Here is a 72,089-nt window from a genome sequence, read left to right as displayed (position 1 = left end):
ATTATGATACATAAATCTAAAATATATACCAATTATGATTAGATCATTAGAAAATCAAAAGAAAATATAAAATACCATAATATAATCATATAAAGTTACATTTTTAACCTTTAAAACAACATAAAAGAATTTAAAGAATTTTTATATGATATAACTTAGTAGAGTTTTTATATGAGAAATTAAGAAACAAAAAGATGAGATGACAGAAGAAAAAAAGTTGAAGAAATACCTTTGTTGTTCTTAGTCTTCACTCTTGACTCTTATGTTTTTAACAAAACTACCCTTAATTTCTTTCTTGTATAAGACTAGATAAAGAGATAAACAAGACAAAACATAAGTTTTTTTATATATAAAAAAACAGAAATCGAAGAGACGCCTCTTCAAACTAATCTTCAGTGTCAGTGTCAGTGTCAGATAATTTTCATCAAGCGACGCCTTTATCACCTGCCTCCCATGCACGGGCGCTTGCCTAGGCAATGCCTCTTCAAACTCCATCGCCTTAGGCTAAGAAAGGCATCTCGCCTCCAGCGCTTAAGTGAGCACCTGGGCGCCTTGTGACAACATTGTATGGGCCTTTCTAATGAGTTTCATAGCAGTACCAGAAAGGCATCATTTTGTTGGTAGTTGGCATAGGGCATGGGGTATATTTTCAGAAAGAGCCAAGTAACTTGGTCAAAAGGTTCACATTAAAGGCCTGTCAAAATGGAGAGCAAGCTGCTCACACGCAAAGATCAATTTATAGGTCCCTATCTAATCCAACCAAAGATTACTAGACACTTGTGCGAATGGAAAACGTATGTTTAGTCGACAAATAAATAGAACATCAACAATAAAACTCAAGAGAGGACGTTACAGATATTACAACAATGATGAAAAAAAAATTAAAACTAAAGTCAAAATATCCAAAGTTGAGTTCTCATCATGTTACAGCCTTCAATAAATAAGGGAAGAAAATAACCAATGAGTTTCTCATCACAGGTTTTGGTCCAAGTGCAGTAATGTAAGTTGAAGAACTATTAGATCAACTCCTGTATTCATCTAAAAGATATTCTCACACTGGAGCTTGATACTAGAATTTAAGTTTGCTTTATTTATATTATTTAACTATTTATCTAAAAACTACCCATACATGTACTCCAAGAATGATCTTAGCGTAAATCATCTATGCAATAAATCTCTTAATAAAGAACTCATTAAATAACAAAACAAAAAATGGTCTAACAGATCAGCTTAAAAACGTGCAACTGCAAATTATGCAAGTGTATATGTTGGCATGCCATATCAAATAAGTAATCTATTGATAAAGTAGCGTAAACTATAAATCGAAACGGATGTTGAGTAACCATTGATGCAAGGAAAGAAGATAAGCAGCTTAAGCACAACAAAAACAAGATTTTAATGAAACAATGATTTCAACTAGAAGAAGCAAAAGGCACAACAGGCAAGTTGAAAATGTACCGGAGTTGCAATCAAGAAGATCTTGAACAATTTCATCCATGAAAGCCAACATCAAATTCTTTAAAGCATTATTTTTCTCATCCAAGAGATGGATTTCATTTTCAAGAAACTCCTTTTCTGACAACAAATTCACCACTTCATTTTCACCTTTGTCGATGCCCCTTTGAAATTCTAGGCATTGCATGACAAACTGTTCTCTGTGCAGAATCAATTAACATTTAGTAATGTTAAATATTAAATGAGGATAAATAATAACTACCAAAAGAGGAGCAATCATATCTTGCAAAAGTAGGCAAAAGTAGGCAAAAGTCATGAGAAACTTTATTCCAAGTTATGATTCTACAAATTTGAAAAACAAAAAGTGGCAATGTATCCAAATAACCAAAACATGAATTTTTTCATACTAATATGGTAAATTCTTTTTGGAGAAAGTGAAAGCACTTCAAACAAGATATAAACTCCATGACTTAAAAATATAGGATAAAATAAATGCTGAACTACTGCAAGTGAATTGTTATGGCCTAGAGAAATTCAATCTTTCCAGAGTAATCATTCCATCCTATTCTGATCCAATCCTGCAATCAAGAGTTTTCTCAGGTGTTTTGGGTGGTATCAGATGGTGATGGGTCTTCAATGAAATTCTAGCTAGATAGCTAGTTAGATGATAAACCTTTGTGTTACTCATTCACATAATTTTTTAACAAATATGAGGATAGAAATGAAACTGTTTCAAACATGAGATATTGTTACGGAACAACTTGGCTCTGGAATATAAGATGGGGACAGTTTGTGCAAGGGATGTAGATCTTAGAAATCAGCTACTGTCCTCACTCTCTAATATTTCTTTATGTCCTCATGAACCTGACAGAATAATATAAAGATACACGATACATGGAGGATGCAAGGTGAACTCATGCTGCAGAATAACAAATGATGTTCTATTTTCTAAAAATGCTCCATCATTCACTAGTGTTCGGATGTCTATTGCCCCACCTAAATGGCTGGCATCTATAGAAAAGCTAAGCACCATAGAGCAGCTGTTTCGCAGGAGCATCATAAGGAACTGCTTTCCCCTCTTTGCAACAGCTTTGAAGAAACAACAGTACATCTTCTTTTACACGGCAGCAAAGTTTGGGAAATTTGGAGCCCCTAGCTCAATATTTACTCTATATGAACATTGGCCTTTAAAGGATAAATACAGCGAAAGGTTTTGTTTTCTGTGATGTTTTCGGATACTTCAGTCCATCTGGTCAGCAGAAAACAATCTATCTTCAATAACTCGGTTCTAGATTGGGATGATGTTTTTGGCTTGATTACACTGAGCACTTGGTTGTGATTCATTTGCAAGAAAGTTTAATCTATCAGGTTCTGTTGTCCATGCCTTGTTATTTTTTATATTTACTGCTACATTTTTATCACTCATTCGGTTCGATTTGGTTAAGACCATCCCCTTGATGTTGTTTCCGCTTAGCCACTGGTTAACAATAAACACTTTTCTCAATTCTCATTAAAAGAAAAACCTTAGTGGAACTACATCCGAAAATACGTAACTCCAAGTTCATGAAGAAGATAAAACAAATTACCATTTCATAAATTCTCAAATAAAACAACAACAATAAGGCATAATTAATTGATGTGTACATTGAAGACCTGATGGTCTACCAAAAAAAAATTAGATTGAATCCAAATATAATAAATAAATAAATAAAGATTTGAGTGAATACCGCTTGTCGTCCATGCTTTCAAGCATCTCCATCTTCTTTTTTCTTAGACCACAAATCTCCTCCTCTAAGAATTTAACAGACTTCTTCGACTCATCTGCGCAGTTTTTGAAAATCATAAAAAAAGATAAAATAAAATTGAAGCAAAACAAATGAAAAATAATAATAAAATGAATTACAGGCAACAGAAAGCAATCCATTGATTTCAAATTGCGAGAAATAAAGCGTCTTGGTGAAGTCCGATTCTCTGGCAGCCAAATCGGCCTCGAACTCAGTGCATTTGACGATCTCTGATTCGATCTCTCGAGTTATCTGAATGTTAGCTTCGATTTCCTCATTTACCTAAGCATTGAATTTTTTATTAAGAAAAAACACCAAATTCTTGTTGTAGTCATAAGAATTAAGAACCAGTCGGCCTAGCTAGGGTAATAAAACAATTGCGTCAAAGAGAAGAGAAGACAAATACTTGATCGAGCATGTCTTTTAGAGAAGAGATTTGACATAGAATCGCTCCTGAATCGTCCATTGCGTTTCGGTTGGGGGCTCAGGCTCTTGCTCTTCTAATTTCCCGCTTTTTCTACTGCATTGTTTTGTTTTGTGCTGTCGAGCCACTATTTGATTTTGTGTTTTAAAAATAATTTTAAAAAAATTTAATTTTATTTATTTATTTTAAATTAATATTTTTTTATGTTTTTAAATCATTTTAAAACGCTAATGTCAAAAATAATTTTTTAAAAATAAAAAAATATAAATAAAATAAATTTTTAAGTGAAAAACATTTTAAAAACAACCGCAACCACACTCCAAAACAGACTTTTAGTAACTGTCCGGGAATCAGGTGTCGTAATGTTGTGGAATGTGATTTTAATGTGTTTTTAATTTAAAAATATATTAAAATAATATTTTTTATTTTTTAAATTTATTTTTAATATTAATATATTATAACAATTTAAAAATATAAAAAATTAATTTATAATAAAAAAATCAAAATTTCATAAAAAATCAATACAATGGGAACCTCAAACAAACATTAAATAGAAAAAGATACTTTTAAACAATTTTTCTTTGGCACCTGAAAATATTGTTATAAAAGTAATTTGAAGCATTCTATAATTATTAGTTATTCACTAGGTTGCTTTTAAAAAAAGATAAATATAAATAAAAGAAAAAAAATATATAAATGTAGATATTTTTATTATTTTTAATAGATTATGAATTTTATTTTCTTTATTGTTTTTGTGGTGGTCTCTTTTCTTAAAGATGTACAACTAATAGAAAACAACTAGTTTTATTTTTAGTACTATAAAATTTTCCTGAAATTAGTAAATTTTTAGTGCATTTTACATTTTAAAAACAAATGAAAATAGTTATAATTTTGTTTTTTTTTTAATTTTTGGTTTGAAATCAAAAGATATCTAAAGTTAGTAAGTTTGTGCCTCAAAATAAAATAAATTTACCTCATTTTAAAGTCACACATTTTATATTGGTCATAATTTATTTCTTTACAACATGCCTGGAACTAAAACACATGTAAAATTCAATTCAATTCATAACTAAATTTGAATTTAATTGATAATCTATACAATTTTTATATTTAGAATAAAATATTAAACCACATAATTTAATTCAATTATATTGTTTAGAATGCTCATGGAAATTAATTCAACTGATAATTTTAATTATTTTATTTTTAATTCAAAAATCATTTTTTTTGTTACAATATTGCTTATATTTATTTGAAATGACATAAAACATAGACATCATAAAGAAGATATAAGTAGATTTATCTCTTATTAAGTTTTTATTAAATATTTATTGAAAGAAATTTAAAAAATATATATTTGATAAAAGAAATCGATAAAATTTAATATTTTCATTAGAATGTTGAGAGAAACAAATTCTAGAAACACTCCAATAAAAATTCTAACATTTTACTCAAATCAGACTTAACTAAAATAAATATCAAACCAACGCAAATAACATTATCAAATAGACAAGTCAATGACTAATATAATTTTAACAATGTTAATAATTCATAAAAATAAAACAATTCTTAATTTTAATAATTCAAAAGATATCATCATATAAATCATGCAATAAAAAATATCAACTACAAAATAATTTTTTTTTATAATTGCATAAATAAGTTTATGAGAATTACATAAATATTAGTTATAACTTTACTTCTGAATCTAGCTAGCCTTTCTCATGTCAGCTCGTAAAGCAAAGCTGAGTTTAACAATTCCATCTTCAATTCTTCAAACTACATTATGTAACAGCCACAAAATTCAATTGATTTCGATATAATATTTATTCGTAATAAGTAGAAAATAACAGTATTTGTTTTTATCACAATCCATCAGTACAATATCTAATGCAATAATTTTTAATTTTTGTTCTTCTTGAACTGTATATTTCATGATACCATTTATCATGTTGATATATATATTCATGTAGACTATATTCACATAAGATGCAATAATAGTATAGCAAAGAAAAGTACTTAAACACCATGTGCAAAATATAAAGTTCACCGAGACACCATAATTTACATATCTTAAATTTGAATATTGACATTATACAGTTTTACAAAATAGTTCTATTCGTATTATTACATAAATTATTATAAAATCATACGATTTCACAAGGTCTATTCTTATAACTTTCTATTGAGTCTCTCTTTAATATGTTATTTCACATCTTTATACAACAATATTTCACATTATTGTATTTAAGCTATATTCAATAAACAACTGATGACATATATTATAGTCTAAAAATTCTTATACATATAGAGTTCTTCAGTGCATAAATGATTCATCCCTAACTATTACCAATTTATATAGTTCCTTAAACATAATTTTTGATCGAAAATAACACATTATAATCTTTCCGTCATCATATCGATAAATGCTTTCAACCGAGGCTATTCGCAACACTCATTTTCGGCTGTCCAAGTATGGATCCTATTAGCCAGAGTTAATCACATCCTTTATTCCCGGCTATCCAACATGAACATCATTAAGCAGTTAATATTGTCATTTATTATCTGTTATCCAACACGGATACCATTAATCGAGACTAATCTTGAACATTTTTCCAGACCATCCGACATGGATGTCATTAGCCAAAGCTATTCTTTAACATGTATTCCTGACTATCCGACATGGATGTCATTAGTCAAAGCTAATATTATTTGTCCCCGACTATCTAACATGGATATCATAAGCCAAAGTTAATTCACTACAAGATTTAACAGTTTTACCGACAGAAATATTTCGTCGGTATATGATTAAGATTTCATCGGTAATTAATTTACCGACGTCATCACCAACGGAATACGACCGTTAGTTTTCCTTTCGTCGGTAAAACCATATTCCGTCGCTATATCGGTCGGAAAAATTAAAAAAAAATTTCCCGCTTGAAATATACCGATGGATTTTAGCCCGTCGGTGATAGTGTGACATACCGATGGTTTACAACCGTCGGTAAAATTATCGGTGAATGTTTGGAATATCGACCGAAGATCTCCGTCGGTAAATTCGTCGGTCGTTGTGGCATGCACTGTAAAATACCGATGGATTAAGTCCATCGGTAAAGTTGTCGGTGAGTCTCTAATGCCGACCGAATATATCCGTCTGTAAATTCATCGGTGACTGTGGCAACTACTGTCAAATGCCAACGGATATATTCTGTCGGTAAAACCCTCTGTGATTATTTTTAATATGTTTTTAAAAAATTATTTAGAATATATAATATAAAATTATATAAATTAATGGTAATAAAAAACCAATTATGCAAATAAATTTTTTATTAAACATCAAAAACAAAAGAAATAATATTAAATAATATTCATTACAAACTGAATGTGTTTTTAAAAAAAATGTTAAATTAACTATTAAAGTTAAATAATATTCATTACAAATTAACATAATGGTGGAGCTAGAGGAGGAGGAGGAGGCTGATTGTTATACGACTAAAAAGGAGTAGGCGCATATGTATCACCACTCTGTGATGCTATGTTCATGACAAATTCGCGAAGCTGGTCATGCTCCGCTTTTTGATGTGCATGCTCCGCTTTGAGTTGTGCATACCGTTGTGCATCCTCCACTTTTTGTTGTGCATGCTCCGCCTTGAGGTGGTCGTATTTTTTGGTGAGCTGAGTCGTGTGTTGCTGCAAGGCCACGAACTCCTTAGATTGGGTGCTCGATACTGATTGGGAGCTCCCAACGGTTGAAACACTACGGGCCGTCTGCAAGTTCTCGGCTGTAGTGTTGGAGAGCCCGTAAACCCGATTTTTATCAGGTCCACCAGACGATCCAACCTCCATCCACAAATCCGGATCGAATTTCGAAAGGGTCAAAGGATCGTCCCCATATCTCTCCCTCAACCGGCTATTATAGGTCTCCTGAAAATAAAAAAAGTAATCATCATATTCAATTCAATAAAAATAATAACTTACAAAATAAAATGGTTGAACAAACATACCACGAAGTGTTGAGCACGGTTGTCAACGAACTATTGCGCCCCCTTTTGGCGGTCTTGACTCCGCACGTGCGTCTCCACAAACAGCTCCATCGAGCTCGGCTCACGTCCAAGAGACGTAGCCTATAATGAAAAAAGATTAATTAACAAAAAATTAATCTAACGATATATTTCTTTTAAATTAATCTTACCATCCGTTTCGCATGTGTAGCAAACGAAATGGAGCCGCCGGTGTGTGTTGTCACCGAGCCATGAATTGGCTGATTCCGGTTGCCAGCACCGGACTGTGAGCATCGTGTGAACTGCTCATACGTCACGTGCTCAAGATAGTGCGGCCATATATCTTCCGGGATGTATATCGGTTTAAAACCCCTCCAAACCGCCATGTCGTTTCAGCCTTGGAGACCCCTATCTCTCGCGGTTTTTTTTATCTTCTTTTGTGATTCATACCAAAAATCATGCAACCTACTTCCATAGCGAGAAATTAGAAGTTGAAACATAATTTTTTTTCCTAAAAAAATCTTGTATTGTTTTCGATGTTACCTAATTGCCGCGTGATTTTCCCACACCCTCCTCACAACTTTGTCATGCGCCCTGTCCCAAGCGAATTTGTGCTGTGTATAAATAATTAGATAAATAAAAATAATAATTTAGTTACAATTATATTAATAAATTATTAGATATAAGCTGGAAATTAGAAATTAACACCAACCTCAAATCTGCTAAACCATGCATCGATTTGAGTTATTCATTCAAGATGTCTGGATAATTGACTCCATTGAAATAATAGAATCTCCATCGACGATTTAAACGTCGATGATATTACTCGGGCGGCCTCAATGTTTGTGAACCTGAAAATAAATTAAATTCATGAAATATTGATTAGTTGTTCATAAATTATTTTATAATTTAAAAGAAAAAACTAAAACCTTAACAAACTTACATTGAAAGGTCGTCCTTTCACTGTGCCTCGTACTTGCGGGTGAACTGATTCTGCTACGAAGGCACGCCACTTCTGCGCTGTGAACCTGCGCTGGAAGAGGCAGCATTGGTTGACGGTGCAGGTGGCGTAGGTGCCTCTTCTTGAGAGGCACCTAAGGATACGTCATCCTCGCTGCTAGAAGAACTAGCTGCGACCATACGTGAGCGACTAGCTCTGGTTTTCGTTCTACGCATCTACACAATTGTATACGAATAATTATATAATTAACTTCGAATGTTAAAAAAAAATTACAGCACCTCCCCTATACTGGATACTACCCAAATCCACAAACCTGCAAATATTGACAAAAGCCACAACCAATTGACTCCATCTATACTAATATTGTATATAACATAACATCTATACATATAACATTCATACTAATTACAAGGTAAATTCAACATTAACAACATATTCAATCATTATATAAATATAAACAATAAAAAATATTCAATAAATTCAACAAAAACTCTAGACTAACAATTAAAATTAATGCAAATAATTAAACACAAATCATGCAATAATGTAGTAAAATTACTAATTATTCCAACATATTCAATTACTTATTCTAAGGTAAATTCAACATTAACAATTACAATTCAACAAATTATTCAATCATTATATAAATACAAACAATAAAAAATATTCAATAAATTAAAAAAAAACTCTAGACTAACAATTAAAATTAATGCAAATAATTAAACACAAATCATGCAACAATATAGTAAAATTACTAATTATTCCAACATATTCAATTACTTATTCTAAGGTAAATTCAATATTAACAATTACAATTCAACAAATTATTCAATAATTATACCAATACAACAATAAAATATATTCAATAAATTCAAAAAAAAAAACTATAGAATTTAGGAATGAAACATGCATACCTTAATAATGTATTGATTTCAAGACTTTATCTACATTATAAAAACACACCAAAACAAAAAACATAAAAATAGCTAAAACAAAAAAAAAAAACCCTTAAAGTAAAATGAAATAGAAGAAACACATACGTTTTAATCTGATGAAGATTCACAAGAACACTTGCTAGAGATTGTAGGTGAAAGCCTTGGAGAAATGAGAGGAAAAAAATTGAAATTGAAGGTGAAGAACGGAAGAGATGAAAAAATAAACTGAAGGGGCAGACGCTGTGATTTATAGGGCAGTTTTACCGACGGATTCACCAACGGATATATAAAAAATATTATTTAATTTAGTCCGTCGGTGACGATTCAAAAATCCGTCTGTAATTTTTGAATTTCGCACCAATATTTTTAATTACCCTCCATATTTTTCGCTGTCCGTCAGGAATTCCGTCGGTAAACTCACGCGGTCAGAGATGCATTTAATGCACTGCCCTTTGGAATTCGCACAGTCCGTCGGTGATTTTGTCGGTAATATTATCTGTCGACAAAATACCGACAGTCTTTATTCTGTCGGTAAAGTCGTCGGTGATTATGACATTTCAAGTGATTATTTTCGAACTCTCTGTGAAATGACGACGAATATTATTTCGTCGGTATGGACATCGGTAATTGTGGCATTTCAAGTAATTATTTTCGAACTCTCTGTGAAATGCTGACGGACCTTTGTCCGTCGGTATTGACGTAGGTAAGTGTACAAGAAAAATTATATTTGTATTGGCTATGTACGTTCCTGCAAACACTTAATGATAAACTGTCCATCGCACAAAACAATAACAACAGTGCTTAAACAATACATATTTCGTGTTACAAAATATATCATCCATAATCTATATTACATGAAAAAAGGGTTTTACACAGGGCTTCATTCTGATAGTTAGTCAGAATTTTCTTCTTCTTCGTCATCAATTGAATAGTCATTACCTTCATCGCAATCTTCAATATGGTCATCATCTTCATCGACATTTGCTTGTCCGCTAGAGCTCAAAACAACATTCAACTCCTCTGCTTCAACATTAACAAGACTATCATCGAAAACATGAAAATTTGAATTTTCTTCCAAGTCAACCGAAGGAGCAACTTGATATGGTTCAACCAACTCACTAACTTGAAAGACTTCATCTCGCACAATTGTGTCTTCGTTCTCATCCTGAACAAGCTCGACACGACCCCTGGGTTTTGTTTTTAAAACGGAAACCCAATCCACTCTTGATTGATCCTTTCTAAAAGAAGGGGTGTATGTGTAATAAACTTGTTGACATTGCTTTGCGAAAACAAAGACATCGTTTACGTTATGGAGTTTAGCTTTTGAGTTGATTTCGACCTGACCATAGTGCAGATCAACTCTGATTCCTCTGTCAGTCGTGTCATACCAATAGCATTTGAATAAAAACACTATATTCTGCTCGCTATGATATTGCAGTTCGACGACCTCTTCTAATCTACCATAGTAGTCAACTTCTAACTCACTACTAGTCGATCCCTTAACACAAACACCGTTGTTGTATGTCTTTCTACCATGCCCGTATTCTTCAGTATGGAAAACATATCCATTGACAAAATACCCATTGTAGCACTTAACTTTTCTTTCAGGGCCCAGGCTTGGTGAAGACAATGACTTAGCAGCACCCTTCCCATTTGATAAACCTTGTATATAATGTACATCATTGAACAGTAAACGAGAATCACATAATGACATGCATACAATAATTTTGCAAATGAGAATGAGTTTGTGATAGTGCTTACATGTGTTCTGAAACATGTGGCAAATTGTTCATCTTGTAATTGAAAGATCTGGAATTCAGTCAGCTGTGAGTTATTAGACAGCAAATATTATCGATGTTCTCTGCAAGTGGTAATGAGTGTATTATATTACAATATCTAATTAACAGTATATTATTGACAAAGTTTAATTAGTATTACACATATATACACTTACTGAATAAAAGGTCTCAGCTCATCACAGTTAAATAGAACATAATTGTGTGCTTGTTTGAACTATATTTCTGACAAATATATTCCTCTTACATCATTTTTAGGTGTGGGTCGTCCAGGATTGAAGAATATTGACAAGTTCCCACTGGAAGACACTTCACCGCCATCATCATGCCATGGAACGCGATTGATTCTCGTTCTCAGATGAGGTTCGAAATAGTACGAGATAAATGTTGAGATCTCCTCAACAATATAGGCCTCACATATTGAAGCCTCAACATGCGTCTTGTTCTTAACCTTTTTCTTGAGATTGAACAAGTACCTGCATTGAATTAATCAAGTATTTTCAATGAAGAAAAACAAAGAAAATACTTTTATATATGAATTACATTGCAACTATAATATCTAACCGTTCGAATGGTTACATCCATCTATATTGGACCGGTCCTTCAACTTTTGCCTCGAACGGTAGATGTATGGGGAGATGCTCCATTTAGTCAAAAAATAATGGAGGGAATATCATCTCAAGTTTGCATAGTATCTCGATGATATTCGTTTCAAGCCTCTCAATGTGATCAACATTCAACTTGCTGGAGCATAAATCTCTAAAGAAATGACTGATCTCCATGAGTGCATCCCATATCCTCTTTGGCAACAAATCACGAAAAGCTAATGGGATGAGTGTTTGCATAAATGTGGCAGTCATGACTCTTTATTCCATACAATCTGCATTCCTCCATATTAACCAGCCTTGATATATTCGAGGCATGTCCATCCGAAAAACGTAGACTATTAAGCCATTTGTAGACTAGTAGTTGTGCGTTTTTCTCTAACACGAAGCTTGCTCTTGGTTTTGCGACCCGTGACCCATCACAAACCAACTCCATATTTTTACGGTTACAGAACAGCGCTACATCCAATTTAGCCTTGATGTTGTCCTTTGTCTTCCCCTTCACATCTATGACGGTGTTGAAAATGTTCTCAAACACGTTCTTTTCAATGTGCATGACGTCAAGGTTATGGCGGAGAAGATTGGTCTTCCAATAAGGAAGCTCCCAAAAGATACTTCGCTTCACCCAATTATAGGTCAAACCAAAACCAAGAAACTTCTGCTTACCTGATTGGAGACTAAACACAATGTCACCGTACAAGTTTACAACATCATGCAATTCTTCACCAGAAAGACGCGGGGGTGCAACATCCTTTTCAACTCTGCCAACAAAGAAATCTTTTCTGTTCTTTCTGTACTTGTGATTATGTGGCAAGAAACGACGGTGACAGTAAAAAGAAGAAGCTTTACCTCCGTTTCTTAGCGTGAATGCCTTGTTGTTTTCCATGTAGTATGGACATGCTAGTTTCCCATGCGTGCTCCAACCAGAAAGCATTCTATAAGCTGGAAAATCATTGATAGTCCACACCAAAGCCGCTCTCATAACAAAATTTTGTTTCCTCGAGATGTCATAAGTCAAAGCTCTAGAGGACCACAACTGCGTCAACTCATCAATCAATGGACGAAGACAAACATCTATATTCCGCCCCGGATTGCTCGGACCTGGTATGACCATAGATAAAAACATGAACACCGACCTCATACACATCCCCGGTGGCAAGTTATAAATCGCCAGTATGACCGGCCAACAAGAATAAGGAGCAACAAATGACCCGAATGGGTTGAATCCGTCTGTACATAACCCAAGATGCACGTTCCTTGATTCAGCTGAAAAGTGAGGATGCACACTATTAAAGTGTTTCCACGCTTCGCCGTCAGAAGGATGCACCATCACTCGATCAACCGCATCATGTGATTGGTGCCATGTCATGTGCTCAGCAGTCCTTGGTGACATGAATAACCTCTGCAGTCTAGATGTGATTGGAAAGTATCTAAGTTTTTTATATGCCACTAAAGTCTTTCCCCTACCAGTTCTGGGTTTGTAATGGGAATGCCTGCATGTCATGCACTCGGTCATCTCAGCATTTTCAAGGTAGTATAACATGCAGAAGTTAGGGCACATGTTAATTTTCTAGTATCCTAAACTGAGGGGTTTCATCATGGACTTCGCAGCATAGAAGTTCTCTTTCAGCCTATTCCCTTCAGGTAAAATGCTTCTCACCCATTCAATAATCTTGTCATACCCGGCCTCACTCAACCCGTGGTCTGACTTGATGGTGAACACCTGTGCTATGACCGATAATTTACCGTGGTTCGTGCAGCCATCCCATAATGGTTCGTTAGAATCTTTCAACAAATCAAAAAACCTAGTTGCATCTGCATTAAGTTCTTCTTCTGTAATTGGACATTGACTGACATTACCTTGATTCATTCTCATTGCATCCATAACCATATTCCTGTAAGGATTAGTGTTGTCATTTGCTACTTCATGCACGTTGCTAGCACTAGAAGTTGACCCAACCACCATTTCTTTCATTCTCCTCTTACTAACAAATACTTCTCCGTGTGCATACCAACACTGGTAATTCTCTATAAACCCTTTGTGTAGAAGATGCATCGTTACAACATCTGGATGCAGATACTTTTTATTTTGACACTTCTTGCATGGACACCTAATACCGCCTCCAGTAAAATTTCTAGGAATAGATATTGCGAAATTAATAAAACCCTGAACCCCGTTATAATAATCCATCCTCCGCAATTCTTGGGGTGAATCTCGATACATCCATAAACGATCATCCATGACTTCTATCGAATCTCTATAAAATTATGATGACAACATGTATTAATTAACTATGTTAGGTAAATAAATTTGCAAAAAAATTAGTTTACCTCGAGATTATCCAACAAACCAATTACAACTTCTCATAAATATTAAATATTCATTATCAATTATCATTAACGTCCATACAAATTAATACATATATATCAATTTACGAAAATTACAACTCCGCAATACCACTGATGATAAAAATTAAAACGGACCCATTAAACAAGCTATTAATTATTTCAAAACAACACATGTAATTCGGTAATTCAATAAAGTTTCAACAATTTACAAACAAATACAATCTTACAAAATCTAAAACAAACCATAACAAGTATAAAATTATACATTCATATACTAAAAGTTTGTTTGAGAAATAATAATAAAACATGTACATCTACTAACAAAATACTTATACTAAAAAAACAATAAAAACCATGATATTTAAATGTTAAAATTTAAAAAGATAGAATTACTTACAAAAACTGTTAAAAATCCGTAGGTAAATCAGAACACGGATACTGTGACAAGAAGACTTCAATATATATGACTTGTTGTGCTGAGAAGAGGGAGATTTATTTTTGGAGGGGGGCTGGATGTTTGCAGTTGGGGAGAGTTGAGATGAGGAAGAAGAAGGAGAAGAAGAAGGAGAAATAGGGGAGGATAGGGTCGAGGGGATATATTAACTTTTGCCAATGGATTCACCGACGACATATTCCGTCCGTGATTCCGTCGGCTATTCTGACGGTAAATAGGACACGTCACCGTATGGAGCTGTCGTTTTGAATCATACGGTGATTCCGTCGGCATTTTTCATCGGTGAACCGGTCTCGTCACCGTACAGAGCTGCCGTTTTGAATCCCTCGGTGATTCCGTCGGCATATTCATCGGTGAACCTGTCTCGTTGCCGTACGGAGTTGACTTTTTGAATCCCTCGGTGATTCCATCGGTAAAAAATACCCGCAATAACCTCCACGTCAGCAAACTACTCTTTTTTTTTTTAATTCTCAACATTCCGTTAGTAAGTCCGTCGGTATTTACCGACGGAAACAATCCGTCGGTATATGTCGATGACCGTACCGACGGATTAAATTATGTCGGTAATGGCGACCTCCAATTGCCGACGGAATTATTCCGTCGGAAATTTTGTTGGTATTAAGCGAATTTCTAGTAGTGATTATTAACATCTATTCTTAGCTATCCAATATGGATGTCATTAGCCTAAGCCAATCTTATCACTTATTCTCAACTATCCAACATAGATACTGTTAACCAAAGTTAATCTTAATATTCTTTATAATTCATGATTAATTAAAAAACAAAATTCGGATAACAATACTTTATAAAAGTACCTCAAGAATTTAACATAATTAGATGGAGGGAATTACCTACCTATTCCCCCTATAGTATGTCTTCGCCCAGTCAAAGATACGAATCATGTTGCACCTCCGAATATAGAGAGATCAGTATTCAATATATTTTATCTATAAGCATTGTCAAAGATTACTGTGTCATCAGGAAACCTTTTTTTTTTTTATCTCTTTTACACAGTGTTTCTAGAACTATTCTCTTCTGAGTACGCTTTCAAATCCTCACCTACTGGATAATACGTTTTCTAACCCTATCTTTTTCTTTCTAAGTGTGCTTTCTAGCCCTCGCCTACTAGATAGTGTGCTTTCTAGCCCTATCATTTTTCTTTCGAGTGTGATTTATAGCCCATCCATCAGATAATACTCTTTCAGACCCTATATTTTTCCTTTCGAGTGCGCTTTTAGGCCCTCATCCATCAGATAGTGCGCTTTCAAGTCCTATCTCTTTTCTTTTGAGTGAACTTTCTAGCCCTCATCCATCTGATAATGTTATTTCATGCCTTCTCTTTCATTTTGAGTGTGTTTTTAGCTCTTATATATTAGATAGTGCGCTTTTAGACCCCAACTCTTTCATTTTGAATGCGATTTCTAGCCCTCATCATTTAGATAATACGCTTTCAGGCCTTATATTTTTCCTTTTGAGTGCACTTTCGAGCCATCATCCATTAGATAATGCATTTTTAGACCCTATCTCTTTCCTTTTAAGTGTGTTTTTTAGCCCTTATCCATCAGATAGGGCTTTTTCATGCCATATTTCTTTCCTTCTAAGTGCGCTTTATATCCCTCATCATTCAGATCACGCGCTTTCATGCCCTATCTCTTTCCTTTTGAGTGTGCTTTCAAGCCCTCATCATTTAGATAGTGCGCTTTCATGCCTTATATTTTTTCTTTTGAGTGAGCTTTTAAGCCCTCATCCATCAGATAGTACGCTTTCAGACCCTATCTTTTTTCCTTTTGAGTTCACTTTCTAACCCTCATCCATCAGACAGTGTGCTTTGAGGCCTTATCTCTTTCCTTTTGAGTGTGCTTTCTAGCCTTCATCCATCAGATAGGGCCTAAAAGCACGATATTTGAATGATGAGGGCTAGAAAGGGCACTCGAAAGGAAAGAGATCTTTTTCCTTTTGAGTTTGCTTTCTAGCCTTCATCATTAAAATAATGTTTTTTCAGGTCCTATCCCTTTCCTTTCGAGTGCGCTTTCTAGCCCTCACATATCAAATAATGTGCTTTCTAGCCCTATTATTTTCCTTTTGAGTGCACTTTGTAGCTCTATCTATTTCCTTATGAGTGTATTTTCAGGCCCCCTATCCATCAGATAGTGTGCTTTAGAGGCATCTATTTTCTTCCTGAGTGCGCTTTCAAGCTATCAATTCTAACAATTTTGGAACGATCAACCATTTCTTGATCTAGTGAATCCACAATCTCTTATCTTTTCTACTTTACAAGCGTAATATTAAAGTCTCTAACAAGAATTTTTCTCGTAAGCATTGTAAATAGGGAGCAATTATCATAACTCAATTTTGAGTTTTCCCCTAAAATTACCATTTTCTTTTAAAATGAAAAGAAAAAAAATTAAAATAAACATAAAAGACTAGTAACATTGCAAGAGCAGACTGAGAATGGTTTCAAATGCATTCAGGAACCAAGCTGGAGTTCTGGAAAAAATTAGAATCTCAGTTGTATCCTATGATACCTAAAACTAAAGGACAACATAGATTAAAGGATAATATAGATTAAAGGTCAAATTAAATTATTATTACATGAATCTGCATAAAAATTAAGTATGAAGACTTAATTAGACCTTTAATAGGGCAATTTGATTTAATCATAGGCCTGGTTAAAGATTTGATTAAGTTCAAGAATTAAATTGGGTTAAATTAAACTATTTAATTAAGTACAAGGACTTAATTGGACTTTTAATAAGTCAGATTAATTTTATTAGGGACTTAATTGGTAAAAAATTAAGTTTGGAACCTTAATTTTGGCATAATTTAGATGACATAAATTTTAAAGAACCAGATTTAATTTTTCCAAACTTAATTAGGTGAAATCAGGGATAAAATTGTAAAAAATCAAAGTTTAGGGGTCAATTAATGACCAAATTAAAGAGATTCAAAATGAACGACCAACTTAGAAAACACACGAGGCAAGCTCTCTACCCACTCCCAGACACAACTATATTAACACACACACCATCACAACTTGAGAAAAGATACCAAGGAGGCAACATCTTTAGATAAGGTAAGCTTTCAACTTTGACCGGGGGGGTGTAACTTAATAAGCACACCCCCTCCCTTTTCATTTTGTTTTCAATGTTATCTTCTATATTGAGTGTCCATTATGCATTCTTTTAAAGCCTTTTGTTAGTTTAAATGCAATAGGTGTTTGCTTTTTATGTTTAACCATACCATGTTTTAATATACATATATGTGTTTAAATGTTGTTCAAGGTTTAGTTTGGATGTTTAATTTTGTTTCTGAGTTGATAAATGCTAGTTTAAGATATTTGTTAGCATGTTTCGATGTTCAAAATAGTCATTGGAGTCCTTATGGTAGTTTTTTTTTTTAAGCTTGGTTATTGTTTTGTTTCTGTTGTTCTTAGACTGTTGTTAGTGTTTTGATGGGCTTGTCTAGGCCAAATACATGTTGTAAGAATGTGAAAAATAATCAATGTAAAGGAAGTAAGAAATAAGAAGGTTTCTTTAGTGAAAATATTATGTAGGAGTTCCTTACATGAAGAAGGAACTTAAGAAAGAGAGTCTGAAATAAGTTACAAGTATCTAGAATTATTTTCACAAATAGGTATGAATGTAAATTTCAAGGATGAAATTTTTATAAGGAGGGTATAATGCATACTTCTGGATAGAAAATACATATATGACAAGAAACCTAATATGTTAAATGAATAAAAGAAAATTTATTGTGTGAGGAATATGATATCTTTAGGAAACTATAATAAAGTTAAATGAATAGAAGAAAATTTATTATATGGGGAAGATGATATCTTTAGGAAACTGGAATAAAATGTTTTTATGAGAAAAAGATATTGGAATATATTCAATCGCAATAGCTCAGCTTAAATTGAGAATAAATCAATGGTAGATCTGGAGATAATTTAACATGGAAATAAATGATTAAATCCAAAGAAGACTTTAATTAAAAGAAAAGGATAAAAGAGAATGAGGAAAGAGATGATGTAGCATTAAATTACTAGAAAGGAAGAGTTAATGGGCCAACATAAAAATAAAGAAAATATTGGGGTCAATGTGAAAAAAGGGGAAAATTTAGGGCTAATGTGTAAATAACAAAAAGATATGGTGCTAATGTGCAAATAAATAAACTATGAAGGCCTAATATGCAAATAAAAAATTTATGGGGTATAAATAGGAGACTTGGCTTCCTTTGGAAGCCACATCCAGTTTACCATTGATGAGAGGAAGAGAGGAGGAATCCTTGAAAATTTCTTGATAAACATTAAGAGAAATATAGATTTAGGGGATTTGGGAGATCAAAAACACCGAACAAATTTAAGAGATTTGTCATAACTCAATTCTAGGTTATTCCCAAAAATTTATTTTTTTTCAAAATAAAAACAAAAAAAAGCAAAAAAAAAGCTAGCAAAGTGGAGAAAGCAGGCCGGGGAATATAGCTGCAATTTTAGAAGAAATTCAAGACCTAATTGTACCCCATTATGCCCAAAAATAAAGAAACAATACAAATTCAATGTCAGATTAAATGATTATTGGACGAATTTACATAAAAATTAAATCAAAGGATATAATTAAATTTTTAATAGGCTAATTTGATTTAATCATGGGTCAAATTGAATTTTAATGATATTTAAGAATTATTTTGGGTCCAATTGAAGGATTTAATTAAATGTAAAGACTTATACTTTAAATGGATTAAATTAATTTTATTAGGGGCTTAATTGGTAATAATTAAGTTTGAGATCCCAATTTGGACTTAATTAAGATGATTAAAATTTTAAGAGATCAATTTTAATTTTTCCTAAGTTAATTCATGGAAATCAAGGGTAAACTTACAAGAAAATTAAAGTTATTGAGTCAATTAAGGGTCAAATTGAATATTTTCGCAGCCAATGACCATTTTGTAAGAGATGTAAAACTATGGGGGTTCAATTGATTGAAACCGGGGATGAAATTGTAGAAATTAAAAGTTTGATGGTCAATTAAGGGCCAAATCACATAAATCCGAGACCAAGAACCAAATTGAAAAAGGTGTGCAAAAACAGAGGTTTTGTTGAAGTTCGTCCAGGGGCAAAATTACACAGAATGTAAAGATTGAAGCCAATCAGGGGTGTAGATGAGATAAAACAGACATTGAATGACCAAAAAGAAAAACGTCAAAACGACGTTGTTTTAATGTTACTGTTCTTCTTCAAGTTTTTCCACCGAAAAGCTGCTCTAGTTACCTACTTTGCAGCTGCATTTAATACCTCTAAACTCCACCAAATTTGACAAAACTTGCACGAAAATGATCTCCTGACATCCCTCTATCTCTGGGTATGGCTCGTTAAGATTGATTGACAACACAATGGCCGCAGAGCCTACCTAAAGAGGCCAACCCAGACAGCCTTCAACTGCCAAATTTGACAGTTCATCATGCCTACTTTGAACTAACGGTTGAGATCCTTTCCAACTGAATCAAGAGCTGAAATTTTTCCCCTGTGTAGACAAGATCACCCTCTTCCAACCCCTATAAATAGGCCCAACTTAACCCTTTCTTGGGCTGAGACTGGCCCAGTCATTTGGGATGGCCCAGCCCACGTAAATATTTAATATACATTCAATTATAATATATATATATATATATATATATATTTAAAAAAATTCAAAAATCCTTTGGAAAAATTTGTTATTTTGTCGCATGTTTTTCTACCCATTTTTGCATAATATTAGGTTGTATATTTACATTGTAAAATATAAATCCGGTATTAAAGTACCTGGTTTTCTCTGAAATATTTCAAAAAAAATTCAAAACTTTTAAATTAATTTCTCTTTCCAAAAAAAAAAATATTTTGTTTTCATGCATACAGTCAAATCCTTAAATTTGTCTAAGCATATCTTCATAAAACAAAAATTGCATCTTTCTCATGTTTTAAAATGCAAAATGAATATTGTAGCTAGTTTATGATTATCCATTAGGATTTGGTCAAAATATAAAAAATCCTTTTACAATATTTTTTCAGGGTCCAGATGTAGACTTTAATATTCGTGAGGTGTAAAATTACACGATAAAGTACACTCTCAGGTATTAAAGATACAAGACATAAAATAAATGTGATGCTAAAATTTTAACTTTAGAATGATTAGGATTTAATCCGATAAGGTAGTGACTCTCTCATGAAGAGAGATATGTCTTGAACTTTAGAAAAGACCAACGAATAAAAACCTGACCTAGAAAAACAATAAAAAAACAATGCAGCTTACCTTAGGTAGGGTGCACTGGGGGTGATGCATCTTTCCCTTGCATAACTTGTCTCTTACCCAGACTCTTGCAGACCATAGGTTCCTAGTGACCATAATATTAGGTGGCGACTCCTGAACATTAATCATAATTTTATGATTAAATCCAAAAACCTTTCCAACACAACACCTCATCAAGAGGCATGATAAAAGCCTCCACCGTTACTGACGATGTCGCGGTGTGCCCCACGACAGGATTGGAAGAGAGTATAGGTTGTAAGTGAGGGTTTTAGAGGAAGTAAAGGGAGAAAAGAGAAAATGAAGACAACTTAGTTTATCCTTGTATTTGTCTCTTGATTTATCATCCATCAAGGGTAAGAACTTCATCCAAGTTGCTTAGATTGAATAAAGATGTGATATAAGGTATGTTGAGATTGTTAGTGCATGTTAAATTGAGATTATAAACATTAGTTGTGTGTTTTGATGTTGTTTACTATGTGTAGTCATTGAATAATGGTTAGATTGAGAGAGTTTTCTCTATAAAGGGTAGATTTTATTAGTTTTATTTATGTAAGATTCATGATTAGTGGTATTAGAAAGAATATTGGAAGGAAATGGGTGCCTTGAATGATGAAGAGATACATTAAAACATTTTGTTGTTTGGTAAAGTGACAAGCTAAAAAATGACAGATTTATCACAAGACTTCCAATTGTAATTTGACTCTGTAAATAATACAATTTGATATACATATCTCATGAAAGTAATGGGTATGGGTTGTAGCTTTCAAATGCAACTGGTGTTGCGTAATTTGAAGCTATGAAACTCTAGATAGCAGTTAAACACTGATGAAAGGTCTAACCTAAAACCTACTGGACAGTACCACATGTTACTATCATGAGCATTTTTTGATACATAAATGGTAGATTTGGGTTCATCCCCCTCATAAAGGTTGTGTCTTTATGTCTTTTCTTTTTAATGAAACAAACCACGTTTAAAATCGAGTTCTAAAACTCCGTTTATGATTGAAATACTAAACAATGTTCTGAGGGGCTTAAGCTAAATGATGAAAATAATTAATTGCCAACCTTTCCTTAGAATTCGACATTATGGAAATTATGATAAATAAAACATTATGTACATATGTGAAACTTTATAGATTTGTCCTGCGTAGTGAGATAAAAATTCTAAATTTAGATGACAATTGAAATGATATTTTTGTTATTCGTGGAATTTGTTGGTGATGTCTGTCTTTATTGGTATAAGAGAGGTTGCACTAGTGGGACAATAGTAAGGTGTCGCATCTAGAGGTCAGATACTAGGTAGGTCTTTTTGCACCTTAGTTTTTTCTATTTTGTATTTTAGTCTTGCAATTTATTATACTTGATAAACCTAAGTAAAGGTGTAAAAGTATATTGAAAAAGGATTTATGGAAAGTCAATGATTTTGTTGTTTTTATGATTGAATGAAAGTCAATGTTTATTACTTCCATTAATGAAAGAAAACCAATTATTATGTTGTTTTTATTATTGAATGTAAGCTAACATGTGTTATTTTCTTGGGGGGAAAAAGCTAATGTTTGTTGTTTTCTAGGTAAGACAAAGCTATTGTTTTTTGTTTTTGTTTTTTTGTAAGAGAAAGCTAATGTTTGTTGCTTTCTGGGCAAAAAAAAAAAAAATCATTGTTTACTATCACTAAAATTATAAGATAGCAAATGAGTATGTTGCTTATTTGTGAAATGAAAGTCAATGATTTGTTGTTTTATTATAAATGGAACCAATAAGGTGAAATAGCTGAGAGAGTGAAATCTATTAGTATAATTTATTTACCTTAATTATGTAAATAACTAGTTTGTAATTAATCTTTTGTAAACATATAACTGTTAGAAATATATATGTATCTTTTCTATTATTTGTTATATATTTCCTTTCTTTTATATTACTTGTATGTTTGAGAGTTTTACTTTACTGTTTGTGACTTGTGGAAATTAATTGGATGTTTGAATCCTTCGATGGTGTTGATGTGGATTAAGGTCTATAATAGTTGGACCATGTGTTATAATGATATTTATGGTAGGTTCGAAGATGTTGATAACTTGGTATGATTCAAATATAAAGGAAATTATGTCAAAATTTCGGTAGAATTCACAACAAAAAAAAAATTAAAATATTTGACCTTAATATTGCACATAAGCATATTATTCAGACATAACATGTGATAAGAAAAAAAAAATTGGATGTTACACTCGCAACTAATGCCTCTCCTGCATCACTCAAAGTTTTACATTAAATTCATTTTTTTAAATATCAAGAACATACTTCTCAATATTCTTTTAACAATTCAAATATATTTTACTCATGAATACAGTTATTCTTTCATTATCAAACATTAAACTTAAGATTTCCAACTCTTAACGTTCTAATATAAATGATATTATAATTCAAGTTTATTTCATGCTTACACACATTATATTTTTCTTTTCTGTATAATAATCATCCATTTTCCTTTAATAACAAAAAAAATCAAAGAAAACCAAAATTAAAAAATTAAAACACAAAATAGAGCTACAACAAAACAATAGCTAAAAGATCTACAATAGCTAAAAGGTCTAACCGTTTCTAGAAACGATCTAGTCATTTTTCAAAATATCTAGCCCGTTTTTGTTAGTGGAAAATTTTTCTCTTCTCTTTTTCTCTGGCCAAAAACTTCACCATTGCAACAAAATTGTTTTTTACCTTTAAGATAAATCCATACAAGTTACATAATAAAAGATTTGTTCTTATTCCTATTCTGTTATGCAGCAGCTTTTCCTTGTTCTCTCAATTCCTCTTGTAACAGAAAATTTTAAATGTTCATTACAAACACACGGTGGAATATAAATGGAATATAATTTTAGACCAAACAAAGATAAAATGGTCTATTTGCAGCTTGGAGTGATCAAGGATTTAGATTTCCTGGAGCTTCATAGGGGGCCAGGGCCCTCCCTGAAGCACCATCCTGTCTACAACCCGGCTTTTGATACCCCGACTACGTATAGTTTGTTTTTGGAAGCCTCTGAGAAGCTGAGTTCCCCCCGCAACGGACGAGTAGAAGCAAAACTTGAATTCCTTTAAGTTGGTTATATAGCGCAGACTATTTTTTCTGTTTTGTTTTGATTAAAATCGGAACTACAGCCTTGTTTTTTCTTCTGATCTCTTGAGCTTAACGAAAATGTTCTTCATAACCCACACCAAAACTTGTCTTCTTAATATACTTTCCTGCAATCTCTTTCATTAATCTGAATCCTCTGCAGCTATAATACATAAAAGAGGAAAATTTCTACCATGAACAGTTTTATTCAATATCTCTCACACCATTAAGAGTCTGACATCCGGATATGTGGGTGTGAAGGAAATTCCAAAGCCCGCTGGCTGATGCTGATTAAATTACGTGTTTGATGATCGCTGAGGTGTGATGAATCTCGCATCCATAGAAATAAGAAAAGTGAGGTGCTTATATATTATATGAATCAATAGTTTAGGTTTTTGTGCTGGCAGGCCAGAAAGACTTCCCAGTGCGAAACCCAACAGCGCTCATACCAGTTATTAGAGTCATTTACACAAGTAATTCATTGGTAGCTGTAATAAATGGTTACACACGTGTCAAGTTTATAAAATACTGTACATGCATAGAATAACTTTGAAGTTCTTTGCAACATTCAGCAGCAGAAACACCTCGAAGGACTCCTTCCCTTGGAACGCATGTGCTTTGCCTTCTCTTTAACCTCAAGCTCTTCATTTCTTCTTTTCTCCTCCAACTGTCCTCTTGCTCTTCCAGAAATCAAATCAATTCTCGCTATCTTGTTATGGTAATGTTGCATGTTTCTTGCCCTTCTTAGCTCCAGTTCGCTCTACAGGTCCAGATGTCAGGATAATGGCTAGCTTAATCATTAGCATTCACAAAGTTGATTAGATAAATATCAAATATCAAAGTGAAACCTTCTTCTTTTCCCCATGGAGTTTGGCTCGCATCTTTTTTGCCTTCTCCCAATCAAGAATCTTGGATTTCATTTTCTCATACCTGAAATTTAGTTTTAACTTATTATAACCCAGACTAGGAAGTAATAATAGTAAATGGTTGAGTTTGAACTACTTTTTCAAGTAGATTTGGAACTGCTCAAATAAACTAAGGGTCACCTTCTATTAATCTTTCTTAGCTGATCTTTCTCCCAAGAATCTGCTTTGGTTTCCACAACTTGGCTTAAAGGTTGTCGGTTCATTGGTCTCACAGAGGAGGAACGACTTGGTTTTCTGGCAGGGAAAGCATTTTCTTGTTGCCTTCTGTCCTCTTCTGTTGGTTTTCTAGCTGAAGTTTCACCTGAAAATTATTCCTTTGTTACAGTCTGGCAGTAAACTCTTGTTTGGAATTTTCTTTTGACCGTTGACAATTACCTGCAACTACCACTTCCCTACTAGAGAAATGTCTTTTTACTCTAACAGAACCAGCTGAAGAATCTTGTTTCGTAGTCTTGATTTTTTCCTTTGACTTACCAAAATCCCCTCTCAGCTTTCTTCTGTAGTCTGCTTCAGCTTCTTCATGTGAGTGAATGACAAATGCAGCAGCAGCAACAGCAGTCGCAAACTCACCATCTTGGAAATCGTAATCCTGACTCATTGGCCTAGAGAAGTGCGTCCGGAACCAGTTCTGCCCCTTGTTATCTACTACAAAATAGCTAGTAATTACACTTGTTTGTTAGAATATGAGTCATTTAAATTTACCTTTCTCTCATGAATGAATTCTTAACATCAAATTCAGTCTTTTAATTCCGGAATCATATAAATAATCCATGTAGAAGAGCATAGAATGTTAATATAGCACAGGAAAACAGGACTACAGCATATGTAGTAGAATTAGAACTTTTGTAAACATACAGTTGTAGGAACACCATGAGTACCTGTTCTGAAGGATTCTGTTCGCCAAGGCGGTATTGCTCTCTCCGTGACACTGCTAGATTCTTGCTGCTCTGGACCGGAAAATGTCATCATTGTCAATATTATCTCAACCAAGAAAAATGATAAACAGAAACCATCATACAAATTAACTTTATTTCTCATACTCCTATGAGAAAGTTTGAAGGTACCTCCTTTACCTTGTTAAAATCTTCATCCACCACGCCAAAATACTTGCATTAATTAATGTTTGCCTTTTCTAGGAGGCAGTAGTGTTTGATGATATGATTATGTGATATATAAGCAACAGCCCGGAAAGGAAGTCTTGCAAGATTTGTAAAGATTTAACTTTTAGATCATGAACAGAAGATTGGTGCACGCAAGATATATGAACTATGCTTTGCATGCAGGCTACCGCTGTAGCATATTTTTGCTTCTACGGGAAGCCAAGGATCTGTTTCCGCTTTTCATCCCGCCACTTGTGTTCCATTTCTAATTAACTACTTTCTATCTTACTTTCTACACTAGTTGTTAAATATACATCTTTGCACGAAGAAAAAAGGAAATGGCTCGTTTAATACTTCATTTTTTCTGTAAAATTGAAGTTATAGAAAGAAAAATAAAAAATCCTCGTTAAAATTCTCCAAACTATTTTTTTAATTTTTCAAATATATATATATATATAATTTGAAAGACTCATTTTAAAAGTTTTTCACATGAGTTTCTTTATAATTTTTTTATTGTTTCTAAAATATAAAAAAACATAAATAATATAATATTTTTATTTTATATGCAGAAATTAACTTTTTATCAATGTAAAATATTAAAATTATTTTTTCTAACAATTTTCGAATTTAGTTAGTGTCATAAATTTATTTTTAATTATAAATATTATATAAAGTTTCCCCTTTTTTAGTTGATATTAAGTATAACTTTTTCATGATAATTCTTAATTTGAATAAAATAAAATAAATATTTTATAATTATATTATTACAAATAAAAAATTATTATTATGATTTTTTTATGAACACTAATTACAATTGTGATGTATTTCTTATTCTTTCGGTGAAAAGATTTATTTTTGTTCTCAAGAAATGAACATGATTTTTAATTTTTTATTGGAAAAAAAATCTAAAAAAGGAAAAGAAAATGGTTTTCTATTACTGAACAAACCCTAACATTCTTGAAGATATAACATCTATCTTATTTTACAGTAATTTTAATTCACCCCTGTCAAGTTTATGTGCTCTTTTAATTTCACTTAAAATCTATGATTTATTTCAATGAAACCCGAATTTTTCATATTTATTCTACGTTTCATTTTAGTCCATGTCTGCTGGGAAATAGTAAGGAAAAAATGTCAATTTCAATTTCATCCTTGAAGTTAATAGAATATCTTAATATAATCAAAAGGTAAGAATGAACATTTAAAATTAAAAAAAAATCATTAAAGAAAGTTATTTTCTCAATAAAATAAATATGATGAAAAACAACTAAGCTAAAAAAAAATATGATATGTCAATTATTGTTGTTATCTCTCCTACCCTCTCTCACTAATATATTATATCTACATGTTTTATCAAATTCTATATCAAAATTTATTATAAAATGTTGAACAAGATTTTTGAAAAAAAATCAAAATCAAAATTTCTGAAATTGAGATTGAGATTGGGGATTTATCTATAAGTATTTGTAAAAGGTTAAGCCAAAATTTAAAAAGGGAAATAGTGTATTGTCTTTATCGCAGTATATAGAAGAAATACAAGGTGAATGAGTAGTGCATGCCCTAATGCCGTGTAGTAGTGCAGTTGGAAAAGAAAATGATGTTGATGACACTTTTAAAGAAGTAAAGGTGTGTTGATAGAATTTGCAGATTTGATGTCGAAAGAGTTGCTCCAAGGCTTGCCTTTTATAAAAAAATATACAACACCAGATTGATTTGGTTTCAATGTTTAGTCTACCAAACAAGTTAATATATAGGCCTAGCCCTAAGAAAGCTAAAGAGATGCAAAGAAAGGTCATGGAGTCTGTGTGCTCTCTTTGTCCTTTTGGTCTTGAAAAATAATGGTTCATGGTAGATGTGTGTTGAAAGCTGAGCCATTAACCAGATCACAATGAAATATATGTATCTGATACCACAACTAGATGATATGTTGCATCAGTTAGTAAGTTTTAGGATGTTTTACAAGACTGACCTTAAAAGTAGCTCCTATAAAATCAAAATCAAGTCGAGACATGAGTGGAAGACAACTTTTAAAATGCATCATGTGTTATATGTGTCAGAACCAAATTTTGACCTTCCTTTTTTATATTTTTCAAATAAAAACATAAAAGCCAAAAACATTGTGTCTTTTTGGTAAATTTAGTCGATTTTAATCATTTTTTTTATATAATTTTTACGTGGACAGAAATAATCATGAAAATACAAAAAAAAATACAAATATGCAAAAAAAAATACAAAAGTACAAAAAAAAACATATGTAGGGTTGAAATTGGACCAATAATTGAGAATCATAGGTAAAAATTGAGTTTAAGAAATTTTGGGTCATAATTGAAGCTTGAATTAAAGAAGAAATTGAGAAAAAGACTTAATTTGATTTAATTTAGCTAAAAATAAATTAGAAGTTCAATGATGAGTTAGAATTAAATAGCCAAGAAGTTCAATGATGAGGGCTCAATTAAAAAAGAAAAGTTAAATTGGGACTCAATTTGGCTTAAAAATGAAGAATTAAATAACCAAGTACTAAAATGAAAACAATGGGGAAATTAGAGGATATGTGCTAATTCGGCCAGGGTTATAATTTAAAGAAATTAAAGAAAAATAGGTGAAATTAACCCAAATTAGGAAAATTCAAAGACTAAGAACTGAAGTGCAAATGGAACTGAAATGGGAGGACAAATATGAAATTTGGCATGATTTTAATTAGCCGAAAACCTTATTTTGATTAAATAAAAAAAAAACATCGTTTCAAATTAAGTGAACAATGTGTTTGGCTTAAGTTGAGGATGAACAAGTTTTTAAGATTCACATCATTTTGGTTTCTAATTTTGTAGATTTCTAGGTATTAAAGGAAAGTAAAGGCAATTGACTCTTCAGAAATCTTACAGCTTAATTTTGATCCTAATTGATTCTTTTGGCATTGAAATAACAGAAGGAAAGTGTTCTCCAACATGTCGGCTACAATCTTGGTGCAAAAAATCATGACTTAACTCCTTAAATCTAATCCAAATTTTGAGCCAAACATACTTTCTTAATTAGCCTCTCTTTAAGACCATAAACTCAGCCTTTCCATTATTATTCAAGATCTAACCTTCAACCTTCGATTCTCTCACCACAAATCAAGTGAAGAAGGGTTGGTGGCCAACACCTAAGTTGATTTCCAATCCAAATTCATCAGGACAATCTTCGAGGATTCTATTTTCATGAAGTTAGTGATTATTCCTTGTTAGTTTAATATAGCTTGTAGTCAATCAATTGGTTACACGTGACATTATTATATTCATATAAATATATATTTTTATATTAATAAAGGTTTAATTTATCTTTAATACTCATATAATATTAGATTAATGAATCTAATATTTGATTTGGCTACCATATTGAGCATAAGCAAATTTTTATACTCTTTTTAATTTGTACATCACTGATCACTTAATTGTGTGGCATAAAACCTATGGTTTTATTTTTGTCAAATTAGTACAGTAAACGTAAAAAATTGGTAGAATAACTTTGTTTGAAAAAGATTTTGTGAAATAGCACATTTTCACCTTGTCGCGCTTTAGAATAGCGACATTTACTAAATGTCGTGCTTTTGAAGCACGAAAAGGTGAATGTTCAATTATCTGGTTTAACCGTTCGACCGGTTGGATCCAGTTGTATTAATCAGTCGACTGTTTCATATAAAAACCATAATTTTATGAACTTTTTCTTCCAAACATGTTTTATGAGTTAAAATATATATATTTGTCCAATTAGTAGACTAAAAAATAGACTCTAATTAAAATTCAAAAAGTTATTATTCACACAATAGTTGTCCTTTGTTTTTCAATGTCAATGATGTAGTCGGACTTGTGATAATGGGTGATTCTAAGCAGTCAAGTATGGGTCAACCATAACTAAATGAGGATTTGTCATAAACAAATTACATAGATGACCTAGCATGTGCATTCATGGGCCAGTGGGACAGGTCTAGGCCCAAAAGGAGGTTTGGTCATGCTAGACCAGAATAACGAATTAAAAAGGTTTATTACTTTTGATCCGACTATTAGATTGCGCTCAAATGTTTACAAGATTTTTCGGATGCCATTTTTCCTAGTGTAGCGATTGTGTCACTATGCATACCATCGGATCTTTAGATATCAAAAATCTCGTTGAAACCCCTGGTTTTGGCAGTTTTGAGATTTTCCTTGTTATTTTCAGAACCGGTCGACTAATTGAGCCAGATGATAGCACACTTTCACCTTGTCATGTTTTAAAAGTGTGGCATTTAGTAAATGTCATACTTTTGAAGCACGACAAGGTAAAAGTGTGATATTTCTCTAAATCTTTTTCAAACGATATTGTTTTATTGATTTTTTATGTTTACTGTGCTAATTGCCCAATTTATCCAAAACCTTTTTCAAATCTCCAAAACAAAGAAAAACAAACATTGTGTAGCATCTATGTACAAAGTAGTAATTAGGGCTAGAATGTTCTTCTGAGTGAATGTCTTTTAATCATTACACAATTTCTTTCTTTTGTAACAGTGCTCTCCTTTCGAGTTTTAGAACAAAGAACTAGATAATACATGTTATGTTACGGGTCAGGTTAAATTTTTCTTGAATATAAAAAAAATATTCGGATATTGCTAATACTTTGTTTCTAGTGGAAAAGGTTTTTTAAATTGTGTGAGGGTTGACTCATTATAACCCGGTTGACTTTGTAAGTTCAAAAGCAACCCATACAACCTACAAAACATAGTTTGACTAAAAATAAATTCAAGATGATATTTTTTATATATATTACGATAACAACATATTGGATTGACTTCGATCAACCCAGGTTAATATGTCAAATCTACGACTTAGGTTATGAGACTATAATAACCCTATAGAAAGCAAATCAAAATAAATTATGAAGCCTAATTCTTAATTAATCCAATGTTGAAAGATAAAATTGAAAAAAAAATCAATTAAAAATGATCTAAAAAGGTGACCCGAGTTAACCTTTCAAACTCGCGACCTGGGTTATAAGACTGAGATAACCTCATGAAAAACAAATCGAAAAACATTACAAATTACAATCTCAATCAACTCAATGTTAAAGAATGAGATTAAAAAATAGATGAATTAAAAAAAAAAGAACATAGAAAACAACCTGAGTCATTTAAACTGAGATAACCTCATAGAAAAAAAAAATTTAAATGACATGAATAAACTCGGATTAACCTGCTAAATGTTCGACTTTCGTTATGAGACTAAGATAACTCTCATAAAGAGTAAATCAAAATAAATTACAAAAGTCAATTCTCAACTGCCCTTTTTAGACCCAATGTTAATGATAAATTTTTAAAAAACTTTAATTAAAAAAACGACATAAAAAATAAGATAAATCAACCCAGGTTAACTTGTTAAGCACTATTTTCAAGTCATGAAACTGGAATAACCTAATAAAAAAACCAAAATAAATTATGAAGCCTAATTCCTAATCAAACACAATATTAAATGATGAAATTGGAGAAAAAAAACTGAGTCAATTGGGTTAACTCGTCAAACCCGCGACCCAGGTCATAAGATAAGAACAACCCAATAAAAACAAATCCAATGTTGAAGGACCCATGACCCCGGTCATGAGACGAGATAACTTCTTAGAAAGAAAATTAAAAAAATAACTCAATTTAACCAAGGTTAAAATACCAAAACTCGTGACCTTGATCATGAGATCAAGATATCCCCATAGAAAGAAAATCAAAACAGATTATGAAGCTCAATTCTCACTAATTAGGTATTGAATAATGAAATTGGAAAAAAAAATCAATTAGAAAAAGGACACAAAAAACAACTCGAGTCAACTTAGGTTAACCCGTTAAGCATTATTCTGGGATCATGAAGCCGAAATAACATGATAGAAAGTAAATAGAACAAATCATGAAGTCTAATTCTCAATCAATACAGTATTAAATGATGAAATTGGCAAAAAAAAGTTAATTCAGAAAAAAAAATTTGAATCAATCAGGTTAACTTGTCAAACTGGGTTAACCTATCAACCTACAATCTGTACCATGAGAGTGTGATAACTCAACAAATAAATAAATATAATATTAAAGGATGAAATTAAAAAAAAAGAACATTAATTGCAAAAAAACCAAAGACAAAAAAAGAGCAAAGCACTATTACAATGAATAGTGTTGTGTGAAGAGGGGTACAGTGAAACCCCCTCCTCTTTTAGTTTATAGTTAACTAGATTTGTGGACCCGCGCTACATCCTGGGTTGGAGCTAACTCAATTTAACTTGTCAAACTCAAAGGTCTAAGCAATGGAACCGGGATAAATAAATAGAAAATAAACTGAAGAAAATCAAGAAGCTTAATATCAAAAGGCTCCAATCTTGAACGATGGAACTAGAAAAAACAAATCTTAATCAATATCATGTTGAAAGATAAAATTGAAAAAAATATTAATTTTAAAAAAAACTTCAAAGTAAATTCAACAAATAACAACAAATAAATAGAACCAAGATAACCCAAGTTATTTTTAAAATTAGTAAGAAATTTCATAGAATGTAATTAAATAAAAATAATGAAGCCTAATCTTCAATTGAGTAAATGCTAAAATCTGAAACTTCAAAAACAAACTAAATCAAGAAACTCAATTTCCAACCAATTTAATGTTCAAGGATGAAATAAAAAAATTAAAATAAATTGCCAAAGGAAAAAAATAGCAATTAAAATAATAGGGATCAAATTTGATAGGAAAAAAAAACCTAAAGAGAAAGCAATTGTAAAACAATTAATTTAAAAAACTATCTTAAATAAAATAAATAGCAATCAAAAAAAGAATAAGAATCAAATTTAAGAGATGAAAAAATTATAGGGGGATGAGATTGAATAAGAATTCTAATTTTATAAATTATTCCAAATAAAATAAATAGTAATCAAAATAATAAAGATCAAATCTAAAATAATAACAAGTTAAATGGTTGCTTTAAATTTTTGAAGGGGCAAGAGTGTAAATCAAGAAGGAGAGAGAAAATAAAAGGGAAGAGGTCTTTTATGTCAAACCTGATGGTCATTGGCTACAGAGGACGCTGAGACAATTTTAACGCCAACATGAAAGGAGAGGTTTGGTTGTCGGACGGCGCCGTATGTGCTGCTCAAAGGGCGAGGGGATCACCCACGTGCTGACATGTGCCATTTTTTAAAATAATATTTATATTTATTAAGTTACAAAATTGCTCCTAAACCAACATGATAATAACAAAAAAAAAAAAAAAAACCTTGTGAGAAATACAAAAATTCCCCTAAACATAAGAAGAAGAAAAAAAACTCTCTTTCATGGACATTCAAGTCATTTAATTGTTCTTAAAAAATATAAAAAGCTCCTAGACTCGAGATTAATAATTTTTTACTTTTAACAGTAACTAAGTAGTTAAACTATGGAAAAAAAAATTAATGACTAAGATGTTCCCGATCAAATAAAAAATGACAAATGAATAGTATAAAAAGATGCAATTACCCCTAATACATAACTTATATTTTTTTGAAAAAAAAAGAAGTAAAATGGTAATTCTACCAAGGTTGTCAATTCCGTTCCGTTTCGTCCGGAATGGCCGAAACGTTCCATACCAATTCAAAAAACGGAACAAAACAGAACAAATTTCATCTCATTTTAAATCTCGATCCGTTCCAGATTTTTCGGCTAAATTCCACCCGGAACATTCCTGTTTCATTCCACATGTTCCGTTCCGCTCTTGAAAAGCCATTGAATCAAATTGAACCTTGTTCAATTTAATTAATTAAACCACCCAATTATAAAAAGTTCTTTTTCATTACAATTTTCAATAACAATGATATTAATAATAATATTGAAAATTATTATTACTATTTTCATTAACAATGATATTAATTTTTTAAAATTAGATTTATCACTAATATATATGGTTTATATTCATGTTGTTTTTTTCATGTTTATACTTTGTAGGAATTTGAGCAGTACAAAGGATGTTTTAGATTCCATTAGCCTTGATAACATTAACCTAACTTTATATTTAAAATATTTGTGTTAAAACATTTTACTTTCATAATATTTTGATATTTTGTTTAAGTTGAATTACTTTAAGTTAAAGATCTATTTAATCTTGACTATTTAGAAATATTTTAAAATTTAAAATTATATTTGTTTGACATTGTGTTTGTATTGCATAATTTATAATTAATTTATCTTGAATTTGAATTATGTTTGTTGAATATATATATATGAACAGTACAACCCCGAAACGGCACGCCGAAACACTCCGAAACTAAAACATTCCATTCCAATTAAAAAAACAAAACACCTATCGAAACGAAATTGACAACTTTGAATTCTACTATTACAATCAAGGTAATGGAAGAAGTATGTGCATGTTTTAGGTTTTTCTATTTTAATGGCTGCTGGACCATGGAATTTTTGGAAACATTTTCTATTTTCTAAGTAACGTAGTTATGCTAACAGTCAGCTATGTATTGGGTTCTTCATTCCAAGCAAGTCATGGATTCAGAAGCATATTAGATAGAACTCTTTTTTTCTGAAGAAAGAACAGTACCCCACAATTTTAATGCTCTTATGCCACCTCTGTTTAACAATAAATATAAATAAAAGTAAAAATTGCCCCGTTCACAAAGCAATGAAAACATTAACAAGAGGAATGCATTGCATCAGCGTTCGCTCAACTCAATGGATAATTTTGCCTTTCTTTGCTTCACACAAGTTTGTGAGTTCACTCACTCTCATGTCACCTCCATTATTTTTATCTATCGTGTTTTTCATGAATAAGATTATTATATACAAACACAGTTATATGTTCAAATATATAAACAGATATTGGAAACTTAAGCACCAACTGTTGACGAGGTTTTGGAATCCTGAAGAGAGATCACAGTTTCGAAAGCACCAATCAGAGCTTTCACCTTACTCTTCCTGCTCTCGACAAGCTTAACTGCAGTCTCCTCGATCATGTTATTTAACAAACTCTGCACATTTTTCTTTTCTTGCATATCTTGGTGTTCTAAAACAACTTTCTCCGATTCCATTTTTGCGCTATTAGCTTCATTTTCACAAACTTTTTTGCTCTTGAGGTTGTCTTTGCTGGTACCAGTTTCACCAATTTGGCCTTCGCCAAGGGATCTTCGCCTAAATATGAGTCTCCTTGAAGTTCTATTTTCAGGCTGAAGTTCAACCACCATTCCTGACCTAAAATTTACCTTTCTGGCTGCGGAATCTTTACCTGTAGTGTAAACTACTGCATCCTTCCTAGGCCTAGTCTTAGATGGTAGTTTGTTTGCAGCAGTGTTCTTAAGATCAGTTACATAGCATTCATTGCAGGCACTGCTATGGGAAGACTTGGATGATGCCAAAGAAGATATGGGTGTTCGACTAGTGCGAGCTGTTCCATCTTTAATATGTCTAACGCACTTCTTCTCAGAGGATGGAGGCAGATGAGTGGAATGAATTCCTTTCTTAGTGTGCCTCATGATCTTCTTAGCAGGAGGTGCAGACAATCCAGCTGTGAGAGTTCCAATTTGAGAAAGTTTCATAGCTTTGTTCTCATCAGTATCTAATTCACTGATAGGCAAACTCTTCTTTGAAACATCCTGACAGCCAGGTTGCTTGTATTCAGCCTTTACAACTTCATTTTGACCCTTCAGTTGAGAAACTCCTTTAACATAATGTTCGAAAAACACAGAAACAATTGGTCGCATCAGGACTTTCTTGACTGATGAAGAAAGAGCTGGTGGTGCCACCAACTTCTTCTCACCAGCACCTGATCTTACCTTGAGAGGTAATAAAAGCCGTTTTGAAAGTACAATTTCTTTCTTGGTTGATGATGAAACTTTTCGCCCAGTCACAATAGGAACGCTGGAGTTGTGTCTTTTTGAGCCAGGAGATGGAAATGCTCCCTGTCTTTCTGCTAAAATTACAGTCTTCTTCATATTCATGCCTTGCTTTTCTTTGATGCTCTTTAATATGGGATTCCTTGTCTTCATTTCTGAATCATGTTTTGTTCCATATTTGCAATAATCATTGCAGGAACCAGTTGACGATGCGAGATATCGTGAAAGAATATTTACTCTAGTGTAGGGGATAGTTATATCCCCAGTGGAGTACCTTCTTATACGGCCACCTTCAGGCTCGGTATTCTCTGGGATCAGAGAATCATTTTCATGAATCAGAAAGATAGAACCATTATCTGGGATCGTTGACATACAACTCCTCTCTCTGATCACATCATTAGTTTTTTCAATCATTGCTGCTGAAACGAAAAGGGAAATTCCCCAGCCCTGCAGCAGAAGAGAGGAGAGGGACTTTTTCAATCGAAACAGCAAGAGAGAGGACAAAATAAATCAAAACAAAAGATAGACAATAAAAGTATGGCATATTGAAGATAATATGAATCACTAAGCATAACAAGAATCACAAATCATGAGCAATGAAGATCTCGAGTTCTTAAAGTTAACTTCATGGGGATGATGAAAACAAAGATCTTCCTGAGGGCACTGGTGATTTTTTGAAGGAAGCGAGTCAAAATAATAGCTTAGAGAACTAGACCTTCAAAAAACAGCAAAAACTTCATGACCACAAACATAGAAGAGCCTCTCGCATGCTGACTCAAACTTGTCTCGGCACCTGCTAAAGATTTAAGACATGAACATGCATGATTGTAACATTAGCTAGGTGCATAAAAGAAATGCAATAGATGCAGAGATCTGAAAAATGAATTCAAGGCGCCTGGACTGGAGACGGAGAAGGAGAGGAAGATATTTATGCAATTGATGTTGTGAATTTCATTATTTTCTCCATAAACAAATTGAGACAGTAACAAAAACTCATATTTTCTTATTGTTATGAAGATGGCTTCCACGTAATTATTAATGTTTCATAGGAACATACAGGCCTTCAAATTATTGAGACCAGAGTTATTGCATGCATTCTTGGCTCTAATTAATTAAAATTAAAAGCATCAATGATTTCCATCAACACAAAGAAGATGAAATGAAAACAAGGAAAGCACCTTTTGTCCTCGAAGTTTCTCTGCTCTGTATTTGCCTTGGCAAAAACAATATTGGTAAATAGGAAAAAAGAGGTTAACGATAATTCAGTGCTGGATTTTGGGGGTTGCATTACGATTGGAGACGAGAGAGAGGGTTTAACAACCTCCTCGTAAAACGGAAAGAGGAGTCGTCGTCGTTGTCGTCTAATTACATAAGAAGATAGAAACCTGGAAATCCCCAACTTATCCTTACATTATCAATTGAATCTCGTACCAACAACATTGGACAATGCTGCCATCCGGACACCAAAATAGTAAATCTTTCTTATTTTTTCCCGCTTCATAAAAGAGAAATTTACTAAAATTAATTATTACGACATATTGGAGTCTTTTTGAGGGAACCACGTGTAAACTGGACAGAAGATGGTTCCAGGAATGACATTGTTGAGGTAGAAACAAAAGATTGATAAGAAGCCTGTCCAGCTCCGATCATTATCATGTCCTTCTCCAAATTTAGCTAAAAATAAAGGGAAATCTCAGTCCATCACGCCGACTGCCTCTGGTTGCTTGGTTTGGTTTTACCATCAAAGGGAAGCTATCTTATGTAAGAAGATTTTGTTCAAACTCACAGTTTTGCATTAATTCTCGATCCAATCAACTACAATATTCCACACGTCCTCTTTTCCTTGAAATTAAGTCTTGCAACCATTTAACTTCAGTAAATTAGACCCAAAAATTAATGTAAAACTAATTGATTTAGTATCATTTTTTCCTGCTATATCCAGGTTTCTTTTTGCATTATTTAAGCACAACTGTGATATTGAGAATTCAGAGTGTTTTTCTAAAATTGTTTACTTCTGGGTCAATTTATGTTAGAATCTAACCATTCCTAATAGTTTATTATCATTTATTAATAAATAATCATGGTTAAAAAATATTACAGAACAGGACATGTTAGCCCCTAGAAAACATTACAGTTGAAATTAAAAATAAAAAAAATATTGTTTTGATATATTTTTAAATAAAAAAACATTAAAAAAACAATTGATTAAATTAATTAATTAACCAGAAAAGGATATTCAAATTAAAACGCACAACGTTAACGAACTGAAAATTAAGGATCTTGTGACCTATAACCTCAAACAAACTCAGACGATTTATCGAATGATCAAACCCATGAAACTCACTACGATGAATCAGGCCAAAATGACCAACAGCAGCACCAGTATCTGGACACGTCCACATTGAAATAATCCAAAAGTAGAACCGAAGCAAGAGTACGTAGTAGCCACAACAACCACCAGCATCTCAGCAGCAGCAAGCACAACAGCACCCAGCACGATGGACATGCAGATCAAGCATCCCAACCCTCACAGATCCTTTTTCAAGGAAGAATTGAAGACGTTGGAAGTTGGAACCGGTGTTGGACTGAGAGGATAAAGCTTGTTTTGTCGGTTAAAACCTCTAATATTAAATGGCTCAGAGTAATTTTTCCTTTATCCTTTCATCAGTAATTTTTTTATTCTATTTATATTCTAGTTTTACTGAAACTAGAATAACCATGCGATATGTGAGTACGTAATTATTATAGTTATAAAAAGACACTAAGAGAGTTGAGGTTCTTGAACAGACTTGAAACACCGTGGGTTCTATGCTGTTTATGTTCTTCATTTTTATCATCGAACTTAATTTCTTTGCTTTTTTAACCTCCCAAGTTATATCAACATGCTTTTATTTGTTAATACCTTTTCACTTTGCATGCTCTTATATATATATATATATATATATATATATATATATATGCAAAAATGTTGAAAAAAATTCCAAAGTTAAATCAAAGATTATTTTTTCAAAATAAATTTTTAGATTATAGTTAAAAAAAAAATTAAAAGAACAATGACATAAAAAGATGATTGTTCCAAAGACACATAAAGCTTCAATTTGGTCCCTGAAGTCTCAATTTATGCATTATTTAGTCCTTGAAGTTTTAGAGTTTTATATTTTGGTTTTAAACTTTATTTTCTAATGTTTAAGTCACCAAGTATTGAGAGAAAAGAGAGAAAGTTATTGAGAATTTTAAAGAAAGAGACAGAGGTCTATCATATATAATTCCTAGTATGAAAAAAACCGATGTTGAAATCAATAGGTTCATCTTGCATTGAGGAGTTTCATAGATGTTGTTTGAATTCTTTTTATCTTGCAATAAAAAATATATCATAGCTTAGGAAAGTTTTTTTTATTCATTTTAATTTTGGATTTTTAGATCTATTGGTGATTTTTTTTTTTTTTTTTTGAGAAAACAATATTATTAATAAGATCTCTACGATATTTTTCAATGTTTACAAGTGAAAACAAGTTTAAAAAATGGGTTGTTGGGGTCTAACTCATGCCTCAACTTTTCATCCTTTAAAAATGACTATAATTTGAACTAGAAAATGATATGTCGTTTACTTATACAGACAATGTATTCTAATCTATTTAAAAATAAATAAAACCACAGGTGCATGTTTATCCATCTAGACTCGGGCACATCTCACCTATTTATTAGACAACCTTTAACTTTTTTTTTTAATTTTAGAGTAAAATCAACTTCAAATAAATTTATTAAAATAATATTTAAACAATTATCCATTTATACCATTATTTTTAAGAACAATATATTTTTTATGGTAATATTAACTATTACTTTACGAATAATCATATATTAACTAATATGCAAAAAAAAGATTTAAAAATCTCATTAATTTTTAATAAGAATATAATATCTATTTTGTTATTTTGTTATTATAATTTCTTCAGATTTATTATTCTTAAATTTATTCAAACATCCATGTTAAAATGATCAATTCATGAGTTTTTCTATTTTTTTTTATTAAAATTTTCTTTCATAGTCATAATAAGTTTTTAATTGAAAATACACATTTTCTTCAAAACAAAAAAGAAATACATGAAAATTTTTTATTAAAAAATATATATTCCTTCTCTTTTTAATTCGAGTAATTGGAATTTTTGTGAATACTTTTTAATTTTTATTAGTTTTTATTCAATAAACCATGTTGTTAATAAAAAGGATATGTTATTGTCCAAAACAATTACATGAATGAGAGAAGAAAATTTTGACTAGAAAATATTTTTTTTTCTTTAATATTTAAGTCGCGGAATTTCTTACAAATATTCATTTTAATTTTTACATAATTAAATAAAAATAAATTTTGAAAAGTTCCTCGCTACACTGTACTAGTGTTATACTAAAAATAGGAGAAAAACAGGCTATTCTAAATCTTCGACTAGACGCATTGCCCTAACAATTATATACATATTCATTGCACTTATTATTCACAAAAACTAAATGTCGTGCTCTTTTTATTGTACACCACGCGACTGTAGTCCTTCTTACAGTTTACTATACTTTATTGTTTTTTTTTTTTTTTTCATTTTAGTTATCAATTTTTTTCCTTCTCAACTGAATGTTTCCGATGGTTAATTGCTTCTAATTTATTAAGAAACGGTAAAATTAAAAGATGAAGGATCAAAATAGAAAACTCAAGAAAAATATTTTGCAATTTAAAAACTTGCATGAAAAGTTTAGTCTAGTCCTTCTACTTTCTAAATTCTAAAATTTAGTCCTTTTATTTTTTAATTCAATTTTGCTTAAAAACTTTATTTTTTTAGTCCCTGATTTAAAAGATGAGAGAGTCTCTGGATTTCAATTGAAGAAAGAAAAAATCTTTGTTAATACCAATTACAATCATGAAAAATATCAATTTTAGTGTGAATGGGTTCCATTCGAAGAGTAGAGTTTTAGCTTGGTGTTCTTTGTCCTTCTCCTTACTTGGGATGGTAGATCTAGTCTCTAGAATATTTTTAAAATTGAGTTTATTTTGAGTTTCTTGACTAGTTTTTTGGTTATTTGAGGTCATTATTTGGTTTATAATAGTGTTTTTTAGGTGTTTTAAATTAAAAATAAGTTGAAAATTAAATTTTTAGATATAAGATACCCATAACCCAACTTCCCAATGACCCTTCAAACACTGGATTGTGGCTAGCAAACAACATGTCATATGCTGATATAAACAAACATTTTCTGCATTTTTTAAAAAATTATTTTCCACCCTTTCATATAAAAATAAAAAATGCTAGACTCGCAGGCCAAACCTCTTCTGAATGGACTAGACGTGTAGGTCCACGCACGAGCCCGACTTGTTTTTTTTTCTCTCTCTCTACATTTTACACTTTAGTCCATTCAAATAGATTATCTAAAAAATAACTTGAAATATTTTTTATTGGACACCATTGAAATTTTTTTTTCTTTTTATGAAATCAAAGTTTTTTTTAATGATATTAACAATCGCTCTTTTTGTACAATCCTTCAAGATTTTTTTATTTTATTTTATTTGATAGCTATATTTTTTTTGTTTGACTAAAATCTCTTTTTTTTTAATGAAATCTTTAGCATTGATTTTTATAGCCCTCCACAATGGTTGACTCATTATAAAGAAAATTGGCTCACAATAAAAACAATTTCCTTGCTGCTATAAAAACTACATTGCTAATAGTTACCTTTTTTTTTCGGTTTTGTTCAGTTCGGGTCAGTTTTTAGCATTCAAAACCAGAAAAACCAAAACATTTTTGTTGCTGCCGTTGTATACATTAATCTGAGCTTTGTGCCAGTGGAGGAACGAGATGTACTACATCTTGGATAGATTGTCATTTAGGATGGATCTAAAAATTCCAGAAAGCAAAAAAATCTCAAAAATATTTACCAGAAAACAATGAAACAATCTTAGTGTCTCATCTATGTCCCAAGAAAAGTTTGTAGCTGTCAAAACCATCACTATTTTCTGATAGTCATCTTCACAAGTGAGACTGTTGTTTACACCATCTACCTGAACTAGAAGTTCAGATTTGACCCTTCGAGATGATTCATGTTCCCTTTAAGCCTGAAGATTGAAATCATGAAGGGTTGGGGGAAAAGGGAGGGAGGCGGCTGGTTATAGGAGAAGGAAGGGGGAAAGCGGGGGGGAGAAGGAAGGGGGAAAGCGGGGGAGGGGGGCGGCCGGAAGGGTTAGGGTTTTCTTTTTATATCTTTTTTTTAGATTTAATTAAACCTGTTCGGTTTGGTCCGGTTCAATCGGTTTAAGCTTTTTTAAACCCAAACCGCACCAGACCGAGCGGTTTTTTTATTTTTTAATCGGTTTATTCGGTTTTTTCTATCGGTTCAGTTTTTCAGTTAATTTTTTCTCGGTTTTTTTGGTTTAATCGGTTGGTCGGTTTTTTTAAACACCCCTATAGCTTCATAACTAAAGCACTGTATACCTCCTCTCTATACAAGGGCGGAACAAGTCCAAGGAGCCATGGCACTTGTAAAGTTTAACAAAGTTTTCACTTTGGTCCTAAATATAAGTTTTATTTTAAACATATCCTTGAATTTAAGGCTGGTTTTATAGAAAATATGCATCTTCTCCCAAATAAAAAAGAAAACCCTATTATTTCATAACTTTATATGACATGTTAATGTATCCCGAAATATTTTATATTGGAACCCCCACACCTAAAATCGAAGTTCCATTATGGATGATAAGAGTTTCCACCAACTCTTCTGTTTATGTGACGCGATTCTAACCTAGATATACTGCCATGAGCAATCTTAAACATTGAACCGATGCGTTCATAGCTGCTGAAACATAAGCAAATGTATCAACGCAATTGATGATGGCACAACTTACCATCCTTCTATGATATGATATGATAGTACTCTTTATCTTTATCATCCCCAGTAATACAATGGTTTCGGGAGGGAGAAGAAGAAAAGAAGAAAAAGAGGGGCCTTTCAGAGGAGATGAAAATCAATGAACAAATTATAGGATTGCATCTCTGATTCCCTTGGCACTCGGGAGAACGATAAATGAATATGATCATAACATCTGCTTCTGAAGAGAAGTGGAATCGTTTCACCTAACAATGGCAGCAAAGTGGCAGAGGGCTTAAGATTGGCTTGCACAAGGAGCACATAAAGAAGAGAAAACACATACAAGTGGTTGAGGTCTATTATTGGAGCCTAGCAAACTCCATCGTGTGTTTTCATAACATCTCTTGATCAATTTCCTCTTACCAACAAGTAAATCCACTTCCCAACTGATAATTTTGTACAAAGCTGATGTCTGTAGAAAGAATAATGTGATACAAGCACCCTATGTGATTGTTCATTTTGATACAACAGATTAAGGCAGCAAAAATTTGTCCGAGGTTGATGTCAGATTGGATATCGCAATCGACACGCAAGTACTTCTCGCCACAACCTTCACAGGTTCAAACTTCAGCAAATGATATAATACAAAATCAAATATTGATGGTCGCTTCCCATAACCTAAGAACTCCATTACGACCACCGCTGCATATCCTTTTCCTTTCAAGGTCAGAAGCCACACATCTAACCTGTATATCACAAACAACGCCAGAAACAGAACAGGTGAAACAAGTTAGATGATGGTACATATGTTCCTCTAAAAAATTATTATTTCCAAGGACAGTAGAAACAAATGCCTATAAATATATCCAAACAAACATTCAGTTTTTTCATGGATCAGTTTTTTAGAAACGTGTCTATCATTATGATTTATCTGACTCGGAAGTCCGTTTCATCTTCATTGATTTTCATTAGAGCCAACACAGAGAAGGCAGAACCTAAGAGCAAACAAGTTCATATAAAGCAAATATCAAAAGATGTAGAGTAGCCCCATGAACTGCAGCCTTAAAATGCCCTCAGACTGCAGGCCACAACCAATTGCTATTGTGTAGGTGATTCCATTGAATGAAGGCTGCCTTTCGCTTATTTAGTTTAAGAAACGGCTGGCAGTAAATCCCTGATGGAGGAGCAATTTAACTGGATTTGAGCTTGCATCGAATATTCCTATTAATACACAAAAAAAAGATGCTACACACCAGCTCCAGCTGCAAAATCAACTGCTAGCGTTGCTGGCTAAGAAGTCAAGGTTTTGGAGAAAAATTAACCACATAAACAATGCTGGAATCAATCAACAAACTACCAGAACAGCACATCTGCTTTCTGGGTTTGTGGGAGATCATTTATTAATAGGGCAATATGAGATGAGACAAGGCCAAATGAGATCAACTGGCACAAGGGAAAGCCAAAGGATTGCTAGATTACACCTACCGGGCAAAGGAATTGTTGGATTAAGAAGCAGGCCTAAGAATAGCTTGGAGGTATAAAATATCTTATTATGGCCAATCAGTGGATAGAAACTTCGACAATAGAGCAAGTTGAATGAAAATCTTTAGATTGAAGAGAACATTTAATTCCCTTGCAAGATAATATCTAGAAATATTAGATAAGGACGAAACAACAGCTGAATAAAAAGTAGGCTCTACATTATCAAGGGTTCCATTCCACCTGGGCATTAACAGGACACAAGTTTACCTAAACAAACAACGGTTCAGACAGAGAGAGATCTCGTACAAAAAGGGCAATGAATAAGCAAATGTTAACATGTCAGTTTAGACATGGAAAACTTCAATAACTGAATTTATCATTCTGAGATAAATTCATGCACACCATCCTCCCATTTTTCAACCTTTGAAGGAAAACAATTAATCTCTAAGGTTATGGGTGGATTGAGGTTAAGTGCAGTTATGTGTTATGGAGTTAACATTTGACCCCCTTTAACCATGTTCAGTATACTTTTTAAGGTGAAGGTAAAAGAGGAAGATAACAGTTCACCCTAAAAAGGGGGTCAAGTGTTAAGCTAGTGGAGAAGATTTTGGAGCTTGTGCAAAAAAAATATTTTTGTTCTTCTTTTCTTCATATTCATACTTTACTTCCCTCTATTTTCCTCATACCCAACAATTAGGTTCCACCATTATACATTTATTATTATTTTTTATTATAATTAGTTTCAATATTAATTTTAAAAATTCTTGAGCCCCAGAATTACACATAATTTCTACACACCATACATTTACCATTCAACCATTATTTTTACACCCTTGACTTCAAACTTAACACTTAATCAACCCATGCAAAAACACTAATCCCCAATCCAAATTACTGGGAGTTTGGAGTCAAAATGCGTTCAATGCACTGAATCACCTTGAACTAAACATTTAATACTCTACATTAAACAGTTACTTATTTAGCATTTGACATTTTCTTTTTAACTCGGACAAAATGCAAACTATTTAAACTTGCCCAACATCTAAACATGTTTTTAGTGGCTCTAGGTGAGTTCATAAGGCTAAGGTTGTGTTTGGTTTGGGGTACAAAGTTGAAGATTAAATGTTATTGAGTCAAGTGTTAAGGGGGTGTAAGAAAGAGATTGAAGGACAATGTGTTAAGAATGCCTGCTAGGTGTGTAAAAATTATTTGTAATGGTGGAAACCAATAGTATTTTAATCAATATTAAATTAGAATATAATAAATAAATGAAAAATAGTGTAATGGTGGACCCAATCATAGGGTGTGAATGAGAGGGTAAATAAATATTGAATTTGAAAAAAAAAAAAAATATGCACAAACCACGAAACCCCCCCCCCCCCCCCCCCCACCCCCAATTTGGGGATTGTTAACTCTTTAAAGTTTTCCTCCCCACCCAAAAAACAAACACTCCCAAACATGGTTAAGGGGGTTATATGTTGACATATTAGTTTTGAAATTGGGAATGCTACCATTTGAATGGGGTCGAGAGGGTTTATGGGATGAGAGAGAAATTCTTGTTATAGAACACAAGGCCCAGTGTGTGTTTCAATGAACATATGCATGCAAGCAGAATTACCAGTAGTAACTAGGAACAAAGGGACAGTTTGATAGAACTAATACAATTCATACCATAGCAACTGTCCTTTGAGGTGTTCTGTAAAGTTGCCACCCAGACATTTTTGATCCCGTGCTAGAGAAGCCACCAAGTCTCTCTTGAGGCTGGTGAAAGAGGGACATAGAATTGTCAGCTGCTCCAATTCCCAGCCAGTGTTCCCCAGCATTGATGGATAATATAGGAGCGGTATGAATAGTAACATTCTTCACGCATCTTATGCCTTCTGCATACATTATGTAAAAAATGCTATCAGGACATATCATAAGACACTGAAAGCAAGCCATGACACCACGCTGAAATGATATCCATGAGCAAAGAAACTGTTTAATTTTACAGGAAGAAAGATGGTCAAAATGCATTTTTCAGTTGCGTGACTTCCAACCATTTACCAAGGTAAGACTAAAGACAAACTATGTTGCAATCCCATATAAAAAATCACACACCTAAGGTTGGCATACATTATGGTTTTTCCATTGGTAGACTGTACTGGCACCAAATTATTTTGGTTGACCACTCAATGTTAGTAAATAAAAGCTTTCACATATATGTAGTATATGGGGAAAAAATATCAATGGAGAGAAGTCCTCTTAAATTAAGGGTTAAATAGATGTCATCCTTGCATTCACAATCCTGTCAATGACAAATAGAAGGGGATTGAAAAACTAAAAGAGAGAGGGTGAGAGAGAGAGAATTGGAAAAAGAAAAAATTGATTGAAACAACAAACATGAATGAAGAGTTAACTTATCAGCTAGTAGGGCTTGGTAAATAAAGTACTCGTAAAAACAATTACATTCATTAGGATACATGTGTTCAGAGAGTTAATGAACTGAGAGAAGATACTAAGATTTCATGGAGAAGCACTGTGTTACTTCCTAAATAAAAATGCAGAAGCAAGATAATATCAGCACAGGTGATATACTATCCACCTATGCAAGTTGGATGAGACTGCTCAGGTTTGGAAAAATTGCATCTTGCCAAAGCCAGACATAGAAGAGCTCCAAAACAAAAAAGATATAAAGTTCAACTTGGCAAGAAAAATACTGCTCTTACCTTCCTCATTTTCCCAAAATCGGAGAAGACCATCAGTTGAACCTGAAAAAAGAAATTGCATTTTAGTACACATTTTAGCAGTTCATGTTGGCACTTGAAACATATTTTAGTATGAATCATTAGCATTCATGCTGATACTTAAGATATCATATAAACCTTCCTATAAATGATAAAAGATCTTATGCAATCAAATCACAACAAAGACAAAGTAGCAGATATTTACCTGTTATTATTCCTCTGTCTGACATGGAATACTCAACACACAGTATTGGACCAGCATGGCAGGCTAGAACAGCATCACATGTTCCTCGTGAAACGGACCACACTCTTGCAGTCCAATCATCACTACCAGTAATCAGTGTGTCTCCAACCATTCTAATTGACCTGCATAATGGATAGACACGTGGCTCCTTCACAACTATAATTAATAGTTATCATGGATAGGAAAAATACTCCACTCTGCTCACCGAATCCATTTTGTGTGCCCTAAAAGCTTGTGCATCTGCCTACCAGCACGGATGTCCCATATATTCGCAACCCTAGCAATGCAAATGTTAAAACAGGTTTTTTTTAGTAGTCAATTATAGAATAAAGACTCAAAAATATACTGTAGCATTTGCAGTTTCAGAGTACATACGCATCTCTACCAGCAGCAGCAAGGATTCCAGTGGAATCATCATACTCCATGCATAGGACTGCACTCGAGCAACGGCCAACCGTTGCCACACAAGTATCAGTTCGGACATCCCACATCTTAACAGTTCCATCATGTGCAGCAGTCAGGACACGTTCACCAGACAGCATACGGACACAGCTAACCTACAAGAATAAATAAACAAATTATTTTCCGATTCAATTATCTTTTACATATGTTTCGTTTGTAATCTCAGTAACATCCAAATTAGTTATATTGTTAGCAAAAAAGAAAAATTTAAACAAGCACTTTGGTTTGTGTTGCATACTTGCAACATGAAAGAGCAAGCATCGTGTTAGACAGAATCTCCAGAAAATCAATAATAAGAAAATCTTTGTTAAATTAAGAAAGAAAATAGCATAAGTAAATATATATATCTTTTCTAACACAGATATCTCAATCCAAGCATGACATGCACAATTGAAAGAACCTTTCACAGGAATTCAATGCTAGACTGATGCAACTTTCTGACATAAAAATATTGGATTAACAATGCATGCAACTCTGCAAAACCTTTCTAGTCCTATTCCTAATATAAAAAACTTGCATAGATGGTCTTAATAGGCAAACCTGTGCATCATGGCCCTTCAGCTCTTCAAGAAGCTGGGATGTTTGCTTATCCCATACAATAACAGACTGATCATCAGATCCTGATACCACTTTTCCTCGATCAGAACTTATAGCTCGAACAGTTCTGCAGCCCACAAATGTTAAGGTCAATCATAGGAGGAATGACCACTGAAGAAGCAGGGTCATCAGCACATACTGACTTGAATAAATCATCACAAATACATAAAAACAAGACACCTGGTATGCCCTTTCAGAGTTGCACGAAGTTCGGAACCACGAATGCTAGGATCCCAGATTTTAACCTGCATGATCATTCAAAAGAAATAAATGTCACTTAATACAATAATGCTGCTAAGACTTCACAGTTGCATCCATCAATTAATCCTAGCATGTGACGTCACAAAGGCTATGATCTACAGGGAAAACAAGCAAGCTGGATTACAGGATTGGCAATTTAACTAATCAGTTACAAGGCACGGTTGTTTCAGAGTGGTAGAAGTTTGAATGCTCCTGTCTTGATTCCTTCAATTTAGAGCCAAGAAACAGAAGCTTTAACACATGCAGTAAAGAGCGCTCAGAAAGCATGGCTCTGCAGTTAAACTTCCAGACATGAATTGTGTAAAGGAATTATACAGGAAAGGAAATTAATCTGTTATGCTAAATTACCATGCAGTCTGTGCTTCCACTGATAAAGAAACCAGCATCTTCACGGTCACCAACTAGATCCCAGACCTCTCTTCTGGTAACACAATGTAAGGCAGTAACGGCACCACTATGGCCTCTAAGTATGCGAACATTGGTTTGAAGTTTCTTCTGCCCAGCAGCAGATGAATCTTGTTTTCTAGGGGTTCCATTTTCATTTACTGCTCAAATCAGAAATAAACAGCAGTGTTGTAATCACAGAAGAAAATGAAAAAAGGGTGATATAATGGTAGACAAAATTATTGTAACATAGGTGACCATTGCTATGAAAAAACAAACCTGAAGTACCATCGGAAGCCCCTTTACGAACACGACCAAAAGAGTTTGCTCTGGATGGATCTCTGCTAAACATGCTTTGGACCCAGCTCCTGCCAATAACAGAAGCTTCTGCAGGTTGCTCATTCTCATCCATAGAATCTTTTGGGCGTGGGGAAGACAATCCAGGAGATCGCATGGATTGGGCTTTTACAGAAGAGATTCCCCAGTAACTGATACGAACTTGCTGGATGTGTGACAAGAATCCTCTGAGTTTTATCTGAACCAAAAAACAAAGCAAATTTCAGTAGCATGAAATCATAAAAGATGCAAGGAAATAGTGACAACCAAAAAATGGAACAAGATATTGACAAAATAACCATGTATCAAACCAATTTAAATCATCACCAAAACTCTGGGTTTCATGAGAAATATGTTGACGACTCAATGAATATTGAAATGAAAGAAAAGAAAGGATTTCTTAAATGCAGATGAAGTTGATTATCTCATTTAGTGCAAGTCTCTAAGCCCGAAGGATTGAGCAACTCCACAGTGGATAGTGATTATGGGACATGGACAATTGAACATAAGAATTATCATTTAGCACAGCACAGTGTCAGATGACATTCTCCAAATATCAAGATATGAAGACATAGGTCTCCGTGACAGATGTAATCTATGATGCCAAGAATATAAAACCTGACCACGATTGAGTGTTCATAATAGGTAATTATGTAAAATTTCTATCACAAAATGCATGAAATGCTTAGCTTTTACTCATTTCTGATATAAATAAATATGAGCTCTTGTATTTCCAGGACATAAGTGGACAGGATAATCATGCTATTAAAAGTTGAACATACCAAACAACCATGATTGAAGTGTCCTCCAAATCTAGTGAAATGCTTTTACTGATTCCTACCTTCACACTGCTTTATGTGTAAAGTTGCTTAATTTTGTTTTTTATGTCAAAAGTGAGTTTTTCTAAACTTCCACATAATCTGTTACTAAAAATAAGAACTAAAAAAAAATCAAATTGTTTAATGAATGCACTAAAGCAATGAACAAAGACAAAAGTTTCTTTTCCATATGGAAAGCAAAGAACCATTCCATTTACAAGGAAACCAACATCAGGGGCTCTTTTATCGCAAACCTCTATCAATTACATATTGGGGAAAGCACGCCACAGAAACAGCCACTTCAAAACAGTTAACAGAATTCCTCTCCGAAGCTGTAAATGCTAGCTTGTTTCTGATGACTATTTGGGATGGTACTTTCCAAAAAGAAGAGGAAAGGCCTACTAACAAGTACATGACTTCCAGAAAATACACTTCTGATAACTGGTGTGGAAATAGTTGAAACACTCTTTAGATGGGTACTTGTGAAGTAGTATACTCGATTGATTGTTTTTTAAATATACAAGAGCTCAAATAGAAAAAATAAAGATAGCTCAAATAGAGATTTTGAAAAAGTACAGCTACTAATATAGCTGGATATCCGACTCTCCTACACACGAATAGGAAAAGAATAGCAAATTGAAAATCCCTTACTTGGCTATTTTATCCTATATAAAGATTTGGGATGCATTGGCAAGAATTTCCATCTACTTTGGACACTATAGTTCACCTACGCCACTTCTCTTTTTTCAGAACTATAAGTAGAAGTATCAGGATGACACATGCTTGATACATATTTTGTCTTCTAAGTAAACCTAAATTCATTTTGTTCCAGAATCCGTGTGTTCCAAATAGTTTTATTCAACACCCACTCCATTCTGGAAGCTATTCTATTTGCTTTAGGACATGGTATGTCACACATCCATTTGTTGTTCAGTTACAAAAACATTCAAGTAAATCAGAACCAAAGGCATTATTGTATCAAATAGTTCATTGTGATTAGATATTTAAAAGTCAAGGAAGCTAAAATCACAGACAACACTGAACACTGAGGTATGAAGAGGTCCAATCACAATGGAAGTCCTGATAAAAACACCTGCATATACTGGCCAAAAAAGGGGCCAGGGTGCTATTGTGAACTATGGATCTTAATTAAACCATGGTCAAGCAGCATACAACCAGGAGTTAACTTACAAACTGCTTGTATCCAATATTATTCTTCTCTGCTATTGTTTCAATCATGTGCCAAGCATCAGTATCAAGAAGTCCCAATCCAGCCTTCACAATGACATGAAACATGATCACAGCAAGTAAGTGAAGCATGAAGGAGGGAATGAAAGTCGTGAAACAAAAGAAATACAGACAAAGAAGACCACCATGTGTAATGCCACAAGAATTAGTTGTGTTGTTACTAAAGCTGAATAATTGGCTGACCTGCAATAAAAATAAAAAAGCATAACACCTCAGAAGCTTGGCATGTCCATTCTAAAAGAAAGTGATTATTATAATCTTTCATCAAGGAAAGAACAGAAAAAGGGTTAAATTTCATGCATCCTAGAAGAACTGAAGAAAGTGCCTCCCAGTACTCAGTAGCTGTATGCTCTTTGTTTTTCCCCCTTTTCTCTATGTATGAGTGTGCAGGAGGGGCAGAGGGCAGAAATTAAACACAAAATGGCTTTATCTATGGATGCTCTTTGCAATTTATTATGGTCCTTTCATCACAAGAACCACCACATGACTCTAAGCATATGTTAGCTAACATCTCCATATTATTGTCACCAATAACTCATAAAAGACAGAATACTAACTATACCATTAGCTGAAGCTGGATTATTGACAAAGACCAATTAATGGATTGATGAACAGTTTTTTTAATTGTTTTTTAATCATTGTAACAAATATTAGCAAATAGTTAAACAATGAAAATTAATTAAGATTATCACAATTTTTTGAGAATGTGCAGCCATACTTGCTTGAAGGATGCTCCATTAGATACTCAAAGTACCCCTCCCAGAACCTGCAAGAAAATCAAACAGACCATCTAAAATTTCCATTTCTATGTTCTTTTCGACAATTAACAATTCATTAAAGCAACACCACAACAGGATTACGTGAGCTGCTCTAAAGACAAAAGAAAAGGAAGTTGAGATAAGATAAGATCAAAATATGATGGGAAAGATAGAATGAAAACAAATCCTAGTTTAAAGCAATAGGGAGTCATTTTACGAGAGACTGTAAAATGAAGTAATGACAATAAATGAAATCCAGCAGAAAATGACTAAATGTATACCGTAGCTCCTCCCATATAGACAGAGAAATAAGATGACGCTGGACATAGTCAGAAACATTATTAGCATCTCTTTTATACATCTCAGCAGATACTTCAAGGGCATCTCTAATGGTTGACACATCATTCCTGGAGGTTGCGCGACTAATTGCTGTTTTAAGCTGAATTTACACAGATAAAATATAGGGAATTAGGTAGCTTGAAAGGTCGCACAGGGAGAGGCAGAGTCAGGGAGGGTAAAAGAAGCTTAGATTCTGAAGCAACAATTTACATGTAAGTGGGAAACCATCATGGATATTCAACACAGAACTTAATCATCAAATCCACTATGATTTAATTTTGTAATGTAATTCAGAGATACATTTTAGAAATTTCAACCAATAGCAATTCTCTCATGCTAAAAGAAAGCCTTGATGCATCTTCTACATACCAGTTCTTTCACAGCAATAAACTGCTCATCAGTCAATTGACAGTGCCATCCCTACAAGAATAAAATCCAGAAAAAAGTTAGCTTAATCATAAGCACAGAAAAGATTAAATAAATTTATTCTCTCCTACGTACTGAGTGTATATGCTCCCTTATACATTCAACAAATCCACTACCACCAATCCCCTCCGCATCAGACTCAATCAGTGCTGCAAAGCCAGTAAACAAAACACCAATCAATATGCAGAACTCTTTTGAACTATAAAGTAAATAAAATTGAGAATTGAAAGGCATAAAATGTTGTCTAAAAAATGTCAATGAAAGGTTTAATCTCTTGTAGAAGCATACCAAGGATAGTGCCATATTCAAAAGATGAAAGTGGATCATCAGTGGCTCTTAGTTTAAGAAGACGCAGCCACAAACCCTGTATAGAAGTAAAAATAATACTTCAAACCAGAAGTACACGATTATGGAAAGAAGACAGACATAGTAATTTCAGCATTGTTATCAGCTTGAAATTCTACCAAATTTCATTTTGTTTCTACATCACAGAAGCACAGAAATAGAAATAAGATTGAACACCTAAATTTTACCTATTCTTGCATAGTTTATTCATAATATTATATTGCATGTAAGTTGCATCTTTGAAAAGTGAAATGATGTCTCCTAGCCTCTACAAACTTAAATTAATTGCATAACAGGTTCCGTTACAAGCAAGACTTTTCTTTCCATCAAGAGAAAACAGCAATAACAATTACCCATTCCAAACCCATGAATATGGGAGAAAATAAAGACAACAAAAAAGAAAACTTCTCAGATGAAGTTGGACCACAATATAAACACATATTCTAGCAGCTAGGATGATAGGCTGCATCCTAGAACTATGTCTGGTATTCTGATTGATTACAGTGAAACTCTAAATGGGAAAAAAATCCTTCAACTCCCAATAATCTAAGAAAGGAATGCTTAAAGGTTAAATCCAGTTAATATGAGTTACTACGTTTTAAGATTAAATCCAGTTAATATGAGTTACTACGTTTTAAGATTATAACATGATGAATTGAAATATAAAAAATCTACATACATTCCTATATGTGTTAATTACTGGAACTACCCAGAAAGTTCATTAGCATTCAAAAAAGAAAAAAAAAAAATTATACCTGCAGCTTAACTTTAATGTCCAAAACCATGCGCTCCCTTTCTGCCTGTGAAACATAAATATTCACTGATCAGGATAACCCAACTTCAAAAACAGAGCCACTGCTGCACCATTTATGATATAAAGAACTTACAGCCCTCTCCATGGGACTAAGAGAGTCCTTGCCCACTTGCACAGACGGTGAACTGGTCCAGAAATTAGAGATATTAGGAATTCACTATTACAAATCAAACTAAAATAATGAAAATTAGAATAAGTTATGTGGAACACGCATACAAACTTAGCAAAATACACACCTAGGAGTATGCTTTATGTAATCAAAAGCCCCACTTGCTGCTGCAAGAATTTGCTTCCTCTTCTCCTCATGTTCTTCTGACCTGATGTTTGCGGGAAACCTATCATAAGTAAATTTAGCGCCTGATCCTGAAAGAAATGAGGACATCAATGTTACTATAATGTTATAAAATCACTTGAGATGTATTTGTATCAATTTCACAGATTAATATACATTAAGACCTCAAATTTACCCAATATTCCAACATCTGGATCTGATATGGTTATAATTTCAGGCTCTACCCACGAAGAGGGGAGAACTGAAATGGGATTCTGACCCCTTCCAATTGCGTCTTGTAACTTGTCAAGAAGATTATAATTGTTTTCATCAGAATCAATAACTCTCTCCAAATAATCCAAGAAACCATGGGAGTCTAAGAACTGTGTTATCTGCAAGCAACAACAAAGTAAATACAAGGAGAACCAAATCAACCAATAAAAAAAATCAATGCAAAAATAAAAATAGATTTAAACACAAAATATCAAGTTCAATAATTTTCACAATTTAACGATGCAGATTTTTCTAAGTTGGTAAATGATGATGGGAAAAAAACTTCACCATGGCATCTGGTGGTTGGTTGGTTGACCGAGAGCGCTTCCTCAAAAATGCTTGAGTGTTGAAGGCATGAGTTGCAGTGTTTTCCTGCAAATAGTTAACTTCGTAAAATTAATTTGAAGAAGGTCATGGTAAGAATTTTTCAAATTAACTCAATGCGATAATAAGAAAAAGGAAAAAGACAGGAGAGTCGTACAATGAAATTCCGGTATCCACCTAAAATGGATGCAAAGAACTTTAGGAATATTAACCTGCATAGAATGCACAAATCTAACAAGTATTAGAATAAAAATAAGAACAGAAAATAATTAAGCTCTCCAAGTAAGACTATCCATCCTGAATTTTTGTATAATGGAAGCACCAACATGATACAAAACAGGTATTTAAAACCAAGTTCCCGTAAAGAGCAAACAGCGATCACCAGATTAACCATTAGAAATAGCTGGACAAATACAGAGTCATACTACATTGTTATAGAAAACATATAAACTGATTCACTAGTACCACCGGAAAACCTAGGAAACACATTATATCTGATAACATCATAATCAAATGGGAATATTATATGGGATAAATGTATGACTACAAATAATTATAGAGCATCTTTTGGAGAGTTTGTCCTAAACAAACAACACCAGAAAATTAGAAGCTCCAGGATTCCTGGAATAACCAATACACTGTTGGATTCTCTTTTACCACCAAGAAGGGGAAATAACAAAAAAACAGGAGACAGGTGGAGTGCTGTACATTATATGTAATTACATGCTTAGCAGTGCAATAACTAAACAAGCATTCAAGCTAAGAACTTAATTGCTGGCAACAAGCATAACCATCATTATTGCATTTTCAAAATAATTGCATGTCTTTATGCTTCTCCAATTCTCAGTTAAGCAAATAACTGAACATCCATCTTTTATATATAATAAAGACTATACCAATATAACAAAAATGCAGAGCAATTACAAAACCTATCAATTATATAGAGAGAATATTGTCAAAAGAGCTTTGATGAACAGTTTATGTAAACATGCAGTAAATTTAAACAAGGAAAGCAATGAGTACTTCATAAAGATTTCATGGTGCATCCAAGTATCACCTAAGTTGAAGGTCATGATCTTCTCCCCAAGGCTTGTTGCAGCCTTTAAAATATTGCTCAGATGAGCTAACCAGACCAGCTTTCATTTGATCTATTCCCATGACATTGGGGTACAATAGCTTCAGTATCTCACCCCGCAAGGTACTTAATTCTGGCTCTGGAATAGGGGGTATTTCCTCTGAGGTACAAATTCGGTTATACTCAAGGTCCACAACCACTACCTGCAATACAATGAAAAAGGGACAGAATAACATAAACCATAGCTCAACAAAGTGACCTAACAATAAAGCTGAAAGTATTTCAGACAATAAATATGAAATTCTGACATAAAACAGGAAAGGAAAGAAGATGCAAATTTGATTGAATATCAGTCTGTATAAGCAATAGAAGACCACATAGCAATACTCAAAGCTAAAATAAACCTCAATCCAAAACTAGTTAGGGTCAACAAAGGGATCTACCTCCACTCAGTTCTGTTAAGGGCTAAAAGACCATGCAGAAATCTGCTACCATCTAATAGAAATGAGAAGTATATTAATGTACATAGCTGCCTCTCAGTGCCACACATGAAAATGATAATTATACTGGACAATATTTGCACAGCTCCTTAATTGAAGAGAGAAACTGCACACCAATCAAAAAGAAAAATAGGAGAATGGGGGAGCCTAGATCCTAAGTACTAGATACCCTAAGATGAAGATGCAAGGGAAACACCTAATTATGGGCTTTACATGATCCTATAGTCATTTAATTTAATGACTCATGTTGTGTAAGTTCCCAGCATACATCTGAATCAGATAAGATTACATGACAGAATTCTCACAATTATATCACTAACCCAAAATGTGATAAACTTTAATCTTAAACTGTAAAAGTGATCCCAGCCCAGACATGTCATTATATCTTAGGTTGCCAACCAAACAAAAAATTCAAGAGTAATATGAAACTCACTTATGAAGTATTTTAGCAGGTAGGATCATACCCGCATTCTACATTTGAGCTTCTACTTATGCAAGGTATGCTGTAAATAACCCTACACTATTTGCACCATTTTCCAAGAGAATCCATCCACAGTTTGCACAACATGGCAATCACAGTTCTATTCATTTCAGGAATCAATTTCAAGTTACATCATATGATGAATGGATCCAGTATTGTTTTGAATTGTGCGCACCTTGCTCCTTCACTAGACACTCACTCCTCTTTCCTATCTACTAACAGCAAACAGAAATATCAAACCCTCTACGTAGACCAACTCAAGGCTGGCCATGCAGAAGTAAAGGTATGGGATAGAGGCTAAAAAAACATAAATGGTTACAGAACAGGTAACAGTTCATCTGTCAAGGGAGTAACCTGGCAAACAAAAACTCAGCGATCTCTATTGAGTAGAATGTGTATATTAATCGTTCTTTCCAAGAAGTTTAAAACACATGGACCAGTTCATGCTATGCATTCTATAAAGCAAAAGCGATCTCTATTAGCATTTTCAAATTATTCTACTCAGTTGAGCTGTCCCCGACACAAAAGAGCTGGTAGAGAAAATGCTGCCAAATTCCATGCTTAAGAAAAATAATATATAAACACAAATATTAAAGAAAAAGGCATGATAAAATATTACCAAGAATGACATCATTTATTAAGCCAAACAACCATAAGTTTAAGCAAAAAACTTACACCATCCATTGCAAGGTAAGATGTATCAACAGCTGAATGGAGACCCATCATATAAGGTGTAGGAGCATCAATATAGTCAACTCCACTGAAAAATAGTAATGGAATGTAGACATGCTTCAGCACAACAAACATAAAAATAATTAGAAGTGAGCTGATAAGAGAATCACATGAAGACATGAATATACCATCAGCCTATCCAGAGAATGAAAAACATTTTAGCTGCAATTTTCATCTATGAAGATGAAAAAGGTTCCAGCATTAGAAGGAAAACCTAGAAGTGATATTCTAGTCTGGTAAAAGAAGAGTGAATTTCCAAATAATTAAAACTCACCTGCCACCTAAGGGGATAAATCAAATGACATATGGCCTCTGATGCTAGGGTTAAAAGTGAATACCTGCCTCAGAAGAATATAGTACAATTAAAAACACAAAAGATATTAGCAAGTATTATTTGAACTAATGCTTCAATGGTAGATAAATCAAGAATTTGCAGACAAACAGCTGCTTTGGTAAAGAATGCAGACAACATTTTAGAACAGCCTATGGCCTTGAGTAAGAGAGCATGGTAAATATGAAAAGGATTTGCAGCCATTTAATTTCAAAACCAGTCTTCTTAATATTTTTATAGAATTTCTATCTTCAGAAAGACTGCTGACTAGAAATTTCATATCATGATAATTGAAATCCACTTGCACACTACAAAAACAGATCCATTAAATTGCTAATGTACTTTTCCTTGATTGTATACAAACCCAGGGATTAACAATTGGAAAAGAAGGCAATCAAATAATGGGAGCTAGTGGTTAGAGGCTTAGAGCAATGCATAAACACATCTAAATGGAGACCACATCAATTATTAATAACATAATTGGATGTTGACTCCCCTAACATTCCCAAAAAATCTAATTCAAACCATGTCCTGATAGTGGTAAACCAAAGCATACAAGATAGGTTCAACTGAAATAATAATCAAACCAACAATATCACTCACCTTGAAATAATTATCAAGCCAACAATATGGATTGGTTATTTACCATGGCCTCTAATAATACACACCCATGGAGGCTTGTTGGTTATTTCACAAACTCAAGGCATCTCTGCCATTTAATATGGATTTAAACAGATATTAAGCACCCAACATCACTAGCTGAAATTCACTGTATCATTCTTGTATGCATAACATACCAAAGTTGAAGCAGATTTAAAGGATATTAATACATAATCGGGAACCTAAAGTTAAACAAATGATGATGCAGAAACTTGACCAATAAAACCAATGCACATGTTTTAATAAGCATGCAAACATACCCCAGATGACTTCTGAAAATTTTCAGTGTAGTGAGAATAGTAAAGAGAATCAAATCAATGGTGATTAAATTTCATTACTTCTCTTAAACAATTATTATTTCTGTAAGGGTCAGAGAGATACTTGTTGGAACGAAGTAAAATCCTCCTTTCAAGCAACACGGCAGTAAAAAGTTTGAGCAAGTTGTCCACATCCAAACACTGTACCAATGGCTGAAATGATATCTGCATTCAGCAAAATCAAAAGTCATTTACTGTATAATAATGTGAATTTTTGTTAACCCTCCACTACACCACACAATCAGAAAAGGCAGAATCCAGCTAACAAAACCGAAGGGATAGGAAGTCATACCTCAACATGGGGGAGTCCATCTTTGGGTGGAGCCTCCACAGAAAGCAGGCAATTCTCAATGGCAAACAAGACCCGATCCTTTCCAGGAGTAGGCAAAGGTACATTGGAGACCATGTATGATATAACATCCCATAATGGCTTGCTGAAATTTTTATAGAGCTGAGAACATTAAATGAAATGAAAAGGATACAATGGAATTCCATTTTTTTAATGAACTGATAAACTTAGCCATACTATAAAATCTTATAACTATTAATTCATATTTTGATATTGTAGAGGTTGAGTCATGTGTGCATGTATACCAGGAAAAAGCCAAAAAGTTGGTAACCGAGTCCCAATTCTCACCTATTGCTAGCCATATCAGAGAACCTTCCATAACTAAAAGATACTTACCTACTTCCAGCAGGGGAAAAGCAAAGTGCAAATAACTCCTCCAGTGCAGTTCTAAGAACACCAAAACTAGGAGAGCGGGAAACAAGGCAGATACATTTGTCAGCAAATGAATTTGGAGGTATACGGTAAGCTTCAGCAATATCCTCGCTAACTGGATCTCGAAAGGCAATGCAACTAACATAAATTTTGGATCCATCACCCTCTGCAGAAAGATTTTACATTAAAAAGGAAAATATTTTTGAAAAAGTCTCACAAAAAATAAATAGAATCACACAAACAAAAAGGACAACACGTAAATAAATCAAGCTGTAAGAAATTCATATACATGAAATAAAACTGAAGCCATTGAGAAGTGAACAGACACTAAAAGTGAATGGCAGTAATGATTTCTGCTGTTCGTCAAACATAATTTCATATACTAGAGTTGAGTTTTATTGTTTTCTTTCTGGCACTGTAGAAGCGCATTCCACCCTAGTGCTTACATCTATAGAAATCATAAGAAATTTAAACACTATAAATCTTCAAAACAAACCCAGTGAGATTTATCAAGAAAGACAAAATTCATAAACATAAGGTTGGATCATGTTGCATGCTCTTCATGCTTCAAAGTTTCAAGGAAAAGAACAACTTGGCAAAATTCCACCCATTCACAATAAATCTGATTTACAGAAAACTTTAATTGTGAAATAAACAAATAGCTGACAGAATAAAAGGAAAAAAAATGTTACCAGTCAAAACAATGGGGTAACTTTTAGGAAATGTGGAGGAATCATTTGCATCAAGTCCTGACGGGTAAAACTCCACACCAGCAGGAAGCACACACTGCCAAACACCAATAATTAAATAATCAAAATCAGATCCACATAACAAAAAAAACAAAAACAAAAAAACATACAGTTGGGAGTTGAGGAGGAGGCGGAGGATAAAGACAGTGATTATCTGGAGGATATTGATCGAGTAGAGAAGGCAAATACAACACTCGCATTCCATGATATCCTTTGTTTCCATCCATAGTTCTCATCTCCGGACCCAACCCACACACTACAAAATACTCGAAGATCCCTGCCATTTTCTTTTCTTCTCTATTCTATTTCAACCAAACTTAAACCTTAGACAACACCAACCCCACCGCCACCATGGAATCCAAAATATTCACCAGATTGTAAACTCTAACATCATCTTTGGTATTGGAATAAGATAACCCCTATCTCTCTCTCTTTAGAAACTCTTCCTTCTCCAGTTGAGGACGGTTTTTCTTTCCATGGTCGGGATCTTTCATAGCTATCACACCGTGCCCGGGTCAAGTGGGGGTCGAGTCAACTCTTGAATTGGTGGATCAAACCGTATCTATTATAACAAAAGCTAAATAGCGCATGCAAAAATCACTATAAATTAAGATAAATTTCATTTTAAATTATAATAGTAGTTAATCTTATCTTTTCACAAGACTTTAATTTAGTTATTTGTGTTTTTCTTTCTTTTTTTCTTTTATAACAACTAAAATACATAATTATCCTATATTTGTTTATTGTTTGCTTGGTTCATGTAAGAGTTGTCATACCCAAGCACTATAGATCTAGCAAACACGTTAGAACCAAATCAGTTGGGGGTGGTGTGGTCGTTAAACCCAAAGCTTTTAGATCTGACTTGATCGCCACACCTAAAAACCTTAAACAATTTTAAAAAAAATTAATTAGCATTTCTGTTTAGAATAGTTAAAGATAGTTTAAATATTTTTTATAAAAAATATAAAAAAAATTATTTATGATACTTCAAGGGTAGTTTAAATGTTTTTTCAATAAAAATATTAATTAGCATTTTTGTTTAGAATAATACTTTAAAGATAGTTTAAATATTTTTTTATAAAAAATAAAAAATAATTATAAAAATAATTATTTAGAATACTTCAATGATAGTTTTAATGTTTTTTTTTATAAAAAAACTAATTGGTATGAGGAAATTAATGTAGATCAAAAGATATTTCAATGTGGATTGTAATATTAGTTCCATTTTCAACTTCTCATCTTATCTTTTCATGAGATATTTCTTTGGTTGTTTGCATTTTTTTTCTTTTCTCTCTCATGACAATGAAAATACACAATTGTTCTTTATTTGTTTGTTGTTTGCTTGGGTCACGCAAGAGTTGTCAGACCCAAGCACTATGGGTCTGATAAACACGCCAGACCCAACACTCTTGGGTCTGCCTGGCCGCTAGATCCAAGGCTCACGGGCCTAACTTGACCGCTAGACCCAAGAGCCTATAAAAAATTAAAAAATATATCTGATAGATCCATGAGCCTATAAAAAATTATAAACAAAATATTTAGGATATTTCAATAATAGTTTTAATGTTTTTTTTAGAAAAAATAAAAAATAATTATAAAAAAAATTTAGTATTTCTGTTTGAGATATTTTAAGGATAGTTTAAACTTTTTTTATAAAAAAATAAAAAAATAATTAAAATTTCTACTTAAGATACTTCAAGGATAGTTGAAATATTTTTTTAATAAAAAAACAAAAACAATTTTTGAAAAAACTTAATTAAGATTTCTGTTTAGTATACTTTAAAGATAGTTTTAAGTTTTTATATATAAAAAACAGAAAACATTCATAAAAAATATTATTTAGGATTCTTTAAAGGTAGTTTAAATGTTTTTTTATAAAAAATAAAAACAATTAATTAGCATTTCTGTTTAGGATGCTTCAAGGGTAGTTTAAATGTTTTTTATAAAAAACAATATAAAATTAACTAGCATTTCTATTTAGGATACTTCAAGCGTAATTTAAATGATTTTTTATAACAAATAAAAAATAATTAATTAGCATTTTTGTTTAGAATACTTCAAGGGTAGTTTAAATAATTTTTTTATAACAAATAAAAAAATTAATTAGGATTTCTATTTAGAATTCTTTAAGGATAATTTAAATATTTTTTTATAAAAATCAAAAAAATTATCAAAAATATTAATTAGCATTTTTGTTTAGAATACCTTAAAGATAATTTAAATTTTTTTATAAAAAATATTAATTAAGTATAGCCACCAGACCCAATGCTCTTGGGTCTGACATGACCACCTGACCCAAGTTTGTTGGGTCTGGCGACCCAGTTCTCTTTGGTCTGGCATGACCACCAGACCCATAAATTTGATTTGAATGGTAAAATTAAAAACTATAATAACTTTGGTCATGCATGTTTAATATTATTATAAATATTATTATTTTAATTATTATTAATCTTATTAATATAATTATTAATAAATTTGAAAAAAAATATTATTACTATTAAAAAAATCATAGATTTGATTTGAAGAGTAAAATTAAAAATAATTATTATTATTATTATTATTATATTATTATTATTATCTTGGGTCGCTTGGGTCTAGCGGGCTCTTAGGTCTGGCTTTGTCATCAGACTCAATTTGCTTAGGTCTAGCATGACTGTCAGACTCAAGGGACTTAAAACATTTTCTATATTCTTAATATTTATTTTATATTTAAAAAAAATTGATATTGACCACTGCAGAGCGCGGGGCCAATATATTAGTCTATTCTAAAACAAAGACATTTTGAGTTTTATTTTTTAAATGAAACAATACGTGAACAAAAAAGCTAAAAAAAATATAGAAAGTTTGACTACATCCGAGTTGATTTGTTGGCTCATCCAAAGTTTACATAGACCGTCTCCCTACTTCTTCAAAAACAAACTAAACCCGAGTAAAACTAAGTCAAATCACTCACTTAATCTCGTTGGAATCATATTATAAGAAACTCTAAATGTTGGGGAAGAATCATTGTAGCAAAAACATTATTCATGCTCTAATATCTCACTTCAAACTCACTATTTAAATTTATTTTATTTTTTATTTTAATCCTTAAACCTTTTTTAGTCGATTTTCAACCTTTTGTGATAAATTTGAAGGATAATTACTTCAAAATTTTAAGAAATGGCAAGATTGAAAGAAAGAGGATCAAAGTGAAAAAAATAGGAGAAATAGATGGCAGTTTTGAGAATGGGTCAAAAAGCTCACTTTGGTCCTTTTACTTTTAAAATTATGGGCTTTTGGTTCCAATATTTTTCAAAAATTCAATTTTTATCCAAAACTTCATTTTCTTTATTTTTAGTCTTTAGTTTGATAGATGAGAGAGAAAGTTGTCGGATTTCGTTAATAAAGAAAGAAAGTCTTAGTTGACATCGATTTTAACCATAAAATAGGTTAATTTTGGTGTCAATGGATTCCATTTAATGAGAAGAGTTTATCATAGATTTTTTTACCCTTTACGTTGCCTAAAATGATAGACTTGAGCTCGAAAATTTCTTAATTTTGGATTTTTAGGTTGTTAGATGTCATATACAAGTTAATTAGGGTGTTTAGGTTGTTTTTATAGGTCTTGTGGGTCAAAAATGAATTGAAAATGAGTTTCTAGATCAAATAACCATTAGCTTTGATTTTTCAAAGAGATCATTCTAATTCATCTATAAATTTATATATATAAACTTTGTTTTTTTTAATAATAATAAATATTTATTTTTGAATAATATTTTCTAATATATACAACCTTGCTTAATATTTTTTCCTTTTAATTTTATTCAATCGATTTCATATGTGTGTCTATTTCATTATTGTTTTATTAAATTAAAAAAATATTTAATAAATAAAGTCATTAACATACTGGTTAAATAACTCGTGTTCCGAGATCAAATATCTTGATCTACTTCTATCTCTTGATTTTTTATTTTTATTTTTAGTTATCATTATTTTTTTTTCATTTATTGACACAAATGATTCTTGATTTATTTAATTAAATGTATGTATAAGCCTTTTGATATACGCTTAAATTTATGTAAAAAAAAAAAACATGTTGGAAAAGCCTAAATGTTCAATTTAAAAAAAAACATTATTCAATCCGCGATGGAGCGCAGATAAAATAGCTAGTTGATAACTATGATGTGGATTTCTTTGTTATTAATGGAAAAAAATGCAAAAGTTTTATGATTCCCAAAAATTAATTTTTTTTATTTGATAAATCTTATTTTGGTTTTGCAAAAATAAGACAAGGGATAATGAATTTCGTGCTGTGATGAAAAACATTTTTATCAACCAAAATAAATAAATAAATAAATATTCTTAATATTTGTTCAATATAAGTATTTTTTCTTGATTAATTTATTTATGTACATGGACTTGATTTGTATGTTTGATATTTAGTGACATTAATTCTATTTCTTTAATTTATGTGTTTATATAGTGGATGAACAAATAATTTAGTATAAATTCTTGTAGGGTTTCCTAAAATACATACATGCAGCGAAAATGATAAATTAATAAACAAATAAAGTCTCAAGATCCTGTTAAAGAGATCTAGAGTTATTTAAGGTTTATACAAAGATTACATGAAGATTATATGTTCTTTTTTGCTTTAAATAATTGCTTCAATGTTAGGTTGTTATAAACCACAAGCCGTTCAAATATCCAACCTTTAATGGTAATCCACACGAATCACTAGTGAGAAATCTTCTAAATCCTTTTAGGAGTGTCTAGCAACTTGTCATGATCCACTAAATATTATAAAATTCATAAGTGATTTAACATAACCTTTCAATAATCAGTTTCTCAATATAATTATTATCTCTTCATCAACAATGTTTCGATTTAGATATTATAACATGGAATGTATCTATTCTGTCAAGTTATGTTTGTTCTTAACACCATAGTCATTGATTCTTTGAATAAGATTTAAAATTCTTTTCAAATCTCATTTCACCTTCGTAGTATTTGAAAACAAATGGAATATTTTTTTTCTAATTTATCTAAGGTGATGAATCTTATCTTAATTATTCAAATACCTTTATATGGTTTATATTATACCCAATATATGTTTATTTGTTACCCTTGATTAGGACAACATGTAGCAGGATCAAAGCATAACATTCCTTATATAAGATAACTTATTGATCTCAAGTTTAAGGATCTCTTACAAAACTATCACGTGAGTCTTTCCAAAAACACAAATGATCTCTTCATATAGAATTTGTTGTTCTAAGATTAAGGCAACAACAACACCTAAGAGGGGTGAATTAAGTGTTCCATTAATTAGGTCAAGTAATACAAATAATCATAGTAAGCACATATAACACAATAACCAACAATACAATTAAAATGCTTAAAATAAAGAGATAAGGAAAGAGAGATTGCAAACTTGGTTTTTAACGTGGTTCCCCATATTCTCTTGATTTTTACACACACAAAATCTAGATGAGATTTTTGGTACCCATACATTATTGTGCCCTTTTTGGTTATTGGTGGTTCCTTTTGGAACCAAAGTCATGTTACCAACATTGTTCTTCTTTATAGGATATACGTAAATCAAATGACCAATACTTAATGACATGTTTGGTTTTGATTATATGATTGTTTGGCTTTAATAAAGTAATTCTTCAAATATTTTTTAGGTTGATACCCTAAACCTCTTTTATTGAAGACACATCTTTGATTAGCAAACATGGGATCTAAAATCTTAGAACCTTGAGTGAACTTCGCTAGTGTAGTATTCAACTTGTCCACCTTTTCTTTTAAAACCTTATTTTTCTCTTCAAGTTGATTAATCATGTCACTATCAATAAGTTTTGATACCAATTGTTGTTCTAGGATTAAGGCAACAACAACACCTTAAAAGGAGGAATTAAGTGTTCCATTAATTATGTCAAATAATACAAATAATCATAGTAAGTATATATAACACAATAACCAACAATACAATTAAAATGCTTAAAGTAATAAAGAAAAAGAGATTGTAAACTTGGTTTTTAATGTGGTTCGGCAAACCTACATCCACACCTTAAGTACCAACCGTACTTGAGTATTGTACTCTTTTATTAATTTAAGTGAAAGATACAATGCCCTTAATGAATCCACACCAAGTAATTACATTATTTGAAGATGTCCCATCTTCAAGATTTTTTCATTGGTACCAATGCCAAGAGTTTATCCAAACTCTCATGTGTTTACAATTATAATTTGTTTACAACAAGATTCACTCTTTTAAAGAGAGATTATACAATTAAAAACTATAATATCTATAACTCACTCAATAGCATTTAGGGTGATTGAAGGAGTGTAAATGTAATGTGTGTGAGATTTTATACTCTTATGCTAGAATATAAAGATTTAATTTAAGACAACTTAGAGTATATTATGATTGATGATTTATAGATGATTTTTCTTTTAGAATAGCTTTTATATCATGTATGTTTAGAATCTCTCATTAATTTTGCACAAATAAGAGCTATATGTATGTTTCCAAAAGAAACTATTGTTTATAGCTGTTAGAATACCTCTGACACCTAAAGAGGTTGATCGGTTCAAATGACCATATCATTTGGTCAATCGATTCCTGCAAAATTTTCAAGTGTTCATCACGGATGAACAACGATTAACCGATTTAGCTTAAAAACTAGTTTTAGTTGCATAGGCTAATACATTGTATAATAGAAATGTGAATTTACTCATCATGTTAATATTGCCTATTGAAAAACAAAACAAAACAGATTGATTTTCACATATCATCTATTTGACAAAAAAAATTAGTGTTTGAATATAATAATATAATATGTATGTTGATGCAATTGCCTACATAAGTGTAAGTTGAGAAAGAGAAGAAATAGTGATTGAATAATGTGTATTTGTTAATTATCTTGAGTTTTATGATTATCTTAACAAATAAAGATAGATATTAATTAATTTTTTTTTAACTTTTCTTAATGGTAAGAAGCTTTTAATTTCATTTTTAGAGAAAATTCTAAATGATGTTTACCTTGCATATTGAAGGATTCTGCTTACATTGCATACTAATATCTAAAATTATCATTTATTAATTTATTTTATTATAAAATTATATACATACTTATACTTATCAAACTAGCATGGTATATGTTTAAATATGTCAAATAGATTAATAGAGATGCGTTTTTTTTTTTATAAAAAAAACATACATGTCTTAATAAAATTAATCATGATTATTAAAATCGAACATAATTGACCAATCTAACTACGACACTCATGAATCGACCATTATGCCAATTTGATTATGCTAGAAAGCCTTAATGATTAAAAAATGGTCAAATCATGACATGTTGTCTTTTACATTTTAATGTTGATGTTTTTTAGGTGTTCTGTTATGATGATATAAAAAATAAAAAAATCCAGAAAAACGTAGTTTTAATGCATTTTCAATTCAAAACACTTTTAAATAGTGTCATACATCATAATATCAAACACACATTTAAATCCTGTTTGGCATTGCGGTCCAACCACACTTTTGAAAATTTTTGAATTTTTTTAGCTTCAAACTATTTTTTTTGTGCTGTTTTTGGATAATTTTGATGTGCTAATGTCAAAAATAAAAAAAATATTATTTTGATGTATTTTCAAGGGAAAAACACTTTGAAAAACAATCTCTATCATACTCTTAAACAAGCCCTTAATCATAAAACATTGTAAACATATAGTTATGAGATCAATCATCTTATAATTCAAAAATATTGCATTTAGTGAGCATGGTAGGTTATTGCATCTTATTGGACTATTTGTATTTCATTCGTCTACCTAACACTAATTAAGTAAAAGTAGCTAATATACAATGCAAGTGGTTTCTTACATCCTTTTTTTCAAGATGAGGAATTTTGTTTTTCACTTCTCTTTAGCATGATAACATCTTAAGTTGTTAGAAGCCTAATATACTAACTCCATGCTTTTAGCAATAGCTAGTTCACCCCTCTGATGCATGGTTTCAAATCTCAGTCGTGGTTACAATATAAAGAATTGGTTTTGGTTTAGATGTTACTAAATAGATGACATGTGTTACGCTGTAGGTTAGGTCAAATTTTTCCTAACGTAAAAAAAGATATTAAGATAATATCACTATTGTTAAAGAAGCAATAAAAATCTGAGACCTATGTCATTAACTTGATTGAATTCAATAAGCTCAGTTAATTTAATAATATAATTAAAAAAAGTATCAGTAGTAAATAAAATGAATAAGAAAAAATGACAATAATGAATTATAAAAAATAAACTTTCAATATCACACTCAAGAGGAGAAAAAAGAAAAGACTTTTGGAGACTAACTGTCATTTAGCTGTGGACATCACCCCACCACCAGAAAGAGTTTCACTAAGATGATTCTAACACTATAACGAAAGACTGCATGACTATACCAAAAGAGGTTATACGTGCCGTTAGAGTAGTGACCCAAAAAGCAAACCAAATAAAATATCATAAAGTAAGCATCTCATGTCTATATTTAATTAATTAATTTAATTTAAATTTAAAATCAAATTTCTTTGTTTAAAAAGCTAAATTTAATAAAGAATGATAAATAAAAAGACCTGAGATAACCTATATCATTTTAAAAATTAGTAAAAAATCATATAGAAAGAAAAAAAAATTGAGCCCAATCTCCAATTAAATAAATACCAAAGGGGGTAGCTGAAAAAATATGAGCTTTAAAAAAGTAAAAGAAAAAAAAAAGGCAAACTCGGATGAATCTCCTAAACTAGGGTTAATCTCCCAAATTGTAACCCATTAAATCTTAGATTCAGGTTCAATTAAGAAGCTCAATTCTCAACCAATTTAATATTGAAGAATGAAACAAAAAAAAAACTATCAATTTAAAACATTTACCATGGACAACAATCAAAAGAATAAAAATTAAATCTAATAGAATAAAACTAAAAGAGGATGAAATCATAGAAAAAATCTAATTTTAAAAGTGATCTCAAATAAAATAAATAGCAATTAAAAGAATAAGGACCAAATATGATACTTAAAAAAAATAAAGAAGGATGAAACTAAAAAAAATTAATTTTATAAATTATTTCATATAAAACAAATAGTAATCAAAATAACATGGATCAAATCTGAAGGAAAAACAAATTGAATGACCGCTTCTAAAATCTAAAGGGCTAGCGCGAAAATTGAGGAGAGAAAAGAGAAAAGGAAAAAAAGAAAAGAAAAGGCCCACCGACACTAAACCAGAAGTATGTTGATCATGCATACCATCTAGGGATCGAGGAGTCATCGAGACGATTCAAACACTACCCTAAAAGCTATGGTCATTTGTCAATTTCGTATGCGGTGCTCGAAGAGCGTAATCACCACCCATGTGTTAACCACCTTTTTTTCAATAACATTTATGATAATTAAATTACCAAATCACCCCTAAGTGAACCTGATTATATATAAAAAAACACATTGAGAAGAAAAAAATCACCTTTGGATGTCGACTTATTTTTTTTTATTTAAAGGGTAATTAGGTTATTTCACTATGCTGAAAAGAAAAGAAAAGAAAAGAAAAGACTAAAAAGCCATTGAATTTAGTTTAGTTTTTTTTTAAGGTAAATTAAGTCATTTCAATGTACCTAAAAAATGTGAAAAATACCAATTTATCCCAATCAATATGATAATAACCAATGAATCATATGGAAAAAGACTGTATTACCCCTACTAGCAAGTCATTTGATTTTGTTTGAGATTGATAAAATGATCGTTTCACTATTTTAATCCACAATGATCTATGTTTTGTTGTATAGTGAATAACTGGACCTTTTAGGTTTTTTTTAATATAATATTCACAATTACTATATTTGCAATGCTTTTATAAAATTTGCATAATGAATCTCTTGACTACTTTCTATGTTACATGGGCGTAAGAGTTAACTTCTATTCATTTAGTGAAGTAGTCAATGCCCACCAAAATAAATATGTGTATGTTGCTTGGTTTGGGATTGTTTGGCCCTATAACATCTAAACCCTACATATCAAAAGGCCAAGGTGAGGTCATATTGAATAGCAGTGTCGAAGGTGTATTTATCTTATCACTATATATCTGACACTTATGGCACTTTCTGACATAGTGTGCATAGTCTCTCTCCATGGTCAACCAGAAATACCCTGATCTTTGTATTTGGCTTGCCATCGTATGGTTATTGGCATGGGTGACACAGATCTCTTCGTGCACCTCTTTCAAGGCTTGCTCAATCTCATTCTCATTTACACACCTAATTAGAGCCCTATCAAATGACCTTTTATATAATTTTCGCCATCCAAGTAAATGTTCATAGTCATTCTCCTTAAAGTCTTCTTGTATGTCTTAGAAACCCCTTGAGAGTATTCTTGTTGCTGGAGAAACCTCTTAATGTCATTATACCACGATTCCCCATCTAGTGTTTCTTTAATTATGCAGTAACGAGCTTGGAGGTTTCTAACTTTGATAACTAATGGTTGGATCCTACTCCTAGTAACAACTTGTGTCATTAGAGCTAGGGTTGCCAAGGCATCAGCAAACTCATTCTTATCTCTACTCATATGGGTGAATTTGAACTTTTCAAATTCATTGGCTATCTTTAGGAGATAATTTTGACATGGCTTCAACTTCTCATCCTTGGTTTGCCAATACCCTTTTACTTGGCAGATGATTAGCAGGGAATCCCCAAATACTTCAAGCTTCTTAACTTTGAGTTCTAATGTAATAGGGTATTGCTTCTTTTCTAGGGAAATTATTACTGCTCCAGCCCTATTTCCTAATATTTTTACTGCTCCATCAAAGTGAAGGGTCCACCAATCACTCTCCTCATTGTCATTCTCGATTACCGGCACATCTTCATCAGGGAGGTCAAAATTTAATGGCTTATAATGTTCCACCGTATGATTTGCAAGATGGTTGGCAATCTCACTTTCTTTTACAGCTTTTCTTGTCATAAAGACAATGTTGTATTATGCCAACAACACTTGCCACCTTTCTATTTTACTTGACAGGTAAGGCTTTTTCATAGATGTACTTAAGCAAGTCCAACTTCGAGATCAATCAGGTTATGTAGTTAGCAAATACTATTTAAGTCTTTTTGCACTCTACATTAAAGCACAATATAGCCTTTCAATTGTTGTATACTTGGACTTATAGTCATTTAGTTTTTTACTCAAGTAGTAAATTGCTTGCTTTTTCATTTTTGACTCGTCATGTTGACCTATCACACAGCCCATAGTTGTTTTTGTCAATGATAAATACAGGATCAAAGGCTTTCCTGGTGTTGGAAATGCTAGTAGTGGTGGGTTTTGCAAGTACCATTTTATCTTATCAAAGGCTTCCTGATAATCATTGGCCCATACTCCAGGATTTTTCTTCCTAAGCAAGTGGAAAATCAGCTCACATGTCACTGTCAGTTGAGATATGAACCGAGCTATATAATTTAGATGCCCAATGAAACTTCTTACTTCCTCATCTATCTTAGGTGCCAGCATTTCGTGGATGGCCTTGGTTTTATTTAGATCAACTTCT

The 72,089-nt window shown here is 32.3% G+C and overlaps 4 protein-coding genes across 14 annotated transcripts in view; all 4 read right to left on the bottom strand.

Moving 5' to 3' along the window:
• The window catches only part of LOC18105532 (uncharacterized), a 7,265-nt gene extending 3,494 nt beyond the window's left edge, over positions 1-3,771 (bottom strand). Inside the window, exons 1-4 of one of the 2 annotated variants that reach the window (XM_024586513.1) lie at positions 3,646-3,771; positions 3,359-3,521; positions 3,183-3,276; positions 1,459-1,655 (exon numbers count right to left, since the gene is read on the bottom strand). In XM_024586513.1, coding sequence (XP_024442281.1) covers positions 1,459-1,655; positions 3,183-3,276; positions 3,359-3,521; positions 3,646-3,705 — 514 coding nt within the window. In that variant the 5' untranslated portion in view covers positions 3,706-3,771. The remainder of the gene's footprint in view (positions 1-1,458; positions 1,656-3,182; positions 3,277-3,358; positions 3,522-3,645) is intronic. The other variant, XM_024586515.2, reaches the window with a different exon arrangement.
• A 20,726-nt stretch (positions 3,772-24,497) lies between these two features.
• On the bottom strand, positions 24,498-26,316 carry LOC7453854 (remorin 1.4). Of its 6 annotated transcripts, none has more exons than XM_024586440.2 (6): positions 26,151-26,316; positions 25,956-26,024; positions 25,552-25,733; positions 25,198-25,378; positions 25,000-25,081; positions 24,498-24,911 (listed from the first exon to the last, which is right to left on the bottom strand). In XM_024586440.2, exons 3-6 carry the CDS (start codon positions 25,673-25,675, stop codon positions 24,720-24,722), a joined length of 579 nt encoding a protein of 192 aa, XP_024442208.2. In that variant the 5' UTR covers positions 25,676-25,733; positions 25,956-26,024; positions 26,151-26,316; the 3' UTR covers positions 24,498-24,719. The 6 variants fall into 6 exon arrangements, with proteins under 6 accessions (XP_024442208.2, XP_024442203.2, XP_024442200.2 ...); XM_024586435.2 differs by having other exon boundaries at positions 25,453-25,722; positions 26,151-26,315; XM_024586432.2 differs by having other exon boundaries at positions 25,453-25,733; positions 26,151-26,314.
• An 8,499-nt stretch (positions 26,317-34,815) lies between these two features.
• On the bottom strand, positions 34,816-37,732 carry LOC18105533 (uncharacterized). Of its 2 annotated transcripts, XM_024586418.2 has the most exons (3): positions 37,200-37,732; positions 36,737-36,814; positions 34,816-36,468 (listed from the first exon to the last, which is right to left on the bottom strand). In XM_024586418.2, exon 3 carries the CDS (start codon positions 36,433-36,435, stop codon positions 35,020-35,022), a length of 1,416 nt encoding a protein of 471 aa, XP_024442186.2. In that variant the 5' UTR covers positions 36,436-36,468; positions 36,737-36,814; positions 37,200-37,732; the 3' UTR covers positions 34,816-35,019. The 2 variants fall into 2 exon arrangements, with proteins under 2 accessions (XP_024442186.2, XP_024442185.2); XM_024586417.2 differs by lacking the exon at positions 36,737-36,814 and having other exon boundaries at positions 37,200-37,729.
• A 5,461-nt stretch (positions 37,733-43,193) lies between these two features.
• LOC7453856 (DENN domain and WD repeat-containing protein SCD1) lies at positions 43,194-61,074 on the bottom strand. Of its 4 annotated transcripts, none has more exons than XM_052447569.1 (31): positions 60,652-61,074; positions 60,485-60,578; positions 59,757-59,958; positions 59,364-59,505; positions 59,136-59,236; positions 58,038-58,101; positions 57,707-57,820; positions 56,033-56,253; positions 55,133-55,187; positions 54,940-55,023; positions 54,575-54,770; positions 54,344-54,470; positions 54,181-54,232; positions 54,049-54,093; positions 53,237-53,312; positions 53,024-53,097; positions 52,892-52,942; positions 52,465-52,622; positions 52,144-52,191; positions 51,551-51,608; positions 51,369-51,452; positions 49,303-49,558; positions 48,988-49,184; positions 48,559-48,623; positions 48,322-48,445; positions 47,695-47,876; positions 47,525-47,596; positions 47,281-47,441; positions 47,058-47,099; positions 46,021-46,226; positions 43,194-43,613 (listed from the first exon to the last, which is right to left on the bottom strand). In XM_052447569.1, the coding sequence occupies exons 1-31, from the start codon at positions 60,823-60,825 to the stop codon at positions 43,518-43,520; spliced, it is 3,621 nt and encodes a 1,206-aa protein (XP_052303529.1). In that variant the 5' UTR covers positions 60,826-61,074; the 3' UTR covers positions 43,194-43,517. The 4 variants fall into 4 exon arrangements, with proteins under 4 accessions (XP_052303529.1, XP_052303530.1, XP_052303528.1 ...); XM_052447570.1 differs by having other exon boundaries at positions 46,021-46,229; positions 49,312-49,558; XM_052447568.1 differs by having other exon boundaries at positions 46,021-46,229; positions 60,652-61,073.
• Positions 61,075-72,089: the final 11,015 nt, after the last annotated feature.

The sequence above is a fragment of the Populus trichocarpa genome, chromosome 15, assembly GCF_000002775.5.
Source record: "Populus trichocarpa isolate Nisqually-1 chromosome 15, P.trichocarpa_v4.1, whole genome shotgun sequence".
In the NCBI taxonomy this organism is placed as follows: Eukaryota; Viridiplantae; Streptophyta; class Magnoliopsida; order Malpighiales; family Salicaceae; genus Populus; species Populus trichocarpa.
The sequence above is the reverse complement of the archived record's forward strand: the minus strand, read 5'-3'. Positions and strand labels throughout refer to the sequence as shown.

Coding starts and splice junctions, on each gene's coding strand:
- LOC7453854 (XM_024586435.2), bottom strand. CDS start 25,675: ATGAGTCAGGATTACGATTTCCAAGATGGTGAGTTTGCGACTGCTGTT. Junction 25,082..25,197: donor CTAAGAAAGATTAATAGAAG/GTGACCCTTAGT, acceptor ACTAAATTTCAG/GTATGAGAAAATGAAATCCA. Junction 24,912..24,999: donor TCCATGGGGAAAAGAAGAAG/GTTTCACTTTGA, acceptor CTGGACCTGTAG/AGCGAACTGGAGCTAAGAAG.
- LOC18105533 (XM_024586418.2), bottom strand. CDS start 36,435: ATGATTGAAAAAACTAATGATGTGATCAGAGAGAGGAGTTGTATGTCA.
- LOC7453856 (XM_052447568.1), bottom strand. CDS start 60,825: ATGGCAGGGATCTTCGAGTATTTTGTAGTGTGTGGGTTGGGTCCGGAG. Junction 49,559..51,368: donor ATATTGGATACAAGCAGTTT/GTAAGTTAACTC, acceptor TTTTTGGTTCAG/ATAAAACTCAGAGGATTCTT. Junction 46,230..47,057: donor ATTTTGGGAAAATGAGGAAG/GTAAGAGCAGTA, acceptor TAATGTATGCAG/AAGGCATAAGATGCGTGAAG.